The sequence below is a fragment of the Lutra lutra genome, chromosome 5 (assembly GCF_902655055.1).
Source record: "Lutra lutra chromosome 5, mLutLut1.2, whole genome shotgun sequence".
In the NCBI taxonomy this organism is placed as follows: Eukaryota; Metazoa; Chordata; class Mammalia; order Carnivora; family Mustelidae; genus Lutra; species Lutra lutra.
The window spans coordinates 42,721,769-42,790,635 of record NC_062282.1 but is presented as its reverse complement, the minus strand read 5'-3'; the positions used below and the strand labels follow the sequence as shown (position 1 = coordinate 42,790,635).

Sequence of the window (68,867 nt, the reverse complement as noted above, 5' to 3'; positions counted from 1 at the left end):
CTCATTTATTTGGTGGAGGTGCTGGTCATGCCGGCGTCCAGCCGGCCTCTGGGGGCCATGGAAGAGTCCCTGGCTGCAGGGGGGCCCGGGACGCCGAGGGGTAGTCCGCCCCAGGCCTCACCTGGCGGGGCGGCTCCACAGGGGCACCCTCCTCACTCTCAGACTCCTCTTCGCTGCTCTCGGAGTCCTCTTCTGGCACCTTGGCCTTGTTGGCTGGGGTCAGGGCACCTCCTCTGACTTGGGGGGTCACATCCCCTGCCTTCCCAGGCGTTGGGGCTGCCCCTCTTCCGAGAGAGTCCTTGGCAGGCACTGGTGAGGCTTTGACCTGGGGTGGTTTTACTGAAGGTTTCATCTGGAACAAGAAAATGCAATTAGGGAGAAATTACTCCTCTTTGCCTCTGAGGGGTAGGAGAGGCTCTATGGTTTATCAAGGCCTTTCCTTGTATCCTCCGATTCTCAACTCCCTGAGACAGACGCCATCTTTACACTCACATTCCAGAAAAGGACAAGAAACTCAGGGAGGTTGAGTCATTCAAGACCAAAATGAAGGGCAAAATCATGACTAGAACCGTGACTGTGTGGCCTTGGGGGCAGAACCCTCTAACACTATGCTCCCCTGCTGCCCGGGATGCACAGTCCACCCAGCCCAGAGGGGCAGTCTCTCTCCACCAGGAGGCTCACCCCGTCCCCCCTTCGACTGCAGGATCTGATCATGGTGGTCATCCCAAAGGCCAGGAGGCTAGGATTTGAACTCTGGTCTTGCCACTTGCTTCCTGGGGCACGTTTCTCTCCGCTATGGGCTTTCTTATACTTCTAAAACCCTGACATTTCCAAGGCAGGCAGTGCCCTACCTCCACCTCCGTCATCAGATTTCACCTGATCTTGGGTTCCTGGGGCAGCCATCTCCTCAAGTTGCTATGGCCTTTGGCCCACCAAAGCTGTGAGTCTGGCTGCTGGCTTTCCAGGGCCAGAAGTGGTCCCCTTTCCCGTGGCAGGGCTGGGAGGGATGGGAGCCCGAGAATCCCTGATGGCTGTATCTGGGTGGCAATGGGATGTGGGGAGCGGCCTTCGGCCAGGCCTGGGGGAGATAGGAGGAAGGTCTCCACCTTCACTGGGTGAGGCGGGAGACAAGGGAGAAGTACTCTGGGCACCAAACCAACTCCCCCCGCCCAAAATCCTGCTGGTTCTCCCTCCACACGCCCTTTCTAGTAGGCACCCTGGGGCCTGCCATCAGCCTCACTACACCAGCTGCTTCAACAGTCTCGCTGCTTTCCCTCTGCCCTGTCCTCCAACTCAGGCCACAACCAGCAACCTCTCTCCAACATAAATCAGGCCATCTTACCTCCACGCCTGAAACCTTGCAATGGTTTCTTACATAGCCCAGAGTACAACCCAACCTCCTCCTGCCCATCCTCCTGGCCCGGCAGCGGACTGTGGCCCCGCCTACTCTGACCCCTCTTCTGTCCCTTGCACCTTGTCCACGGTGTCACGGCCTTGTTGCTGCCCCTCGGGGCTCTCTACATTTCCCCTAGCGACCTGTGACACTAGTCAAACTTCCCAGGATGCCTCCATGTCCTCTCCACGTCCCTCCTGCCTGCCCCTATATTCCCAAGGCGTGGATGCCCCATCAAGAGTGACTCCCTGGTCACAGCTACGAGAGGGGTTAACGCCACAGACCAACACCTGACCATCACTGACCACGCACCTAGGCCTGGCATTCACCAGCGGGCCCAGAACCCCTCACGCAACTCACCTGACCACACCACCTACAGCCGCCCTCCTGCCCCGGCCCTTGGCTCATGCAGCTCTTCCTGCTGAAACACTCTTTCCTCCCCCACATCCCTTCCTGGTGAGTCCCCTATGCGTCAAGCCTCTGCTCCAGTGCCACCTCTCCCAGGAAGCCTTCCCTTGTCTCACAGACAGGTTGGCATCTCTCCCTGCCAACCTGAGACCTCTCTCATGCCCAAGGTATGACAAGCAGCACCTGGCTCCCCTCCCCAGGCCTCGGCCTCTCCAGCTCCCAGTCTGCCTAAAACACTAGAACTGATTTGGCCCCACTGGTGTGTGAAGCTATGGCCAGGCTGCTGGGAGGGTTAGAGGTTAGATGGCAGCTCCTGAGGACAGTGGCAATTACCTCCACGTAGGTCTCATCGCTCGAGCTGGAGGTCTCCTCGCTGGAGCTGTCAACCTGGTTGGCTGATGCCATTCCTGAGGGAGGAAGAGGGAGAGGACTGAGGAACTGCCCTTCCAGACTGCCCTCCCCTTGCCAGCGCTCTGCCACGTCAGCCAATGAGAGGCAGAGGCCCTGTGCTCGCTTCTCGCATGCCGAGCTTCAGCCCCACCTATCCTGAAGCCCCACAACTGAGGCGCGGGCCACCCGTCTCCGTGTTCCCACACACTGTGGCCCTGGGAAGGGTCAGAGACCAGGTCCTACTACACACAAGCCAGCATCTGATGGCTCGGAGATCTCCTGCCATCATCATACTGAGGCAGGCAGGCAAACGCCTATTTGACATGAGAGACTGAGGCAAACCCAGGCTCTCACTTGAGTCTCAGCCTCTACAGTGGGCCCCAGACCCACCTGAGAACAATAAACCAGAAAATGCTCCATCACCACCCAGGGCTGCTCCAACTCCCTTGGCAAAGCCTGACCTGTCCCTGCAGCAGACCCTCCCTCATCGAGGTGTGGAGTCCTTACTGCCACGGAGACAAACCTTTAAATTCCAGAATGTCCCACAGCCTAATAAAGCAGTGCCCGGGGCCTGCCTCCCCAGCCCAAACTCAGGGGGCTTGGTGTCTAGAGGTCAGCGCCGCTCACCAGACTTGGCTGTGGTTCCGAGGGCCGGGACGCCACCCTCCTCCTCAGTTTCTGAGACCAGAACGGTATTTGCCGAGGGCCCTGCTGACTTCCTGGGGGACCTCCCAGACAGAAGGTGGGCCACTGCCTTTCCAGAGGCCGGATGTGGTGTGGAGTTCACCATCTTGCTGGCTTTCTTGGTCTTCGCCTACAAAAGACGGGGTGACAGACACGCCAGGTACGGCCTGGTGAATGAAGAGCACAGACCTCTTCCCAGCTGTGCGAGTTTGGGCAAATTCCCTCCCTCTGTCCGTTACTTCATCTCTAAGGTGGGGCTGACAGTGGCACCCGCCCTCATGGGAGGCTTGGAGAATGCCCAGTGGCAGTTCCTGGGACACAGGAATTACTTGCTAAGCAGTGCTGAGTGGTCTGCTGTGGTTCCTAGCACTACTTGGCATGGCTGAAAGCACGCCCAGCAGTCAGGGATGTGCCCTCGGGTCTCTAACGCTGCCTCCTCCACTACCAGCGCATGGTCTTCCACTCTGAGTGGTTTCAGTCTAGAAAATGAGCTTCGTGCTTTCAGAACCACAGGCGTCTCATTCACTGCGGTGCCTCCCACTGTGCCCAGAAAATAACTAGATGGGTCACAAGTTGTTGGCTGAACAGGCGACTGCAGGGATGACGGGGAACGAAGCTGTTACAGGCGCTGCTGTGCCCAGGGGCCTGGGGTAGTGTGCAATGTTTCCACCTTACAGAAAAGGAAACTGAGGCCCAGAGAGGTGAAAGGACGTGCTAGGGTCACACGACTGGTGATAAAGGCTGCCATCTGAATCCAAGTCAGACTGTTATCCACAACCCTATCCTTCTCTGACACGGGGGACCGTCCCCCTGTAGGGCACTTCACTCCCACAGGCCACAGCTTCAAACGTGGTCCTACTCACCTTGGCTTTCTCCTTTGCGCCCGACGGCAAAACCGGCCCCGCCGCTGAAGAGTTGGTAGCCGCTAGTCTTAGGGCTGTAAGACAGAAACACCCTCAGGCTGAGCCAGGTGAGCTTTTTCTCATTGAGAACAGACAACAGGTCTCAGCTCACTGGACGGTTCAACTGGTATGGCTGCCTGGTGCTGGCACGAGGACCTGAGGCTGAGCCCAGACTTGTGGAAAAGAGCTCTGGGGTGCAGGAGCCATAGCCAGAAGGAGCAAGAGGGCAGGGTGACATGAAAGCCACGGATCTGCATCCCCCACGGAGCCCTGGCTGGCATGAGACACTGGAGCCCCCAGAGGAAAGGGCTGGCTCACAGGCGTGCTGCATACTACCTCGATGGCAAGGCCCCACTTCAAGGTGGGCCAGCCCCGCAGGCGACCACGCTGTAGCCTGAGTCACTCAGCAGGACAGGGACGGTGGTCAGCCCACCCGCCCTCGGGCCACACAGAAAGCTGCTCAGGATTTCGAGGGTTTCTAGTGGAAAGGCAGCTGAACATGGGCCCGGGAACCGGTCAGATGTTAAGACTTAGAGATTCCTGGTGCTCTTATACCAGGGGACTCTCTCCCTAGAGCTCAGACAGGACAAGATTTCTAGGGCGTGCTGTGAATGCAAGAGGACACTGCGGAGATGAATGGCATGGTCTAACTCCCTTCCTGGCATTTAACTCCATCTCCCTCTCTTTTTAATTTTAGATGCATTTGTAAGTGGAGAGGAAGTAGAGCGAACCACACAGCACCAACCATTACCAACTTGTGGCCAATGTGATGTCAACCAGCCTCTCTGGCTCCCTTCCCCATCAAGTATGATTCTGAAGAGAATGCCAAACATGTACCACGCTGCCCACAAATATTTCCATATGCTTCTCTCAACGGGGACTTGATTACGATTCCGTTATCACAGGAAAATTAATAAAATATCACTAAGACTCACTAAATAAAAATTCATTAATATCAGATATAAGTCAGTATGAAATTGACCAGTTTTTGTGTTTCACAGCATGGAGCTATGGATGTATGCACATACGGACAGCTGTCTGTAGGCTCAGATGCAAAGGGGACAGCTGTAAAGCCACCCGCTAGGATACATATGGGGGAGAAAGGGAACCAGGATAGGAGATCAGAACACCACTCATTTTTCTTCCATGTGCTTTTGTATGATTCAAAGTGAACCTGTTCTGCATTTATAATTTTAGAAGATTAAGAAAGATATAAGATATATTCAATATGATCTTGAATATTTTTAAAAACATGCTCAGGAAAAATAAATGGAAGAATAATTTGCCAAATCGTAGGCGACAGAGTATGGGTAATTTTTTCCCCGTCTTTTTAACCATTTTTGTAAATCCTATAACGAACAGTCCACAGTGAATCCTGGATTTCTTTTACAATCGGAAAATATACCTAAAATCAAGAAATTACCTTCTTTGTAAGCAAAACCCAATAACCTTGCAGAGAAAAAGGACGATTCCTCTGTGGAGTTATAGCTATGTTGGTTCAAATACGAACCGTCCTGAGGACTTGGGCAGAAGGGGCTGGGCAGGCCTCACGGGGTCACCCGGTGAAAGCTCTGAGACCAGAGTGCCCAGGAGAGCCTCCCTGTGCTACCTAGTACTCTTCCAGAATGACAGGAAGCACAGCCCCTCCCCTGGCAGCCCACAGGCAAAACAGAAGGGGTGCCTGTCAGCTGCCCTCTGAGATCCTTCCAGCAGCTCTTCTACAAATGTGGGCTTCTTTCCATCTTCATCAGAATCACCCAGGGGGACTTGCAACAATGTAGCTGTTGTACCTCAAATCAGACTGCAAGGGCCCAGCTCAGTTTTTGTTCACCACTGGATTCCCAGTACCCGGGACACGATGTTTGGCACGAGAAAGGGCTCAACTAAATACTGCAAGAGGTATGTGAGATGCTTCCAATCTTCTCTCTAAAAGGTCCTGGTCTTCCCAGGGCTCACTGGAGGAGAAGCTAGAGGTGGGCTCTCCCCTGGAACAACCCAATATCCAAACGCCTGCCCCCTGAAGCTGCAGGGCCCTGGGCCGAGCCCCTACAAACACACCGGCCGGAGCTCCCCCAGCAGGCAGGGCCTGCTTACTGGCTTTGGCGGCTTCAGCTTCTGCCTCCTCCTCCTCCTCCTCCTCTTCCGAGCTCTCAGAGCTGCTAATGGGGTCTGACACTCGGGTCTTCTTAGCCTGCAGCGCTGCATCCTCCTCCGCCTTCCGCTTCTGGCCAACCTCTGAGGTTCTGCAGGACGAAGTGACTGGCTGTACCAACCAGGTGGCAAGGGCACTTCCAGGAGATTTGAAAAGGAAGACATGCACCCACCCCGCTGCCCCCCCCAAGGAAATGTGCTCGGAGGGTTTGAGAACATGGTGTAATACACTTGTATTCTGCATTTTCACACATTTCATAAACTATTAGTCTTCAAAATAACCAGGAAAGGTCAATAACATATAACAATGGCCAACCATTACTGAGTGTGATGAGCCAGCACCTGTAGGCTGTTCATAGGACCATCCAGACTCCCCCACGCCTCCAGAACTTGAAGCACCAGCACTGCCCTCTTTCTGGAAGACCCTGCTCAGCTCCTTCCTGTGCTTCAGGCCTCAGTGTGAATACAGACTCCTCAAAGGCCCTGCCTGGTCATGGCCCAACCCCGCCAGTCTCTGCCCTGCCATCCTGTTTCGTTTTCTTCAGAGCACTTTTCTCCCTCCTGCTATTCTACTGACTTCCTGCCTGACTCCCCAGCTACATCATCAAACCCTGGGGCGGGGAGAGGGTGCTGGCAGGAACCTCTGCTGGCTCACTATGTACCTTCAGCATGTTAGCTTATAGCTAAAAAAAATGAACAACTGACTTGCTCAGGGTCAGAGAGGAAGAATTTTGGAAGTCTGGGGCATGGGCAGGACAAGCACCCAGATGGCTGAGCCCCTGCAGTGTACAAGGACCATCTCCTCTGACCTGACCCTCCCATCCCGACAGTGTCACTGTCTGTGCCCTGTGTTCTCCAGCTGGGCTAGCTGTGCTGTCACAGTTTGTGGTCCCCTGTTCCCAGGAAGGCCACTTGTTGGGGCTCCCCTGAAATACAGGTTTCACTTATTACACGTATCAATTCATTCTGCTCCTCTCGCCCCAACAGAATGTAAGTTTCATAAGGGTGGGGATTCTTCTCTGGTTCGTCCCAGGTATATTAAGAACAGTTCTGGCTCATAGTAGGTGCCACTCAATAATTACTGGGCGTGGGGGAGGATATACCTCCAATGGTCAGGTTTAGCACCTTATTTACTATTACTGTATTTTACAGATGAAGACACAGACTCAAGGAAGCCAAGTTTGCCCAAGGTCATATAGCTAGTTGTTGGGTTTGAACTCTGCTGAGAACCATTAGACTAGGCTGCCTCTGGTGGGTGTGAGGTCCTTGTTCAGTACCCCTCACCCACAGAAGGGACCAGTGACAAGGGGCTCACTGAAGCGGTTCTCTAGGGAAGTGCCAGACACCTGCACACGCTGAAGGGGGTGAGGGAGAGGAAGTGCAGGGAGGGAACTGCACTCTGACCTTACCTTACAGCAGAGGGTAGCTGAGAACCAAGAGCTGACAGGGTCTTCACAGACCTTAGCTCTCCACTGGAAGCTGGGATCTCTTCCATTCTCGCCCTTGCTTACACACCTCTGATGACAGGTAGCCTACCTCATTTCTGGATAGCTCTGATGACCAAGTGCTTGTATTCAGAAGCTGAAGCTTGTCTCCCTAAAGCAGTACCTCTGGGTCGCACTTCAGACTCTCAGGACCCCAGACAACAGCCCACTTCCTTTGTCCTCAGAAATGTGCACACCTATCACCTGCCCCTTTGCCATCTCTTGTCCATCCTGGACAGTTCAGTATTTTCTATTCATTCAACATGGGACACGACTGCAGGTCCTTCACTCCCCTGGATGACTGTGGTCAGGCCAGTTCACAGAGAGGACGATTACCCCTTCCCTCCCTCTCAAACCATTCTTCTGTTGATATGCCTCTGGATTACCCCCCGCCTTTCCTGTTTCTGCATGTTTCACAGCCATTTCGCACGCGACCTGTCCTCCTCCTCCCTCCAAACTGGGCTTGCTTCTGGCTCCATGCCGAAGCCCACCTTCCAGGCCAGTGCACAGGCCAGGCACCTGGGAGTCAACGAGCCCACCCCTCCAGACCATCCACAGCTCTTGGTCTCGTCCCCTAATATTCTTGGAACTGACTGTCTGACTCTACACCCCCCTCTGTTATTCCTGTCTCAAGCCCCATCAGCTCTTGCCTGGATGATGGTGTCCACAGCCCCAACCAGCCATGCCATCCTGCAGAGTGATCTCACCACTCTCCACTGCACACTTTCATGGCCCCCACCGCTCTTGGGGCAAAGACACAACTTCTCACCACGGACGATGAGGCCTTGCATGGGGCGACTCTGCGAGCCATCCAGCCTCTTCTGCCCTGTGACTGTAGCCAGAGGCCTCAGCCCGGGCAGTTCCTTCTGCCAGGCCCACTCTACCTGCCTCTCCAGACCTACTGCCTCATTCCCTCCCCCACTCCCTGCAGCCCTTACACCAAAGGTCATCACAGGGAAACCTCCCCGAAACCCCTAAATGAGGCCCAGCTAACCTGTTTATGGGGTCTTGGCACCAGGTCCTTTTTCATAATCGTTACTGCCATTTTGATTTTATATTTATTTGTTTCATTCTTTGAGGCATGCCTACCTGACTCCAATGTCAGCTCCAGGAAAGAAGGAACCATGTCTGTCTCACTCACAACAGTTAGCTCCATACTTAGAACGGGACCTGGCACTTAGCAGGTAGGTATGCCATAAATGTTCGGTGACTGAATGAGTAACAAGCTGCTGAGAAGCTGTGGTCCTTGGAAACATTGAACACAGCTCTCAATGTCCTCTCTCACTATCAGACACCCATAGCTATGACCTGGCTTCTCAGGGGCAAAGCCAGTGTCCACAGTGGGCTATGGAGACAGACTGCAGACCAGATCAGAACCCTAGCTTATTTCAAGCTGATGGCTTGGGGTGTCCCTACTCCACTCTTCCAGCCCTGTCAGACTTACTGTTGCCAGTGAGTATAGATGTCCATAAGGGTTACAGGCTGAGTCAGGAAACTTTTCTGCAGAGAAGTAAAGAGAAAGCAGCAATTAACTCCCAGCACAATATGAGTCCTCCTTGGGCCCAACTCTCCACAACCTCATGGGAGACCTTTTGTGCTGGGAAGTATGTCTGCTTGCCCCAGTCAGTACCACTCAAACCTTCCAGAGACAAGGAGGGCAAGTAGTTCCAGCTAAAACCTTTTAAGACAATGTTGTCAGCGAGAGGTACCTCTGAAAGACTGGAGTTAGAATGTTCCAGGTTAGCATCTATCCAGCAGCCCCGAGCCTTCAGGGCACTCTCCACTCTTAGAGGTCACAAGACAGAGTTTTTTCCACCCCCAGCCTTTCAAGAGTCTCTGAAAGGCCAGGTGGGTCAACTTTCCCAGGGCAGTACGAACCACAGCCCAGACATCCAAGGTGTCCGGTGGCATTTCCGTGGTCCACTCCTCTGCTGGGAAGAGACTGATGCCAGTCCCTTGGTAGAAGCAGAGGGAACCGGGTGGAATCCAGCCCTCTGGAGCCAAGGCCAGATGGCCCACTCTGTAAATGTCAAGAACTCAGGGTGTCAAGTGCCCCAGAGGTCAAGTGAGCAATGTGAGGTGAGGGAAGCATCAAGAATCCAGGCAGAATGGCCAAGAGGCTGCATCTAGAGTCAGGTAGAGCTCCTCCACTAATTGGCTGAGCTAATCTCTTTGCCTCATCAGACTCTGGGCTACTTCTTTATAACACAGGGATAAGAGCAGAACCCCCCCTAGCAGGACACTATCAGGCCTGAACAAGATATTCTAGTCAGTGCCCAGCATAGGGGCTGGTAACACACAGACTCCAATTGTCAATTTCACTCTGCTCTGCCCAAGGCACACTTGTTTCCTTACTGGCCCTCAAAAGTGCTGCTATTCTTTCTGCCTGGAATGCTCTTTCCTGATAACTACATAGCTCACTCCCTCACTTCCTTAAGGTCTCTGTCCTCTCAGAGGTGAAATGTCACCTTCCCAGTGGGGCTTCCTGATCACCCTATTTATAACTGAACCCTGATATTCCTTATCCTCCTTGCCTGCCTTACTTTTATAGCTAATACCTATGATCACTGAACACACTGTATCATTAACTTTTTTTTTTTTTTTTTTTAAATATTTGTCATCTGTCTGCTCCTGCTACATTGTATGCTCCATGAGCACAGGATACTTTGGCCTAGACAAATGCCCCAGTGAAGATGGGTACTGTCTCTTACCTCACTTACCTGTTAAGTGATCTACATGGAGTAAAAAGGCATTCAAGGTCCAAAGAGGGTTGAGAAAAGCTTGGATAAAGTCTTGGCCCATTACCCTTTAGGGAGATCCCAGAAGCAAGCATCAGAACCAGAGCCCACACCCACACCACAGCCAAAGGCAAGACTAATCAGGTCAATATCCACTTTACCAGCTTAAAACCCTCCAGTGACTTACCACTGATCTTCAGATGAAGACCAAACCAACTACAGCAGGGCTCTAGTCGGCTCCCTACCCCTTCTCTCACCTTGTACTTCACACTTCAGCCACAACGGACTTTCTAAAGGCCAGTACAAATGCATAAAGTTCCCTCCCACCACAGGGCATTAGCACCGCTGCCTGGAATATCCACCTCCCTTCTCTCAGATCTCAAATCAACTTCCACATCCCGGGGGAAAGCAGTCCTGGATATCTCTGACACTGGCAATTTACCATCCCTGTCTTATCACTCTACACCTTTCATTCTTGGCACCTAACGTGTTACTTTTGTGATTCTTGATTTATGTCCACCTCTCCTACCAGATTTAGATTATAAACCCTAGGAGGGCTGGGGGACCTTGCTCAACATTCTATCAACAGCACCCTGAGTACCAGAGTGAGTTGCTGAAAAAAATGAATGAAGTAAGCAATGACTCCATCACAAGCTCGCATTCCAAAGCTGTCTGACTCAGTACCGGTGGGATGAGGGCCGGAGTTTCACCTCAAGTAAGGGGCCACAAGCCCCTTCCCTCGGCGCTCTGTGTCCTTCTCACCCTTCCCGGGGTCTGCTCGCAATTCACCCGTCAGACTCTGAGCAACTCTCTAGCCCTCCGGGGCCGCGCTGAGCCACGTGGCCCGAGACTTCGGAAACTTTAAACCGCCACTACCGGGAAGGGGGTGGAGGTAAGGGGAGCGGGAATTACAAAGCCCTGAGCGTCGGATCTCACATCGGGGCCCGCCCACTGCACAGCTGGAGAAACTGAGGCCCAGAAGAGCAGGGAGCCGCAGCGGGGGCAGAGGCTGCGGCTTCTTCACTAGCCCCGACCGCCTCCCAGAGCACCGCACGGTCCGACTCTAGGCGTCCGCCAGGCCGCTAGGGGAGGGGGCACAGGCAGTCGCTCTCCAAATGTTGCACGCGGCCCTAGCACACGGCCCGCGCACGCTTACCTGGCCACTCTGCTCCTTCACTTCCCGCGCCGCGCGCACATAGCCCGCCTGTAACAAATGCTGGTAGATCAGGGGAAGCAACTCCCGGCGTTTCCTGGCCTCGGCCATGCCGGCGAAACCGACCCGTCCGCTCACCTGCACGCCCCCCTCAGTCCCCGCCCGCCACTTCCCTCGTGCCCTTAGACCTCGCGCGCCCCACTTCCGGCTCCTCTTTCGCCCGCGTCGCGCGGCGCGCCGGGAAATGTAGTCTTATTTCCTGGAGTGGCCGGCTCCGCCCCGGCGGGTGAAAGGGGCGGAGGCTTAGAGGAAAATGAGGCCTCCCATTGGCGGGGAGGGCGTGGTCAAACCTAGTCCCTCCTCCTGGCCTTGATCTGAATGACTCCTTAAACCCTCCAGACTTGCTCACCGCCGGCATTTGTCTTTTCCCGGTTCGCTGTGACGTCTGTGATCGCGTTTTGCTCATCTCTGAACATCTAATCTGCATGTCTCTGGTCCCGAACTTCCAGTTACCCACTCATTTATTCACTTCACAGAGTTGTTAGGACCCATGACTGTTTGTCATTCATTGCCTAAATCGTTCTTTGAGCACTATACTTCAGGCTAGTGCTCACCTGGAATGGAGGGATAAAAAAGATGGATAAGAAACGGTGGCTACCCTCAAAGCTCACAGGGAGATTTGGTAACCAAACAACGATGGTTCAAGGTCTTGAGTGCATTGTCGGGGACAGACACAGCCTATGGGAGCCGGGAGGAGGGGCGCCTAACCCCAAAGAGACATCTAATTTCAGGCTTAAAGATGGAACAGGAATTTCTAGGTGCAGAAGAGAGGACTGGCATTCCAGGCAGAGGACACTGCCTGTACACAGACAGGAGAAACCACCCCTATAAGCTGGGAAGCCCAAACACAGAATCCAGTCTGTGCTGGTGGGCTGTGGTTGTGGGAAAGAGGGGATGAGTAATGACACGGAGGATGAGAAGTAAACAGGCCCTGCAGCACCCGCTCCTGCAGAGCAGAGCTTGCACTTTGTTGCAAGGGTGATAGATAATCTCTGACTTGTTTCATGTAGGAGGGTGACCTGGGTTTGTGTTTTTAAGAGATTGCTATCACCAGAATGTGGAGGACGGATTTGTGGAGAGCAAACTAGATGTGAGGCTGTTGTACTTGTTGAAGGGAGGCTGGCAGGGAGAGGATGAGGTAGGCTGGGGAATATTTGAATCAGCTCTTTTTAACTTCACGGACCCATTGAGAAACTGAAGATAGCATGAACCACCTAGACTTTGTTGCCGAAAATTTTGAATGTGCACAGACGCATAACGTTTTCACACTGATTTTAGGACGTGGATAAGCACATAACTGAACCTCCTAGAGTTAGGAACTACTGCTCCAGAAGAAACAGGGATAGGACCTGGTGACTGAAAGCAGCGAGTGAGGAAGAGGGAGGAGAGTAATCTGCATTCTGTTATTTAGTGAAATATTTATTGAGTACCTACTGTTGGGATAAAGTAGTGTCCACCCTAGTAGAGTTTGAAGTCTAAAGGGGGAGACACATGCTAAAAAGTTATACAAATACTTTGTTACAAACAGTGAGGCCATGCAGAAAGGAAAAGAATAGAGTTTTCTTATGGAACAGTAAACACCGTGTGGGAGTCACACAGCTAGGGTTCAAATTCTGCCTTTGCTTCTTGTTAACTAGGGAAACTTGGATAAGTTACATACATAACTTCTCCTGTGCCTTGGCTTCTTCATCTGTAAAATAGAAATAATTGTAATATCTACCTCACAGGCTTGTCATGAGGAGTAACTGAGGTCTAAGCAGAAATGCTCAGAAGCTTCTAGCAATAGTGCTGTGCCTAGATGTATATTAGCCATTATTGGAAAGCATTTAACAGGAAGGAGGGATCTATCCTTTCCTGGGGGTTGGGGAAGGAGCCCCTGAGAAAGTGACGTTTGTGAGGAAATCTGAACTGTGTGTAGGTGAGGATGGGGTGGGGGGGTATTCCTGGGCAGAGCGAAGAACCTGCGCAAAGGGCCTGAGACAGAAGGTGCAGCTGAGAGGAGAGATGAGAAAAAGCCTTGGGAGTAGGCCATAGGGGGAGAGCAAGGGGATTGGGGAATGTGGAAGGTGGGCACAGACAGATTCCACATTAAGGAATCTTTGTTTTCATCTTAAGCATGATAGGAAGCCACTGACAGTGTCGGCCCAAGAACGACAGGATGGTTTTTCATTTTAATGTGGTCTGTGTGAATGCCCAGTGGAGAGTGGAGTAGGGTGTGTATGTGTCCATGCCAGATGACAAGTTAAGCTTAGGAGCGCAGGCAGGCGTTTAGGGAGAATATAATGGGGCAATGCTGGTTGCAGCAGAGGTGGAGAGTGCTGGAAGATTCCAGGGTTGTCGAGAAGTAAAATCATCATAGGGATGTGTTGGAATGGAGGGCAAGGCAGAGGGAGCATTAGGATGGACTGTGAGATTTCTGGGCAGCCCAGCAGGCAGCGACTTTCCCTGAGAAAGGGAAGCCTGGAGACGACAGGAATGGGTGCAGAGTGGGAAGGGAAGGATGACGAGGTGGGCCATGAAGAGTGCAAGTACTGCTTTAGGCAGGTGGAGCTTGAAATGCCTTTGAGACACAGAGAGCAGGTGTCCGGTAGGCACTTGGGGGCCTAGGTTTGGACCCACATGAAAATGGGAAGCTGTCAGAAGAGATGATAATTGAGGCTGTGGCTGAGGGCCAGGTTGTCCAGGGAGCAGAACACAGACAGAGGAGAGAAGGTGGCCCGGCAGGGAGACCTAAGGCGTACCCACAGGGTAGAACTGCACAGAAGAGGACGTGCCTGGCAAGGCAGAGAAGGAGGGAAGAGAGAGGCAGGAGAAGACCCAGGAGGGTGGGTGTAGGGAAGGAAAGCAAGGGACGAGTGTCAGGAAAGTGCAGTGAGCCCATGGGGAATGCTCCAAGAAGTCAGATGGGATGAGCATGGAACCGTGAGCTTTGGCTTAATGACAGCTGTGGCGACTGTTGATGGCTTTCGGGAGCGCTACTTCTGTGGAGTGATGGAGAAGGTCAGGTGGCTGTGGTCTGATGAGTGAAGGAGGGATGCAGGAGGCAGTGAGTCTTTGGAGAAGTTTCTGTGCAAAGGGGAGGAGAGAGACAGTGTGGCAGGGTCGGTGTGTGCTGGGGGGGGTGTGTTATAAGGTGCAAGAGAGCTGGGTTTGTTTAAAGGCAGATCAAGGGGAGAGAGCTTAATTAGGGGTGTAGGGAACAGGGGAGATAATCAGCAAGTGACGCTCAGGAGCATATGCAAGAGGGAATGGGTTCAGGCATGTGGGTGGAGGGGTTGGTCTCAGAGAGGAGGAGGGATGACTTCTCTAGAACCAAAAGAAGGAACAAAGAGAGGATGGGTGCAGATGTAGATGTAGGTTTGTAGTGGGATGTTAAGGGAGATTTCATCTTGAGCTTCTATTTTTTCTGCAAAGTGGGAGGCAAGGTCCTCCGCTGAGAGCGAGGAAGAGGTGGTGAGGAGTCTGGAGGAAGGAGGAGAATGAGCATTCCGACTTGGGAAGCAAACTTGCCCACAAAATCCCCAATTGCCTGATAGTGTCGACAACCCAGTTAGAGGCTGGTGATCGTTAATTTACGCGTGTCCTGTCCCGTCCCACCGAGAGATTTCCCCCTTTGTAGCTCACCTCCCCAGGAGCAGGCCAGGGGAAAGTACTTAGTGGGGTTTATCTAGAGGCCTCGGGTTTTGCCAGATGCGTGAGGGAAAGAGGCACAGGGATTTAAAGTGTTGGCAAGAGAGGGGCTCAGTCTCTGAGCTCTGGGATCTATACTGGGCAGGGAGGGAAGTGGAGACAGAGGGAGCCAATGTTCACGGAGAGAGTGGAAGCCTCCGGGGACTGGGCCACCATGAAGATGATTAACCAGCAACCTGTGCTGTAAGACAGTTGGCAACTCCACCTGATGGCAATGCCCAGGTTCCTGACTGGGGCAAGGTGGGGGCCCGGATGGGCCACTGACTGAGTTAAGTCAATAGGCTGATGAGCATAAAATCTCTGGGAAAATCAAAGCTCTTTTTCACTCCTCCAAGCTCTTATTTTCACCCCCATGGGGTATTATCATCCTCGTTGAGTGAACACTTTTGTAGATATAAATTTCCCGAGGGCCGATCTGGGGTTGTCTTGTTGGCTGTGATATCCCCAACCCCAGTCAACAAATATTGGCAAACGCAGGGGTGGTTATAGCCTGACTCCTGAGGAAGAAAGGAGGGCAGAGCAGGCAGGGCAAACGTTGTGAGTACAAGCCTGGAAGCAGAAATGTGGAAGCTTCTAGAAGTCAGTGGAGAGGATACTGGGACATGAGTCTTTGGCTGACCCTGGGAAAAAGGAAGAACTGATATTAAATTAAAAAAACAAAAACAAAACCAGGATGGTCTAATACCTTCTGTGTGGCAACAGGTTGTTTTTGTTTTGTTCCTAATAAAATTCATTTTAAGCACTTATGCTTTGTCCTTGGCTCCTGGGAGCCTGCCTCTTGTGTGGACAATTTTTTTTTTTTTTAATTTCCTTGATTTTCTAAATCATACCCTTCACTGAATTGCCTCGGGGCCCAAGCACAAAATTAAAACATTAAACTGATAAAATACAACATGGCAACAATTAAGACAGCAGCAAACAAAACAGTGCATTAAAAAAAATTAGCCTCAGAGCAATTTTTTTTTTTTTAACAGTTAGAAAAAGGTGTCTTTGTTAGCGGTAGAAGCCAGAAGCTTCCAGACCACTCGACTGTGAGTGTCTCTTGGGTAAGCAGCATGCCTTAGTCATCTCGAATTCTCAAGCAGGGCACAGCGAGGGCACTCAGGAAATGAGTGAAGGAGGGACTGTCAGCAGAGGGCTACGAAGTTAAGCAGGTGGGACACTATACCCTTCTTTTCCCAGCAGGAGGACTCCTGCACAGAGTTGGAACGTAGCACGATATACGGGAAAGGTTACTGAGCCAGGAGTCAGGAAACTGCTTTTTGGCCAGGCTTTGCTATGTGACCTTGGGCCAGTCTCTTGACCTCTCTGATCCTCAACACCTCTACTGGTTGGACAAAAGCCCCTCTGGCCTTGAAACTCTAGAGAGGGGCCCATCTGGAAAGGCTGCCTTTGCCCCTGGACCCCAAAGATGGCCTCATCGTCTACTGTAACAATGGGTTCTCCCTGGACCAAGTCACTTGGGCCTGTAGGTTTGCCACAGTCTCCTTCCCACTCCCAGGATAATAATTTCTCACTTTCTTTTCTCTTCAGTCTTGGAGATTTTAAAGATTTACAAAAGGTTTAAAAGTGATCACTGCAGTCAGCAGTCAAACAATTCAGGGATGTACAAAGATAAAGCTAGACCTTCCCTCCAGGTCATCCACTCCCAGCTCCTTCCCCACCCTCCAGCCCACCTGTCCCCCACCTCCACCCCCAGCAACCCCTAGGGGCCTGGTGTCAGGTCCCTTCACATCGTCCCTCTGGACTCAGACACAGATGACCTGCACCAGGTTTTATAAGGTTTTTAATCCTCCCTTCCCATTTCCCTATTTTCATCTCTCTTTTCTTTCTTTTTTGCAAAAGGGGATAATCCTAAACATACACTCAGCAGCTGGCTTTTTTCACCGAGGGTCAGAGTGGAGCCTTTTCTCCAGATGTTGGGATCCCGGCAGCCTTCTCGGTAAGCGTGGCAGCTCAACTACCAGGAGCCCCCCACAGTTGTGCTGTGAGGCAAACCAGTGTTTATGGCGTTAGCCCTCAAAGCCCCTCAAAGCCCCTTATGGAGCATGTCCCTGGTTCTCTGCCCCTTTCATAGAGGAGGAAGTCGAGCTCAGCGAGGTAAGGCCCCAGGCCATGAGCTTTTTAAATTTTTTTAAATTACCAGCTTTTAAAAAAAAATATTTTACTTATTTGACAGAGAAATCACAGCTAGGCAGAGAGGCAGGCAGAGAGGGAGGAGGAAGCAGGCTCCCTGCTGAGCAGAGAGCCCGATGTGGGGTTCGATCCCAGGACCCTGAGATCATGACCAGAGCCAAAGGCAAAGGCTTTAACCCACTGAGCCACCCAGGTGCCCCTAGGCCATGAGCTTTGAGCTAGCAGGGTTGAGGGCCAGCTGCAGGGGTGGGGCGAGGAGGGGGGACTCCCACTGACAGAGGTGGAAGATAGCTTGGGACAGCTTATTTACTTCTTTTTTTCTGGCTAATAGGACAGCGCTGCTCTCAACGTCCTGGCAAATACATCCTTGAGGACTGGAGCTTTAATTTTTGTAGAATGGAATGAAAGTGGGCCAGAGGGGATGCTCTGGTTTATGTTAATAGCTAAAGCCGGATTAACTGCCAAAAAGGGTGTAGCAATTCACAACTTCATCAGCATAATTTCCTATTTATGTGGTTTTATTTCTCAGAGCTGGAAGTGTCCTTGGAGAGCATGAAGCCTGGCTCTCTCTCTTCTCACTGATAAGGAAGCAGGCCCCTATCAGAGGCAGGAATCAGCTTGGTGAGGTCCCAGCCAGTTCCAGGCCGAGGTAGGTGCCCTCCTGCCTCACACCTGCCTGCCTTCCTTCCAGCTGTGTCTGTCCCTCTCTCTCCTCCCCTGTCGGTTCTCCACACCGCATTCCGCATAACTTCTCTCCCCAGCTTATCAAACCTCCCCCAGGAGGTCAACCACTGACCAGGAGAACAAATCACAGCTTCCTTACAGGCATTCAAGCTCAGCCTGTCCAGTCACACTTCAGACCCAAATGCAAATACCACCTCTTCCGTGGTGTCTTCCCTGACTGCCTCAGCTTCTCAACAGAGCACAGTCGTCTCTGCTCTGCAAGGAGCCCCTCTCTTCTGGCCACTCCTGACAAAAGGAGCCACATCACAGAAGGGCCTACCAGAAGGGGGCAGTGCACCACCAAAGAAAGGTCTCCCTAAAGGTCAAGGTCACCAGGGGACCAGAGGCCGGCCACAAGCCTTTTGGTGTGCCCTCCCTCATCTCCAGTGTGGTTGCCTGTAGGAATACGGGGTTCCACCCCAGTGGTGTGGCCTTTGGCAGCGCCCCCCCACCCCGCCTCAGTTTGCATTTCTCAATCAAGAGGGTTGGACCAGCTCCGCGTTTCTGAAAGCGCCGTGAAGCACAAAGTGACTTCAGGAGATAAATAGAGGGACATTTTAAAATGGAAATCATTATGTATTTATTTTAATGTGTATTAGACAAAAAATAACTAGCACATCAAACCTGTTATTTCACAGATATTATTGCTTAGGATGGGGCTAAAGTAGGCATTCAAGTAAAAAAAAAACAGTGAGTCAATGTAAAAGAAAGTAGCAATTAAATAATAGTACAGGTGGTAAGACGGCGGTGAATGGCTTCCGTCGAGAAAACATTGGTCTGCTTTTGATGTTCTAGAATTCTGTGATTTGTGGTGATCCATGCCAAGGATGGGGGCAGGGAGGAAGGCGCTGCCTCCAAGGGCTGGGGCACTGGGCCTTGGAGCCGAGGGGTAGGAATCCAGCAGATGGGCCATGTCCCCACCACCAGACCCTCCTCCACCTGTGGAGGGGTGCACGGGCCCGCTCCTCCTCCCCGCCTTCTTTCTCAGCTTCTCTGCGGTTACTAAGGAGTGGGAGGCTGAGAGGGGCCGCATTCTGGAAGCTCATCTGCTCCCTCATTCTCACCCAGCACCCTGCTTGGCATCAGCTCTTCAGGGTGATGATTAACAAAGATTCAGGAAGGCACTGGGGGTGGGGAGAGAAAAGAAGGGGACGTGGACCGAGTTTTCGGACATATGTGAATGGCCGACCTGGAATGACCGTCTGATCCCCAAACGTGCTGTGCAGTGCGATCACCTGGCAATTCAATAGAAATGCGATTCTCGGGTTCCACCTCAGGCAATTCTGGTTATGGAGCCCCAGCATTGACCCTTTAAAAACCTTGCCGCTCGATTCTGATGCTTCTAGGTCCGGAACCGCCACGGTGGACCACATATTTTAATCGGTGTACCTGGGGAGAGACCAGGGCTCAGAGAGGTTTGTCGCTTACCCAGAGTCACCCAGCATATCAACAGCAGATGTCCTGACACCCAGCTCCGTGCTTCTCACTGAGCATCCCTTGTTGAGCCTAGTCCCTAGTTAGCAGAGAGAGCTCCACTGACAAATGTGGTGGGATTTCTTTGAGCTTCCTTTGCGTCTGGGCTTCTCAAGGACTTTCCACAGAAAAGAACATGCTGTGTGAAGAGCCATCTGCTTTAAAGACTGGAAGGGGTGGCGAGGGGCGGAGGGGTGGCGATGGAGCGGGTGGCTGGGCGATGCAGCTTCCTTTCTGCTTTTGCCAGCCTGAGGAGTCACACAGGATCCTCAAGGAACAGAATTAGGAGCCCTGACTAGGGGGTAAATTCCAGATAGAATTTCCAATAGTGATCAGTGACCTGGGAGACAATTGACCTTGGAGCCGTTGTCTGGTTCCCTGCTTTTTTTCTTTTTTTAAAGAAATTAAACATTCAATGTATGAAAAACATAGGGACACGTGCATATAGCTTCCATGTTCCCGGGCCAAGGTTGTGCAATAAGACATCACAAATAAGTAGCAGCCTCTCAGCCTATTTTCCTCCCTCCTGCCCGGAGACAGTCACCACCGTGTTCCTTGACGTTGGCGTGAATCTTTCTTGTACATATTTTTATGTTTATGCTATATATGTATACATCCATAAAACATGTAAAGTATTGCGCTGCAGATTTTTAAAGTTTTTGTCGGCGCTATAACATTGTACATAGCCTTCTGCAACTTACTTGTTTCCTTTCAACATTTTGTTTGAAATTTATCTGCCTTGTATACGGAGCTCAGGACAGGCATTGCCACTGTTCTAATACGTTTCATCGTAACTGTGTGCTGCAACTTACTAATCGATTCTCCCAGCCGTGGGCATCAGAGCTAGTTGCCGTTTTTCACAATCCAAGCCTCACTCACAGCCAGGAAGGTCCTTGCACAAGTTTCCAGTGTGTGCCTGGGAAGGGGTCGCCGGGCACGCAAGCGTCTCCCAGCCCGCCCGCCATCGCCTGGCTGCATCTGAAGGGCTGGCTGGTTTCTGTCGCTCCCCATCCAGACTCACACTGGCAGTTGTCAGACTGGAATTTATGCCGCTCTGATGGGGGCCAAATGCCTCTCATTGGTGTTTTTAATTTGTATGTCTCTGATCAGTGGGGCTGAAATGTTTTCATCATTTGTCTGGTCGCTTGCATTTCTTCTCCTGCGAATTGCCTTTGTATCCCTGGCCCATGTTTCCAGTGCACTGTCTGGTCATTTTTCCTGACTTGTGGGAGCTCAAATCCTGGGCCTGTTCCTACTACCTCCTGCCAGTCGGTGGCCTGTCTTCGTACTTTACTTATGGCGTCTTTTGATGCACAAAGATATTATATTTTAGTATAATTACAGCGTCAATCTCTCCCTCTGCGGCCTGGGCGGCTGCAGTGCAGTAAGAAGAGGCCGTTTCGCCAGCAGAGCGCCCTCCGTAGGAGGCCTGGCGCCGCAGTGGGAAGAGCGTGGGCTCCCGGGCTGGGCCAGCTTGGACTGTGAGTCCTTCCTGAGAGATCGACAAGTGAGGTGAACTTGGGAGTAATTTGTTTTACCTCTGGGTTCCAGCTTCCTCTCTTGTAAAATGGGGATAAGGACAGTCTGGAGCTTCAGGGATGCTGCGAGGCTGGGAGGAGGAGGGCAGTGGCAGAAGGTGGGGGAGGACTCACTGACGAGTCTCCAGAGAGGCTGTCATCTGAGGCCCATCTAGCATGGATGGCCCAGTGGTGTTTGGTCCAAAGGGATGGATATATTCTCTTCGAATCTAACCACATCTCAGAACACGGCTAGGTCTCTGGAGGAACCGGATGTGTGGAACCCAGCCTTACCATCCCTCCCCTCCCACTCAGGACCTGGGTCCTGAGCCCATTTAGGTGACTCTGGAGGCAGGGAAGGGTATGGAGTCGCATTCCCGATCTTGCAGGAGAGCTGGGAGGGTGCATGCCATGACAGCTGCAAGTCAGTCATCCATGGGGGCATCTGATGGTTCCAAGGAGAGTATTTGGGGAAAGAAAAGTGAAGGTCAGGGAAAGAAAGAAAAGTGAAAAGTGACGTGCCTGGTCACCTTCACTCACATGTGACCCCATGCCAGCCCACACAAACAGGTCTCTTGAAGCTACAGCAGGGGGCTACCCCCATTGCCTCCCAGCAATTCATCCCAGCATCCTGGGCACAGCACTCTGTTGGAGCAGGATCAAGCCTGGGGGGAGGTGGGCAGAGGCCTCTGGGGTGAGCAGCCATTTGGACAAGACCATGGAGCGCATGGACAGGAGGACCAAAAGATGCTTACTGTCCTCTCTGCTGACCCTAGATCCCTCCTCCACTCCTCCCACCATCACAGAGGGGTCACCTGCTCAAGTGACCGGAGCACCGGGACAGCGGTCAGGAGCGTTATTACAACTGAAACTTATTTCTGGAGTAGGCAATACACACACGTGATGTGAAAACCAGAGAGGTGTAAAAAGGATGTGGAGAAAAGTCTCCTCGCTTCCCACCCTTCTCCCCAGCTTCCCAGGAGGAAGCGTTGTTACTGGAGGGTACATACATACACGCATTTATATAACATTGAGAGTAGCACATTATACACATTTGGGTAAACTTTGCTTATTTTTTTCCACCCCATCTTCTCTGTCCCAAATTTAGGACCTAGAATATAACGGGCAGGAGTGAATATTTGAAGAACAGGATGGGTTCGTGGATGGGGTGGTGTATAAATGAATGAGGTTCATCCCGGTTTAGGCTTTCTGGACTCGGTATTTAGAGACTCACCCCTGAACTTGGGAGGTTCCCTCTTCTTTTCGCCTGTCACTGCATGTGGGTACATTCAGGCCTTCTTGACCCTGGCACAGAGCCATAATGGGGGAACTAAGTGAACCAGGCAGCTGAACAGCTTAATTGTCATTTCCACCAGCAGATGGTTACCAGGGAAACTCAAAGAATGTTCGAACTGGGAGGGGTTTTCAGGCAATGTGGAGGCAGCCTGACAGAATCTCAGATTGGGGGGTGGGGTTCCCCACAAGTTCTTTTAGACTTTAGTTTTTTGGTGTTCATTCCAGTGATAATCTAAAACAATTAAAGATAATATTTTTGGATCGTCGGGATGTCTGCCTGATAATGTCGCACGGGCGCGTGACTGCACCCGTGTTGGTCTGTTTGTAATTATGATCCCATCGGCGCTGGGATGATCGAGGACTCCACGACCTCCTAAACAAACCAAGATGTTCAAAAAGATCAAACCGAGCAGGTTCTTATATTTTGTGTTTGCAGACCACAAAGATCTGAGAATTTTTTTTTTTTAAGATTTTATTTATTTATTTAACAGAGAGAAATCATAAGTAAGCAGAGAGGCAGGCAGAGAGAGAGGAGGAAGCAGGCTCCCTGCTGAGCAGAAAGCCCGATGTGGGGCTCGAACCCAAGACCTGGGATCATGACCTGAGCCGAAGGCAGTGGCTTAACCCACTGAGCCACCCAGGCGCCCCAAGATCTGAGAATTTTTTAAGGCATGTGTCTGTCTCCCAAATTTGAGAAACCCTGGGAAAGACCAAAGCATTCCAGACAGGGGCTGGGAGCCTGGACTGAGATCCCATCTCCAGTGCTGAGTGGCTGGGTCCCCTGGATTCTTCTGACTCTTCTGCTTTCATTTCTCTGCCAATCAATCAAATAGGGATCAAAAAGGCTTCCTCCCAGGATATCATGACGGCAAAAATGAGGTAGCGAATGTGAAAGTTTTACCTTTACGAACATGTTTGACTCTCTCATTTCCTAAAGGAGGGAAACAGGCCTGAAGAGGCCAAATGACTTTTCCAACATCAATTCCTGGCAGAGCTGTGCTGGGGGGCTTGGGATCCTAACCCACCTGGCACATCCCCCCTGTCCAGGGCACCGAGGCCGTTAGCTGCACTGGTGGGATTTTCATTCCCCGAGCGTCCACATGACATCTCAGGTGGAGCCTGTCACTATTTGGGCAAACACACTATCTTTATTTTTATTTGCAAAAGAGATTAAATTAAGAAACCAAACAAATAAACGAGCACGTTGAACTTTCCACAGCAAAAACAAATTCTTGCTCAGGCAGAAGGTCAGACAGGAGGCACACGAGGACAGAACATTCAATGTCACTGCAATGTCCAGCCATTTTTACTACTTTGACCGGTTGAAGGGTCCCTGAGCCAAGCACATGGGCTTTATTTCAGCACCCACTCTTCTGGAGGATGTGGTTTTCAGGGTTGGGGTCACCCGAGGCCGGCAGAGGGCCTCTGTAAGCAAGGACGATTTCTGGTCCGTGCTGTTTCTCTCCCTCAGAGCTCTGCACTTGATGTGATAGGTGCTCAATCGATGTTTAGAGAATAAAGGAATTTGTGAGTAGAGTCACGTTCTTTGTATTTAAAGATTTGGAGGGGCCTCTCAGAGATGTGTCTGACAAGCCCAGGTTCAAAATCAGGCCATCAGGAAGCAAGGGAATTGCGGGGAGAAATGGCCTTCTGGCCTGGATTTCAGAGACCAGGCAGGAGTAAGGCTGGTCCAGAGGCTGAGGTCAGACCCAACAGGCTGATTGACTATTTTGTGGTATGAAGTCTCCGTTCTCTGAGCATCTCCTGTAACCCAGGCTCCGAGCTCAAAGCTGGGGATCCTGAGCAGAGGTCTTGCACCCCAGAAACCTCTACTCTGTGGCGATGAGCCCACAGTGGTGAAGAAGGTCTCCCATACTGGGCTTGGGAATCCCAGATGTGACCTCAAACTCTAGCTCTACAATGTGTGACCTTGGGCAAGCCACTTTACGTCTCTACCTTTCAGCTTCCTTCCCTATGAAATGGGATGAACCAGGGTCATTGCCTCCTCGGCTGGGAAAGAAGATACTAGCCTAACGAATGTAGCACCTGGCATGGAAATGAGGGCTCAGTACCTGCTATCCAGCATGATATCTGATGGGTCTCGGACCCCGCTGGAAGACTGGCCTGTCTCCTTCATCTGCCCAGAGCCTCTGAGCAGCTTTTCTGACCCAACAGAAGGAGACGGCTTGCATGGGCAACTTGCATCCGCGCGCATCGAGTTATTTATAGTTGATTTGTTATTGTGGCTGTTGCACTCGCTGTTGTGTCTACTAAGAACACTGATGCTATGAATAAACTTGTACATTTCTCCTGGTACATGTGAACAAGGGTTTCTCTAGGGTGTACATACTAACAACAACAAACAACCGGAAAGGTAAGGGGCACTGAGGAATTGGAATGAATGCTATACTGCTGGAACCTGGTCTGGGAGGTAAAGGAGAGGCAAAGTGTTAACCTCACAGTTGCTGGATTCTGGGAACGTTGCGAGGGCCCCCAGAAGAGGAGCTGGGGCAGCCAGAGCACAGGGGAGTCACACGGTGAAGGGGCTGGGTGGAGAGAGACATGGAGTAGCGGCTATTTACCCACTGGCCTGAAATTAAGTCAAAGTTTTCATAACCAGTGTGGTCCAAATGGTCTGCACTCATGTATACGTACCTGGAAATATACATGCCCACCAGTGGAACTGCCATGTTGTAGGGAAAGTGAATGATCAACTTTATAAGATAATAGCAGATGGTTTTCTGAATCACTTATCCCCGCAGACACTCCCGTTAGCAGCACCCATATCCTTGCCAACACTTGGTATTGTCAGGCTCCATATCTTTTTGCCAATCTCGTGGGCGTAAAATGGTATCTCATAATGGTCTTAATTTGTATCTCTCTGAATTTCCATGAGGTTGAACATCTTTTCATATGTTTTGGGGCCTAGAGCTATTTGCTTAACTTGTCCGGTCCAGGGGCGCCCGGGTGGCTCAGTGGGTTAAAGCCTCTGCCTGCAGCTCAGGTCATGATCTCAGGGTCCTGGGATCGAGCCCCGCACCGGGTTCTCTGCTCAGCAGAGAGCCTGCTTCCTCCTCTTCCTCTCTGCCTGCCTCTCCACCTACTTGTGATCTCTGTCAAAGAAATAAATAAATCTTAAAAAAAAAATTGTCCAGCCCTCTCAGAGCACGGGGAATATTCTGCTGGCTACTCACCTTGAATGCCAGCCAGGTAAGGGTGCTGGGTGGGAAGCCAGGAGACCCGGGTTCTAGCCTCAGCATGGTTACATCTCCACCCTGCAGCCTTGGGCAAGGCATTTGCCTCTTCTAAGCCTCAAATTCACCATCAGCCAAGCTGGGGAGAGCCTTACTCTGCTCACAGGGTGGGCAGCTAAGAGACCAAGTGAGCTCATGGAAGTCAATATGCTTCGGGAACTGAAAAGTCCTGTACGAAGCAGAGATTAGTACTCACTCTTTGAAGACAATTTAAGAAGGCTTTGAAGCTCAGAGGAGCAGGAATAGCCAGCCACGCTCCCGGAAGCAGAGAACACCAATGAATGTCTCCTTCCTCCCCAACCCTCTCCAGGCCCCTCTATACCTTCATCAGGCAGAGAAGGAACAAAGTCCATTAACTCCTGACAAAACATGCCTTAGGCACCCTGAGGGGTAGTGGAACCCAAAGCAGGTGCCCGGACTGCTCTAATGTGAAGACAGCCAGCCCCTTGGTCCTAGTCTTTCCCTGGGAGGCCAGACATGGCAGGCTCTAGGGCCAGCACGTGCCAATAAGCAGAGAATGACAGTGCCTACCCCTTAGGTTCATGGCTTTTTCTCTACTCTTCTGATTTCCATGCCTTACCATCCAGTAGCAGGGGGATTAGCCCAGACAGCTAGCCCAGACACCTTCTCAAAGCAGGTGCTGTAGAGTGACAGCTATCATGGGTGGTGGTTAATGGGGAGGCAGGGACGGGTGAGAGATTCTCTTTCGAATCACAATGTTGAAAGTTATCTTTGCAGCTCACATTTGCTGAATATGTCAGGCACCGGGCTAGGCATTTTGTAACATTATCTCGTTGACTTCTTACGACCATGTTACGAGGTAGGCACTATGGTTGGCTCTGTTTCACAGGTGGGGAAACTGAGGCTTTTCAAGGTTAAGTGACTTACCCAAGGTCTCTCTGCTGGTAAGTGGCAGAACCATGATTCAAACCAACATCTCCAGATCTCCTGTTCTGAACCAGCTTGAATTAACAGAACTTGGTGATTGATCAGATCATGGAGGTCTGGGGAAGAGAAAAAAAATTCATCTGCCCTTTCTTTGCTTTAGTTCCATGTCATAGAGTGTCCCTGTAGCTGGTGGAGAAATACAATGGGAAAAAAAAGGTGTCCCTCTACCCTCCTAGAACTTCAGGTGAGGGGGTAAATTCAGCAGAGTGTGAAAGCACTTTGAGGTGGGTGTGGGGAGCAAGGCTTCCTGATCTCTTTAAGGCTAAGATGTAAGGGACGATTAACGTGGGAAGGCGGGGGTGGAAAGGAGCCCCAGGCAGAGGGAATAGTATAGGTCAAGGCCAGGATCTCAGGGAGGGCATGCTGGCACAGACACAGTGGATAGAAGGACTGGGGGCACAGGAGATGAGGCCTGGATGTCAGCAAGGGGCAGTCACCCAAGGACTTGACTCAAGGGTTCTAGATTGGGGCTGGGACAAAGGAAGGGGAGACTGTCAAGGAGGCAGTACTGTACTCGGGAAGGAATGGAGCCTTTGGCTGGAGCTGGGAACATGGGAGGAGGAGGGAGGGAGGGGGCAGAGAGGATGGTGATAATGAGCTCAGCTTTGTCCTCCCCAGTGTTGGGGGGGGTCACCACTAAGATCTCTTCCTGCGCTGACCTTCTCAACTTCCCTGGAAGGAAGGAACATCTCCCTGCGGCCCCTCCAGCCCCAAATATTCCCGGCAGGAAGGAGCAGGATCTGTTTTGTCAACGCAGCTTGCAAATAAAGAGTCTCATTCAGGGAGGCAAACAGCTGCTTGACTATTAATAGGCGGGGGCCTCAGCCGCAGCCTGCTGGGAGGGCCTCAGCATGTAGTTCTGGAAAGGTGAATCAGTTCCTTCTGCCTGTCTGGGTTTTTCACCCTGTGGTGGGACGATAGGCCAGGTGCTTATTGCTCAGAAGGTCACTTGTCCTGAGCCTTCCTGGGGCAACCCGGAAGGGGGCATAGCCCTGTCACGATGCTGACCCTCCCCCTTCATGCTGGACCCAGAGCTGACCAGAGAGGCAGATACCCTCTGGATGGGGGAGTGTCTGGCTGGGGTCTCCACAGCCACTCTCATGGAAGATCAGGCACTCGCCCTTAAGGGGGTCATGGAGAGATCAGGGTTGGTCAGTCCAGAAATGAGAGGACTGATGAAAGGAAATGGGGGACAGAGAGGGTGGAGGTTAAGTCTGGGGTCAGGAGAACCCACGCAGGGTCATGAGCCAGACCAGGGCTTGAGGGAGACCCAAGTCCAATCCTGAGAGGGTGAGGCCTAAGGAAGGCCACAGGCTCCTGGCTGCCGCCATCATGGTGCATGAGCTCATTTGTGGCCAGCCAAATCACCCATCCGTACAAGCCTGTGGAGAGGGTGGCTGGGATGGAGCTAATGGAAACCCGGTGGGCGCCCTGGGCCACACCGAGGCCGGGTCTTACCACGCTAGCAGCCCCATGGCGCCCGCCCAAGTGGGTGCAGGGCTCACAGGCTGGCTTTGTTCCCGCCCTCTCAGGTGGCTGCTTCAGGTGGTGGCCACTTCAAAGGGGCCCCATTTAAAGCAAGGCCTTGCCTCAAGTTTCCTAAGGGCCCTGTCCGGGCTAATGAGATCATTAAGAGGCTTCTTGTTAAATGGGTTTAAATAGAGTTTGCCTATACGGCCTCTGGCTGAGCCCGGTGCCCGGGGTGCAGCTTTTTTCTTTTTTTTTTTTTTTAATTTCGAGAATGTATATTGGTGTCTGTGTATGTACTTAACAACATGCTGGAGAGTGTAAGCTCTGGCCTCAGACTGCTGGGACGGAATCCTGGCCCTGCCACTTTGTGGTGGTGTGACCTCAGACTGGTTACCTACAGCTCCTCGGTGCCTCAGTTTCCCCATCCAGAAAAGGGGATTTATCATTCACTGTACTGCTGCCTTGTACTGTAGAACCCTCCACTGCCCTCAGAAGAGCCCCCAAGTCCCTTAGAGACGTCAGCCTTCCCTGGCCTGCCCTTGGCCTTGTTCCTCACCATGCCCATTTTTCACACTTGCCACTCTGACCGTACAGACCAGCCCTCTGGATCGGGTCTTCACGTGAGCTGTTTATCCATCTTGGAACACTCTTGCCCTTCATCTTCCCTGCCTGGCCTTCCTTCTCTTGTGGGTCTCCTCTGAGGTCCTGACTCAGGGAAAGTGCTGCTGACGTCTCACACCGAACCCGCCTGCGCCCACTGCCCCGAAATGGAAGGCCAGCACTTCAGCTTTCTTTGCTAGACTGTAAGCTCCCTGAGGGCAGGGGCTCGGCCCTGATCCTCATGTCCCCAAGGACTAGCACTGCCCATGATGGTTTCGTAAGAAGCCCCTATCACTTGCTGTTCACTTGAAGGTTGGGGCTGCCTATGGGTCTCCAGTCGTTAGCTGTTCCTTGAAATACACCCCCCCACACACCCGTGCCTTCTCTCTGGCCTTGACTCAGAACCCCACTGCAGCAAAGCCTGTACCAGGAAAAAGGCACAGGGAGGCCCAGACCCAGGCGTCCAGGCCAAGCCCACCCGGAAGCAGGCTGTCATTCTTCCTTCTGAGAACTCCAGCCTCTGAATTAAGCCCATCCTGGCCCAGCTAGGCCTTTGCTTGAGGATGGTATGCCGATTTGGAGAGCAGGCCAAGTCTTTCTGACTTTTTCCCCTGCATCGAGCCACAACATCATTGTTTGCTCAGTGTCTGGATTGATTGACTGGTAGGGCCCCATGGTCAGGAGGGGAGGGAGGCCCCTCGGGGTGGTGCCCAGCTCAGAGTGGGAGGTCTCCAGGCTGTCTGGCTGGCAGTGTAGCAATCTTTCCTGAGGTGGACCGGGGGTGTGGAGTGTGCAGAGACAGCATTTTTCAAGTCAAAGGGGGTAAGGGAAGGGTACATGGACGGGAGGCAGAATAAGAAAAGTGAAGTTGGGCTGGGACAGTCCGGCCAGATGCAGTGCCAGCTTGGAGAAGTGAGCCGAGGCTGGTGGCCAGGACCAAACGTGTGAACAGACAGAAATCACGTTGACGTGTGCCACTGCTGAGAGCCGGGCGGCATCCTGGGGCCACACAGGCCACAGAGCCATTTTCCCACTAAGAACAGGAGCTCCTCAAGGAGAGGGACTGCGTATCCTTCACATCTGGGCCCGCTGGTTTGCAGAATGAATTCCAAATCCTCTAAGCCGTCAGCATGTAACAGGAGAGTTCTTTCCCCTGGGAGCTTAAAATGGATGAAACTCCTCCCCCTCCTAATAAAAATAGATAACATTTGTTGCGTTCTTACCATGTACCAGGCACTGGGCTGATGACTCCACATCCATTATCTCTGGGATTGTCAGGAACCGGGCCTGCACTGGCTCACCACTGCTTCCCCGGGGCCTTCCACAAGCCTGACAGAGTTGACGCTATATACTTCTTTGTAGAATGAGCAAATAATCCTGCCTCTAATTCACATTTTACACATAAGGAGCTGAGTGTCAAGGAGGCTAAGTAGCTGAGGTTTGCTAGCTAGTGGGATGGGCAAGTCAGGATTTGAACCCAGTTCTATCTTACTTCGAAGTGCATGGGCTTAGCCACGCTCTGCTGCCATGGCCATGACCTTGAGGCTCACCACCAAAGTAGGATCTGAGAACCAGTGTCATCAGCATTATCTGGGAGCTTGCTGGAACTGCAAATTGCCAGGGGCAGCCCAGACCTATTGGATCGGAACCTGCATTGTAATAAGAGGCTTCAGCAGTTCAGATATACATCAAAGTGCGAGAAGCCTTTTTTCAGTGGTCCCAACCTCCTCCCACCACCCCAGCCAGTCCACCCCCAAACTCACTCAGGGGTTCTGAGCCCTCGGCTGCCAGGCAGCCTCAATCAAACTGCACTTGGCTGTTGGGTCCTTTGTCCTTTGCCACAAGACTGCTGGGTGTAATTGTTAGTGCTGGCGGCTGTGGCTGTGATTTTCAAAATTACCACTGAAGGATCAAAAGCCTATTTCACTTTAAAATCCTGCTTCTCCGTCAGGTTTCTAGCACCCCCGGGAACATGTTCATGAGAATAGAGGCACAGTTTTCTAGCTGGGGGTCTTGCTCATGAGCAGGATCATTTTGGATGGGGTCTCATCCCAACAGGGACTCTTCCCCATCCTCTACCCTTCTCCACCCAATCACGGAGACAGTGGGGTTCTCAGCCTGGTCTCTGTTCATTATGAACAGACAATGTAATCCAATCATTATATTCATAAACAATTCCCCAATGATTTAAGAGGCTCGGCTTGTTTATGCAAAGCTTGTGAGTTCGGTCTTTTAAAACAGGTTCAAGAATTGCTTTGTCTAGCAAAAGGAACAAAGAGATGCCTCATGGTTTATTTTACCTAAGTTCCCCATCCCCTCTTTTCTCCCTGATCAGCACCCTGTGCCCCTAGGTCTTGGGGCCACAGACCTTGTGGGTCCCTAGCCTCTCCGAATAACTTAGGTGGTGCTTTTGTTCAAGAATTCAAGTTAGGCATTTGCTCGGGACTTGCCTGACTTCTGTTTATGAGTTTATCTAAATCAAGAGATCTTAATCTGAAATCTATGAGATGAACGGGGAGACATGTACAAATCATGTACAAATACCTGATCATCAGGTATTTGTACATGAAATCTGGGGCACGAGGGCCTTCTGACCAGGGAGAGATAGTACTTTTCTCAGATTCTCAGAGGGGTGAGACCCCTCAAAGTTCACTTGTCTCATCCATGTCTGAATGTTCAGGACCCACATCTGTTTCTTACCCTGCAGTCAAGTTGCTTGGATTCTGTTTTCTCTGCAAAACTGCAAGCTCCCTCCGACTTGGGACCGAGCCAGTGCTATTCCCGGGGGAGGGGCTACCTTGCGAAGCTTGAGTCCCTTTTGCGAAACGCATTAGCCATCCCACTCCGTCACACGTGATAGGAGATGAGTGATAATTTCATGTATTTAGTTTACAGATAATGCTTGAGGTACAGACAGCTTCCCAGATCTTTAAGGAAATCTCTACTCCTCCCCTGCAGAGAGATCTGCAGCTCGATTACAGATAATAAAAAAGGAAAGAATCCTTCCATATTACCAGGTCCAACTCCCCCACTTGACAGATGAGGAGACTAGGTTACAAAGAACAAAGTGACTAAGGTTACACAAAAAGTACCCAGTCTGAGCTGGGGTTAGGAACCAGATCCCATGCCTATGCCCCCTACCCTCTCTGTAGCAGCACAGATGTTCTCAAGAAATGGTTTTGAAATAAATGAATGAATATTGGGTGGGATAAAGATGCCTGTACTTGTGTGAAGTTTTCTCTAGTTAGTTAAAATCAGCTAATGGGATCTTGTTCTTTCCCCCTACCCCAACCCCTAGAGTGGGCTGATGCAGGTATTTGAGACTGGAGGAAAGCACAAGCGGGGGCTGGTCAGAGGGCTTCTCTTTCTGAAGCTTAAGGTTAAGGAGATCTAGCTTGATTGCATCGGACTACAATCTCAGTTTTTACTAAAAACACTTACCATACTGCTTTTCTTTTCTTTCTTTCTTTTTTTTTTTTTTTTTTTAAAGATTTGTATTTATTTATTTATTTGACAGAGAGAGAGAGAGAGATCACAAATAGTCAGGGAGGCAGGCGGGGGGTGGGGGGGGAAGCAGATTCCCTGCTGAGCAGAGAGCCCGATGCGGGGCTCGATCCCAGGACCCTGAGATCATGACCTGAGCCAAAGGCAGAGGCTTAACCCACTGAACCACCCCGGCGCCCTGCCATACCAATTTTCAAACATGCATGCTTCCACTGGTGTTGAACACTGTGCTAAAAATGAGAGGATCAGGAAACGCAGGCCCAGCCCTGTCCTCTGGGTGCCTGCCATCTCTGCAGTGATGGCTCTAAACCATCCCAGGCCATAGAGCCCAGTGTCCCCACTCTCCTGACTGCAAGTCGGACAGGTCTTCAATGAGCAAACGGAGTCCAAGTAGCTGGGATCACATCCTTCTTGCACTGGGCCCTAGAGCATCTGCCATTCTCAGTGTAAGGACTGGAAGGAACTTGGAGGACATGAGGTTCAGTGCTTTGCTTCCTAGGGAAACTAAGGCCTGGAGCAGCCATGAGACTTACCCAAAGTAAGAAGAGAACCAGGGGTCCACATAGGACCATCAGCTGGGTCTCAGAGGCTGGTCCTGAGGGGTGGATCAAACCAGGCAGAGAGAGGAGCATCCCGATGAAGGACAAGAGCAAGGACAGAGGCCAAGCAGTGAGAATGCACATAGGGTGAAGGGAACAGGAAGCGAGGTGGCTCTGGCTTTTCCTAAATTGCTCTGGAGTCAGATAGACAGAGGCTGCCTTGGATGCGGGGTCAAGGTCACTACCACAGAGAAGTTGTCATGTGGCCAGCTCCAGAAACTGACTTCAGTCTAGGGACCGATGCCGCTCTTCGGCACCGGGGGGTGGCGGAGGGAGGGGGAGCTGAAAGGAGGGAAACAGAATTATTATCAAATTTATGAAGTGTTTTTGTGTACCAAAACGTTGAGATTATCGACCCTGTCGATGAGAAAATTACTGCCCACCCTAGCCTTCCCTGAAGAATCATGAGGCTCAAATAATAATTATGACTGTTTGAACGGTAATAGCAGCAGCCATTTACTTGAATGTGAACACATGCTTAAGATAGAGTGTGACCCGATAAGTAATCAGATGTGCTAGTCACAGCCAGGGGATCCAACCCAATCACACAGAGAGGAAGTAGCTGTGCAGACAAAACGAGATTTGCTCAGGGTCCCACATTAGACCAGCAGTGGCAGGGGGAATTAGGACTCGGGTCCTCCTGCCTATGGGTCAGTGCATCCCGATGCCACCCTAGCTCTGTAGCCAGCCCCAAAGAGGGCGAGCACAGCCTTGAACCTGCAGGGGTGTGCTGGGTCTCCTCAGATTCTCCCTACAGTCTCCACTCTCCCTAACCCTGGGGGCGGAGCATGGCCTGGGCTGTGCCTGCTCTTTCTGTCCTGCAGACGAAGGCATCACCATAGGCCCAACTGCCACCAGATGGGCACTGAGTCTTGCTGGTGTCTCTGGAGCCACTGTCCCCAACAGTCTCCAGGTGGGAGGCTTTGATGGTAATTCTAGCTTCTTTGTAGCCAGAGGGAGACAAGCAGAGAGAAGGCCCCGGGCCTGAATCCCAGACCCTGGTTTTGCAATAAGGCAAAGAGGACCTAGCTCAAAGCTCAGAAGAGAAGAAACCAACTGGACAAAGTGTGGACAACTGTCCCTGGAGAATCTGGCCCGGAAGGCAAGAATTCTAGGTTCCTTTACCTATGTATAAGAGAGCGAGGTGATTTGCATGGTGAAGGGACGCCCTTGGCAATAAACGTAGGTGGTATCCAGGGACAGTACCAACATACCAACACTTAAGGAGAAGGAGATGAAAAGTTCAGTGATATTTTCAGTCCTCCTCACTATACTGTTTTAATTTGATGCTAACATGTCTTTAATACCTCTCCAAGTCTTGCTAGTGTGTGTGTGTGTGTGTGTGTGTGTGTGTGTGTGCTAAAAAAAAAAAAGGGTTTTTTTAAGAGCAGGCCTTGGGCTCTGAGCCTTTGGCAGGCAACAGTATCTAGTTAGAATTTAATAACATTGTTTTTATTGTATTTATTTTTACTTTTAGGTCCTATTTATGGCAGGTGAGACTGGTTTTCCATTTGCCGTAGTGATATAAAGTTTCCATTTTAAAGACATTTATTTAAGTTAAAAAGAGTCTATTTAAAGAAAAATACTAAATGAATTCTAATACAGGTGGTATGCAGACATCGCCTAGGTGGTGAAGGTGATGTGGGTACAATAGAAACTTGGGCAACATTGACATATGCAATCATGGAACAAAAAAGTCATATATTCTCAGAACCAAAGGCCATTGAATTGCAGAAGCTGAAGATTCTAGAATGCCAGAATGCAGCCTCCTAGCATCTTAAATCCTAAAACAAACCATAAAATATATCAGATACCAGAAAACATAGTCTCTCACAAAATAATTAGCATGGTAGGGGGAGAATGCCTTGAAAGCCCAATCCCCTCATTTTGATGGGAGGAAACTGAAGTCCCAAGAGAATTCAGGGTAGAATGAAGTAATTTATGTGAAAGAGCTTTGTGAAACATAATGGGCTCTTCAAATATTAGGGATATTTGAAAGAGCACCCCCTCAAAGTCACAGAGCTTTCTAGCAGAGAACTAGGACTGAAATCAGTTTTCTTGACTTCTTTCCCTGCATCTATTGTTTTCCTGCCCATGAGTCCCCCACCTCCACCCCACCGGCTCTGATGAGGTCCTTGAGCCTCCTCCGGACCAAATCCAGCCTCTGCTGGGAGCTGCGGGAGCATCTGCATGGGCATGGCCTGCCGGGCCTCTCCAGAGATGGGAGCCAAGGAAGGAAAGGGGAGGCCAGGTTCAGCGGTCCAGGGCAGAGGGAATCACGCAGCCCTGTGGTGTGGTGGGGCGAGTCGGAGGCACATTTAGTCCTCTTCCTTTTCTGAGCTGGAGAGGTCCCACCTGCAAATTCAGCCTGGTGCCAGATGACCTCCAAGGGAAAATCCATTTTATAATTCCAACTCAGCTTTTTTCTGGGGCCTCAGGTTCTTCTTCCTTCCCTAGTCAGAAACCTAAGCAGTGCTCTTCCTGACCCCCAGGGCTTCAAGCATAATTCCTGGGGTCTTATCTGGGAAGAGAATAGGGCTCCAAGCAGTGTGGGTCTTGGACAATCTCAGTGGAGCACAGGACCTTAGGCAAGGCAAGGTCTTAAGAGTTATTGATGTGATGAATGCAGAAGAAATCCATCACACTCTTGGGAAAGACCTTATCCCTCAGCTCTTACCACAGTGACCTTCATTTCTCCCTGTATCTGGAATGTATAGGCTCTCTGCGGCCCAGCACCAACTACCCTGGAGAACTGAAGCCCCAAGCTATGGTGACAGGCTGGGCCAGTGGGGTAGTCGGGTATGCTATGCTGACTTGGTTCCTCTGGGTATCAACTTCTAGAATTGCCCACCAGCCACAGGTGCAAAGTGTGGCCCTGTGGGCACTGTGTAGAGGGAAGGAACCTCTAGCAGGGCTGCAGTAGGCAGCCGTTTCCTCCTGCCACACAGCCAGGGTGCCCTTTCTCCCGGTGACCAGACCGAAGGGGACTCCTTCAAACTAGTCTCCAAGGTCACCCAGTTGCCCCCTTTTCGTGGATGGTACTTCATCTACCAGGCTCATATTTTCACACCCACTTCTCAAGTGTGTTCTTTCCCTCTCCCCTGAGAAGTGTTTCATGTGGCTTGTGGGAGGGGAAATACCAAGGGCTTCTATGTAGTTGCCTGGCTGGGGCAGCAGCCTCCCACCCCCACTCCCACCCCCCCACCCCCCGCCGAGGAAGCCAGTGGCGGGGGGGGGGGGGGGGCAGGTGCTCAGTGATGTGGATTCCTGCTCAAGTTCCAGGCAACCCCGCCGCAGACCTCACCAACACGGCTGACCCTTCCCAGCCCACCACCCTCCAGACAGGCGCCTGAGGAGGAGGGAAAAAAGGACCACTTCTCCTCGCAGCCGGCCCTCCAAAGCGTGTAAGCCATTCTCTCCACATTAATCATGGAAAAGCCAGCACGCTGAGACTGGGAGGGAGAAAGCGCCTTTCTCATCTGTCTGGCTACATGGCTCTCAACTCCAAAGTTCAACCCTGGTTAAGCTCTTGCCCTTGACAGCTGTCCTGACCCATCTCGGCCTCTTCCGCCCACACCCGAAAAGGGTAACAGGATTAAGTCAATTTCACTTTTTTCTGAGAAAACGCTGCCTAGCATGTCTTATCCACGGTGCCCCAGAGGCCAGCTCATGGCTCCTTGGCGCCCATTTGCGGGCTCCCCGCCCTCCCTGGCCGTTACCCTGAGTTGGGACTGTTAAGTATTTCCTCATTAAAGCCCTGGCAGCTCGGCTCAGGCCTGTGAGCCAACACCAATAGTTACAACCGCCCCGGAATGTTTGGACAGATTTCTGCAGTTACAAGTTTATGAAGTTGAAAGCTTTTATAGATGGGGACTATGTTGGTGTTAAGGGAGACCATTTCTCCAGGGGGCCTGAGTTTGCTATCTTAAGATCCCAGCGGCAGGAAGAGGAGGGGGACAGGGCCAGGAGGAACCAGGGTGGCCTACCAAGGAGCAAGAAGGATGGCCCAGACTTCAAGGGGTCTGCGGAGTTAGGTGCAGGAGTGAGAGGGGGCACCAAGGGGCACCTTCTCCACCAAATGAGGAAATGCGAATTTCATGAAAGGGGGGGGCCAAATCCTGAGCACCTTTTGCAACCAAAGGAACAGCCCCTTCATCTCATTGTTTTCTGTTCCCAAATCTGAAAACCTCAGAGCAAGATCAGGGAGTCAGGTGTAGGCTTCAAAGGGGCTGGGGATACCCTCTCCAAAGTTGATGTAAAGTGTTGCATATCTGGGGCACATGGGTGGCTCAGTTGGTTGAAGAGACAACTTTTGATTTTGGCTCAGGTCATGATCTTAGGGTCCTGGGATAGAGCTCTAAGTCAGGCTCTGTCTTCAGCGGGAGTCTGCTTGGGCATTCTTTCTCTCCCTCTTCCACTCCATCCCCCCACCCCACCCCAATAAAGAAATAAATCTTAAAATAAAAATGTGTGGGGCACCTGGGTGGCTCAGTGGTTAAGCGTCTGCCTTCAGGTCATGATCCTAATGTCCTGGGATGGAGCCCTGCAACGGATGCCCTGCTCAGTGGGGAGCCTGGTTTTCCTTCTCCCACTCCCCCTGCTATGTTCCCTCTCTTGTTGCCTCTGTCAAATAAGTAAATAAAATATTTTTTTTAAAGATTTTTTATTTATTTATTTGACAGAGAGAGATCACAAGCAGGCAGAGAGGCAGGCAGAGAGAGAGGAGGAAGCAGGCTCCCTGCTGAGCAGAGAGCCCGATGCGGGGCTCGATCCCAGGACCCTGAGATCATGACCCGAGCCGAAGGCAGCGGCTTAACCCACTGAGCCACCCAGGCGCCCCGTAAATAAAATATTTTTAAAAAAATGTTGTGTGTCTGTGCTTTCTCAGGGAGGGGATCCCTAAACTGTGTTATATTTGAAAAGACATCTATGACCAGAGCTGAGTAATACCTACACTCCCATTGCATTGATAAGTGAATCAATGGATGGAAGATCCTCCATCCACCCTTTCATCAAATACTTACTGAACCTCTAAGCATTGAGCCCCACAGTAGGGAACCAGACAGAAGGTCTGGCTGGTATGATTGCTGATGGCCACAGGGAGGGAAAGTGGAGACACACACAGACAATAAAACACACAAGCAGGAAATGTTCTGGTGATGGAGAAGACTGTGGAGATGCAGACATGAGCTCACAGGATGGTTCTGAGGGCCAGGGAAACCTCTCTGAGGAGTAACAATGTTGCTGGGGCTCCAAATGCAAGAAGGAAGCAGCCATGTAAAGGTCAGAGGAAAAGAGTTCTAGGCAGAGGAAACAGCCAGTGCAAAGGTCCTGATGGTGAATAAGCTTGGAGGGAAGGCAAGAGGCTAGCATGACAGGAGTGTGAGCAAGAGGCAGAGATGGGAGCAGGTGATGCTGGTAAGACGGCTCATGTAGGGCCATGCTAAGGTGTTTAGGGTTTATTCTGGGGGCAGTTAGAAGCCACGGAGAGTTTGGAACAGAGAAGACAGAGGTACTAATAGGGGCAGATAGTACCCACCTAGAGAATCTCCAACTTAGAATTCCTGATGGCAGGCTCAGCATTCTGCCCATGGTGCTGCCTCTTCCCCAGGCTGTCCCGACTCACTCCCTCTGTGCTCTTAGTGGAAAAGGAGGACATTTAGAAAGGACATTTAGAAAGGTGGGTGGGGTTGCCTCCTTGTCCACTGCAATAACTGAGCTCTGTATGAAAGGGCCCTACTGTAACATCAGGCCCAGAGAGGGTAAAGGACTTACCTAAGGCCACACAGTATATTCGTGGCAGAGCAGGAAGTAGACCTAGTTACTCTCCAGGCTGTGGTCTCTCCACATGCTCTGCATTATCACAGTCTACTCTGGTCCTAACAGTTAGCCATAGGCCAGGGCCAGGCTGGGGCCCTGACAGGGAGTGGGTAGGGGGTTAGAGTCAGAGAGAAGGACAGACAAAGGAGACCCAAGTGATGCTGAAAAGGAAGCTCAGAAAATGGCCAGGAAACTCCATAATTCCTCCTGTATTAAAAGTTAGTTATATAGAAAAGTAGGAAAAAATCCACCTATTGTCTTAACCCCCCAAACATAGCCATGGAGGAACAATGTGGTATGTTGTTGATTTGGGGTCTGTTTAACATAACTCTCCCGTCTACTGGAAAACAGCAGCATAGAAAGAGCTAGACCTCTGGGCCAGGTGGCCAGGCTCTTGTCCTGGGTGTGTGACCTATGCAGTCACACTGGGCCCTGCACTTAGGAGGGCCCTGTGCTTGGATGAATGTCCTGTAGTCACCGTTTTAAAATTCTTAATAATGTTTGAACTCATGGCCCCATGTTTTTGCTGTGCACTGGGCTTGCAAATTAAGTAGCAGGCACTCTGCGTGGCTGAGGTGAGAACACATCTCCGTCTCTGCTTGTCGTGTGACGCTGCCCATGACTTTGTTTCCTAGCGTGGCAGCTGGATGATAAATGGGGTACCCTGCCAGCCTGTTGTGAGAAGTCTATGAGATCAGCTTGAGAGAGCCTGTGGGCAAACAAGTGTCCCCTGGGGCCATTCTGCTTCTTCCTCTGTGGCTTTGCTCATTTCCTTCCCTCTCCCTGGAGTTCAACCTTGGCCCTGGGTGGGGGGTGGGGAGGAGGAGCAGTGGTCCCTGCCCCTCCTGGACTAATTCAGCATCCCCTCCTCCAAGAAGCCTTTCCTAGGATCTGTGTCTGGAGAGACCTTCCCTGAACCTCTTTGGCACGTTGCTGGAGTCTTAGGAGACCCGTTTCTACTTTGGATTAAGATAACTTGGGTCCTGGGATGCCTGGGTGGCTCAGTTGGTTTAAGCATCTGCCTTCGACTCGGGTCATGATCCTCAGGGTCTGGGGATAGAGTCCTGTATCGGGTTCCCTGCTCATTCGAGAGTTGGCTTCTCCCTCTGCCTGCTGCTCCTCCTGCTTGTGCTTGTGCGCACTCTCTCTCTCTCTTTCTCTGGCAAACAAATTAAAAAAAAAAAAAAAAGATAATTTGGGTCCAGCTCTTTCCTCCTCCCCAACTACACTCTCAGACCTGAGATCTCATAGACCGGACACATTCCAAAAAAAATTAAAATTAAAAATCAGGAGACCAAAACAGGATTGACAACTATTTTCTTTTGCTAAAGACACTTTAAAGAAGGCTATCGTTGATCATAGCCACGATTTCCTTAAAGAGAGTACTTTTTGACATCAAGCAAACCAGGAAGGGCATAACCCCTGAGTGAAACTGAGTGAATGGAGCTTTAGGAGCAACTCGGTTGTTCTTCCTCTCACCTTGCCATGGTCTATGAAATCTCTCCCTCGGAGCACACTTGGAGCTCTTCCCCATCGGTCTCTGCCTGGTTCTGCTTACGAAGGCCTTTGGCACAGCTCCCTGGGCTCGCGGGCTTCTCCCCGCAGACCCCAACAGCGGTGATTTTCAAGGGGCTATTTTTTTTTTCTCCTTGAAAAAAACAGCAGGGTTGGTGGATTCCAAAAAGTGTTATTAATCCTTAAAAAAATTCCACGTTCCTACCAAAATGTGGACATGCTTCAAAATGTTTGTAGTGCCTCCCTTCCCACTCAGCTTTCAAGAACTGAGGACTTCAAAGGCCATTTCCTGGCCGAAATAAACACTGGGGCTGGAGGTAGGGGAGAGAAACATGGGCTTGTTGAGTGGAAAAGAAAATTGTATTTTTCTTCTAAAAGGCATCCAGACCCATCACCATGAACACGGCCTCTGGTCTGGAGGACAAGGGCCGGGGGAGTATGTGGGCTGGGATGACGGGTCCCTTTGCCTTTGTGTGTTCCACGTGGCGGCAGGGGTGAGCCCGGGCGAGTCCGTGTACAGGGACCGCATCAGTGACTCTGAGATGCTTTATCTGTTGAGCTTAAGAGCTTGACTCGGGAGCCCACCGGCTTCTACCGCAGCACAGTCGCTCAGCAGCTGTAACGCTGTAACTTTCCCTGCCTCGGTTTACTCATCTGCAAAGTGGGGATAACAGCTTTGTGAGATCAGAACGCATGTGTACAACAGTGCCGGGTACTGGATGGTAAGTATTAAATAAACGGTAGCTGTTGTAATTACTATCATTTATGGCAATGTCCAGAGGGCAGGATGGTCCTCTGATTCCCTTCTCCAGGGTTCTGCCCAACATTGAAAAGATCCACGGTTCTGGGGCTTCTGGGTGGCTCAGTTGGTTAAGTGACTGCCTTTGGCTCAGGTCATGATCCTGGAGTCTCAGGATCAAGTCCCCACTTCGGGGGGGCGGGGGGGGGGTCCCTGCTCAGCAGGGAGTCTGCTTCTCCCTCTGCCCCTCCCCCTTCTCATGTTCTCTCTTAAATAAATAAATAAAATGTCCATGATTCTGACTCCCAACGCTATCCCACGCTATCCCAACACCTCCCAACACTATCCCACTCCTTCGTGACAGAGCACAGCTGGATTCCCTGAAGAAGGAGAAGGCCCTTGGCTCAGTCACCGGCCCCAGAAAGCCCGGCCGTGGGGGTGTGGAAAGGATGGGCTCTTCAGCCAGTCACAGAAGGCTTCAGTGTCACGCCCCTGTCGTAGAGCCCTTGCTTGACCACCTACTGAGACAAGTGTCAGAGGGAGGCACTGTATGCCTGCTGTTCTTGCTCCTGTTACTGTTGTGGTTGTTGCTAACGATTGTTGTTGTTGTTACTATTATTGTTGTGGTTGCCGTTGCTGTTAAATAGAGCCTGCCTGACAGCGGCCTCCCTGGATGTCCTCCAACACCACCCAGGGTCAGCTAGGTCATGACTTGGTAGAGAAGCGTGGGGTGGTGCCCCGGCCACAGGCGGAGGGCCATCAAAAAGCCATCGCCGCAGAGGCAGGCGAGAGAGGGCGGCTGCTGCATGCTGTGGCAGGGCAGAGGTCGGGGAGTCCATCCAGGGCCTGCCCACCCCCCCCCCCCGACCCCGGCCAGTGTTAAAGGGACACAGTGAGGGAGCGCCGACGGAGAGGCAGCCGAGCCCACCGCAAGGCAGAGAGCAAGGATCTGTCATCTAAGGGTGCAGGGAGAGGCCCTGGGTTGCTGGAGGAGGGTGTCCAGCTGGGTAGCTAAGGAGCAAGTCTTCCCGGGAAAGCAGGCCAGACCCTGGGGCTGCCACAGTCCACACCAGGGAGCCAGTCTCCTTTCCCCATACCCTCACTGACCACTCAGGTCCTGTGCCGCTTCCTCGGAGAAGCCTTCCCTAATTCCTCCCCATCCCCCAGCCTATGACCTGTCCCAGGGTCACATGGTGTCCCGCTCTCCTTCACTGTACTGACCACAAGCCTGGTTTACTGATTGGGTAAAATGTTAAATTATCTCTTCCTTGGGGGAAATAAGACCCAGAGGAGATGGCCTCCCTATCCCCTGGGTTCAGCTCCACGCCTGGGCCAGAGCCAGCTGGCAATAAATATTGGTTGAACAGATAAATACAAAAAGATATTGCTTAGCAACAGCAATGGTGAAAAAGAAAAGGCATTTTAGGTGATCTTGGCTGAATTCACGGATGTAGGTAGCATTTCCTTTTTCCTTCCTTCCCTCCTTCCTTCCTTCCCTCTCTCCTTCTCTCCTCCCTCTACTTTCCACAGTATATCAAGCACCTACTATGTGCCCAGATCTATCTTGGGCACGAGAGTGCTGTGCTTAATAAGACGGACAAGGTCCCTGTGATTAGAGGGCTTATATTCTAGTGTGGGAGCCTGGGGAAAAGAAAGCTACAAATAAGTGTGTAGTATGATTTCCGGTAATACATGTTTTAGGGAGAAGCAGTCTCAGGGCTGTGTGTCTACATGTGGTTTCTGATAGGCTGGAAAAGGCAGGCTTTGCTGAATGCTAACAAGCAAAGTGAGGTGAAGGGGAGCACCATGCAGACAGAGCGGGGGTGGGTAGGACATGGGGGACATGCCTTCTGGAGGAGGGCACAGTAGACGTTCAGGCCAGGTGGTGAAGACAACCTTGACTTGTTTCAAAAGAGGGCTGGTTGTTGAACTACAGACAAGCAGACCGGAAGGGCTTTGGTCCCAGCCAGCCTTCTTAGTGATGGAGAGAAGAACTACAAAGAGGGAAAGGAACTGCCCAGGCATGTCAGTAGCAGGGCAAGAAGCAGAACCAGGAGTCCTGGCCTTTGTCTGAGCTCCAGCCACTGTGTCTTTGCTCAGCCCATCAAGATCCGGGGCCTAAATTGCCCTAAAAGGCCCCTACGGGCTAGAATCATACAGCAAGAAAGCTGCTGGGGCCTGCCAGAGACTGCTCAGGTGAATACCCTCATTGTACAGAGGAGGAAACTAAGGACCCGAAAGACAGGGGCCATTCCCAAGCCACACCGTGAGCAGAACCAGTGGGATCTCCCAACAAACCAGGCCCATCCTTTCTGGAGCCTAACGGAGCACTAAGGATCTAAGGCTAGGGGATGAAGGCAGGAACAAAGGCCCAAGAGCTAAGGGGGGACACAATGGTTGCAATGCACTGTGTGTCTGTATGTCGTGGGGGCTACTTCCTTATGGTGATAATCAAATCAATATTAATGAGCATTGATTCAAGTTTACCATGTGTCAGGCACCATGCTGACTTAACTGCATTGCCTCTAAATTTAATTCTTGCAACAACCATATGTGGTGGCAACCTTCTCCCCACTGTAGAGGGGAGGAAACAGACTTTCAGAGCCAAGGAACTGAACTAAAGAACAGGAGAAAGAATGAGTTCATGAGAAACCCTGGGAATGGAGCGGGTGGGGGGCTGAGGGCCCAGCCTCATGCATGTCTAATTAGCAGGGTTGGTGGAAAAACCACCATTTTGGTAATGCTGCCCGGCTCAGGTGAGAGGCTGAGAGGAAAGTCAAAGGCTAAGGGGCAAGTCTTCTCATTTGTGTATGGGTTTCCAAGCTGCAAAGCCCCTTCCTATTCCCTGCCTTATTTGGATCTCATGAGAACCTGGTTAGGGGTGGGGCATTCTTTTCCTCATCTTACCATAAAGAATGATAAGGCCTAGGAAAGGGGAATGTCTGAGGTCACCCTGGAAGCTGCTGGCAGAGTCCAGGAGTCCTGGTACCTGGATCAGAGCTCCCATTCACCTTCTCCCTCCATTTCTATGCCCCCTTCCACCTGCCAGTAAAAACCAGAGGCCAAAGGCCTTCTGACTCCTGGTATTATGGGTTGAATTGTGTTCCCCCCAAAAGTCCCAACACCAGTACTTGTGAACATGACCTTACTTGAAGATCAAGCCTTACAGATGAACTCATAGTCCAATATGGCAGACCCATAAGGAAAAGACCACACAGCATGAGAGAGGCAGAGATCAGACACCCGTGTCTGCACAGCAAGGAACACTGAGGGTGGACGGTCACTACCAGAAGCTAGGAAGAGGCGAGGAAAATTCAACCCAGCATGTCAGAGGGAGCATGGCCCTGCCAACACCTAATTTTAGACATCTAATCTCCAGAAGTATGAGAGAATCCATTTCTGTTGTTTTAACCCACCCAGTTTACGGTACTTTGTTATGGGAGCATGGGCAAACGAATATGCTTGGTTTCCAATCTTTCCAGCCAGTATGCAAAGTGACCCTCAGAATCAGGGGAAGGGTCCCCGGTCTTCAATGCATAGGCCAGGAGCAAGGCCAAGGCAGGATTTCAGGAAGCAAGGATCACACTGATAATTTAATGCTTATAAACATTTTACTATGTGCCAGACACTGTTCTATTGCTTTACAGATGGTAACCCATTGAACCCAGCGGTTCTGTGAGGAGTGGAGCCCTATCACTGTCTCCATTTGAGTACTTGAATACTCCTATGAGTCCATTCCAAAGAGGCAAAGTGACTAACCTAGGATCACACAGCTAGTAATAAGCAGAGCCCAAATCCAAACCTAGGCAATAGGCCTCTACCACAATGTTGGCTTTAGCCAGTATGGAGGTGAAGATCATTGCTGCTAGAGAGAAATGCATAAGCAAAGCCCCAGGAGTGGGGAAGTCAAGGGCATTTTGGGGAAATGGTTGGTTCTCCAAGATAGTGATCTCAGGGAAGGAGACATGGCTTCTACAGGAGCACGAAGGCTTGGACTTGGCCAGTGTCCACGCAACACAGGGGATAAGGCCGTGGGCTCTGCAAAGGGAGGAAGGATCTTCAGCATGATTCCGGGTGGTTTGCCATGTTAGTCAGAACACTTAGATGCCGCAGCAGTGAGTGAGCACCCAAAACTCTTGATGGCTCTTAACATCAGGGCTTAGTTCTTACTCCTGCTGCATACCCACTATGGCTCCTTCTCTCTGGGACCCTCCCTCAGGAAAAGAGAGCTTTGGAGGGCACAGCAGTGCAAAGTCCCAACTCATAATATTGTACATTCTGGAACCAGCACTGGTCAGTCACGTGGTCCCATCCCACCACAAAGGGACGGGGCGGCATCTCTTTCCTCATGCCCGGGAGGCAGAAACCCAGAAATGCTTGGTGGACAGCACGCAGGAGAACCACATAGCTAAGCTGTCCTGAATGACAAGGAAGCATGCAGTGAAGAGCTGGTCTCCTTCCAACCCCATTTAGCTTTGAGGTTCTTTCAAGGAGGAACCTCCGTTGGGTACTAGCCTATCACTGGCCCCTTTCTGACATGCGTTCATCTCTCTCATCCATTGAGAGCAACTTTCAGGCTCAGGTCTTTGAACAGCAACAGTATTTTTAGACTTTAGTTAGAATTTACTGACATTATTTGATTTTTGTTGCATTTATTTTTGCCTTTGCCCAACACGGGTTTTTCATTAGTAGTAGTAATAAGTTTCCTTTGAGAACAAAATTAATTTGTGTAAATAAAACACACACACAAAAAATTAGCATGAGCTTTAGAGTCACACAGAAGGCCTGAGTTCAAATCTAGATTTTTTTCCTCTTAGTAGTTCCTTGACCTTGGGCCTGTAAGTGAACCTCTCTAAGCCTCAGTTTCCCCATCTGGAAAATGGCAGTAACATGAATGGCTACATCCTAGGATTATTGTGAAATGTTGGTTAAGCTCTTACCACACTCCTGACCCCTGACAAGCTCTCAATGTTTGGGTGTTATCTAGCTGGATGGCCCTTCCCCTCTCTGGCCTCAGTTTCCCTCTGAAGTGAGATCAGGAGATGATCTATGGTAGGGCAGGCTGTCAACATTACTTAGAATAGGCAAGGAAGATGCAGGTCATCGGTGTGACTGAACTTTGGGAGGTGGGGAAGGACCCAGGGAGCCTGGCAGCCACCTCCCCTCCCCTGTCCAGGTCCTTCCCTGCAGGTCAACACCTGCTGGGCCTCTGGCTGACAGCTGTGTTTTCTCTGCTCAGCCCAGGTCTTCACCATGAACAGCAGAAGTCGGGTGACCTCCCTCCCTGGAAACCCTCACCCCAGGGGCCTGGGCAAGAAAAGGCTCCTTGTGTCTAGGGTAGATGTGGACTCTGCATTCCTCAGGACCAACTATCAAGGCAGATTTGCTCCGGGATTGCAGCTGGAGGGCTCGGCCTCCCGCCAGAAATAGCCTCCAGGTGGCTTTGCCGTGGTCTCTCTGTTCCAGGAGAGGCTCACCTCCAAGGGCCCTGCTGGAACTGGGAAGCCTGAGCAGTACAGCAGCAGGGACAGAACTGAGGCTACCCCCTTGGGAAAAATGGCCAGGCTCTTGCCAGCTTTAGTCCTGATTTAGGCATTGGGGTGTCCTGCCCTCTAGAGAACCCTGGCCTCCAGAAGCATAGAATCGTGTTTTGGAGAAAATGAACATGTTTTCACATGGCTTGGAAGGCGGTGACACTCCCTGTCCTCATCTCGAGCCGCTCCCTCTCTCAGAGCAGCACCACGCCCCTCCTTGACGTGCCTTCCCCAGCAGACCGTCTCCTGGCACCCATCCTCAGCCTAACTCTCACCCTGGCCCGGAGGCCCTCCTCCTGCCTCCTCACAAGGCTGGTTTCTTCTCACGGGTCCGCCCTCACGTCTCTACACAAACATCGCCCTCCCCAGAGATGCCACCTGGCCACCCCATTTACAGGGGCTCCCTCTCCCAGCCACCCTCAAGTGTACAGCTGCAATTGTCTTTCTTATTATCCATTTAATTTTGAGCGGTCTCTCTTCTCCCCACTAGAATGTTAAGTTCTAAGATGCAGGGACCATGACTGTTGACATCTGTGTTTTCTCGGCTCAGCTGAGGCCTTTACCATGAATGTCAGCTAGCAGGTGACCTCCGCTCCCTGGAAAGCCCTGTTCCCAGCTCTGTCCCCACCTGGAAGTGGTCAGTAAATACTGGTTAAATGAATGAAGGAGTGAATGGGTGAGTGCACACAAGGGGAAAGCCAGAAAAGACCATGGATGGTATTTATGACCTTAACGATCACTCCTAATTCTTGAGTGTCCTTTCTGTGTCCTGCCCTGTGCCAAGTGCTGCACATACATCGTCTCACTTCATCCTGTTGCTGCTCTGTAGGGTTAAGGAACCGGCCAAGGTCACGGGTGGTAGGAGGCCAAGTTGGGGCTCCAATCCTGATCCAAGCTTGTCTCATGGCCACGCCCATGCTCTTAACATCTCCCCTACACATGGTGGTGGAGAGTGACTTGCCCAAATTGGGGCAGAGAGGAAATCAGGGAATCTTCTCACTGTATCCCCCATAGCCTCTCCCAGCCAGGACAGTGGCTGAGGCCTTCTACCCAGGGTTCCTCCGGAGAGAGCATGTCAGCGTCCAGCTCCCGGGCAGCACAGAGGCAGTTGGGGATTCTCTGAGTCATCCGAATCCCTGAGGCCCCTACAGGTCAGCTCCCAGGCTGTCAGGCCGTGACCCGAGGCCACTCATCTGGCTGACTCTGTCACGTCTCGCCTCTCTGGAGAAGGTGCCAGGCTCACTGAGGTACAAGGCAGGGCCTGAAGATACAGCATGGCGCTGTCAGCCCCCAAGAATGCTGCTGACTCATGGCAGCTAAGCTGACTGTGACTCAGCATGGCGCAGGCACAGCCCTTGGAAGGGGAGAAGAGGGTTCCTGGTGGAGGCCAGGCCCCTGCTCGTGGCCTGACATGCATGAGGGCTCTCTCCAGGAGAGCAGTCGTCATCCTCGAGCTTGGTGACCCAGACAGCCCTTCCCTCCATGGGCCTCGATTTCCCTGTCGGTGCCTAAAGCTGAGGCCCAGAATGATCCATGATGGGCTGTCATCTGCCACTAAGACAATGAAAGGGAACAAGAACCAGGTGGTACAGGGCCTTGAGTGCCCCATGGTGGGGGGGACTCTGGGCTGGACTTTGTGGGGACTGATGCCCTGGAGGAAGGGTTGGGGTCCTCGGCTCAAGTCTCACCCTGAACACAAACTCACATGTGACCTTGGTAGAACCACTTGCTGCCTCTGGGCTTCAATGACCTCATCTATCGATGGCCAGCTCGGCGGGCACAGTGGACTGACACTGACTTGACTTTCGTCCACATCATCCCCTCTGCTGAGGACACCCTGGCCGCTGTCTACCTCCTGATCCTTCAGGGGCCTGGTCAAGTGCTGCTTTATCAAGGAGCCCTGCAGAACCTCCTATTCAAAATCCAACTCTCCCAGATGTTAAAGCGATGACATGAATCTACATTTGATTACACAAAAAATTGTACAAAATATATTAAGCAGAAAAAAGCAGGAGACAGAATAAAGTGTATAAAATGCATTTTGATCCATATATATGTGTCTATAATTGGAAATGCAGAGAGAAAAAAGGCCTAGAAGGATATATATAAAAATGTTAACCATGACAATCTCTGAGTCATGAAGATTGTGGTGATACTTATTTTTCCTTAATATTTTTCGAGGCTTTCTAAGTTGTATGCAACGAGCATGCTGCTTTTATAAACAGAAAGACATTAGAGCTTCATTCCGATTAAGAACTTCATCTCCACTTCCCCTATGTTTATGTGGTCTTTTGCCAATCATCCTCTCTGTGGCGTACACTGATTTCCCAGTGTGACTGGGTGCCTGGCCTCCCAGAGCCTCTCAAGACGATCAGTGAATGGAATCAAACAGGCTGCCCAGTCATTTCTTGTGGGCATGTCTTCTCTCCCATGAAACTGAGAGCCCCCTGAGGAGAGACGGCACCTGCAGCATGTGCCCCTGTAAGGAAAGCCCGTCATTGGAGTAGAACTCAAGAAGCCTGAGTGTTGGTTCTGGCTATGGCCCTAAAATATTGTGTGTATTGATGTAAGTCCTCTCCTCCTCTAGGTCTCATTTCCCGCACCTGAAAAATGAAGGGCTTGGACTCATGATCCCTAAATTAGTGTTGTCCAATAGAACTTTCTGCAATAATGGAAAAGTTCTATGTATCTCTGTTGTCCAATATGGTAGCCACTAGCTGATGAAAGGTGCTGATGCCATTTAGAAACCAAATTAATTGAAGTCTACATGGCCATACTTGGGGTGCCTGGGTGGCTCAGTCGGTTAAGTGTCTGCCTTCTGCTCAGGTGATGATCCCAGGGTCCTGGGCTATGAAATCCCGGCTCAGTGGGGAGTCTGCTTCTCCCTCTCTTCTCCCTTTGCCTCTTCCTCTGCTCATCCTCTCTTTCTCTCTGTCACAAATGAATAAATAAAATACTAAAAAATAAATAAATGGCCATATTTAACTAGTAGCCACCAAACAGATGGTGTAGTTCCAGATTTTCTTTTAGCCCTGCCGTTTGGTGATTCTTTTATTAAACTAAGGTTTCATTGTCTCAGAAGAGGGCTCTGTTTCCCACCTCTTCAGGAAAGCAACTTCCCCCAGCTGCAACCATGTGACTCCAAGGCAAGCTGCCTTGTCTTTGTAGATCCCACCCCTAATCCCTGTTGACTGGCCAGGGTGGGCACGTGATCCAAGCTAGGCCAACTAGAGCTGCTCTTGGGGGCTTTTACATTTTATGGTCGTGAAATGAGTATGACCTTAAATTAACTTTCTAAAGGTGAGGGAGCAATTCAACATTGGACGACCACCCCCTATTCGTTCGGAAAACTTTTCATCACCTCCAGAGGAAACCCCACACCAATTTAGCTCCACATTTCCTTTTTCCAATTCCTCTGACAACCACCAAATTGCATTCTATGGATTGTCCTCTTCTAGCTATTTCCCACAGATGGAATCAGACAATACACGACCTTTGGCATCTGGCGTCTTTCCCTTGGCATATTGGTTTTGAGGCTCATTCATACCGAGCATGTCTCAGTAGTCCATTCCTTTTTTATGGCTGAGTGATATTCCATGGCATGTGTTTACCAAAAGTTGTTTACCCATTCATCCACTGAAAGATGTTTGAGTTATTTCTACCTTCTGGCTATCCTGAATAGCACTGTATGAATATTTGTGTACAAGTACATGTTTGAGTCCTTATTTTCAATTTTGGGGGGCATACAGTTAGGCATGGAATTGCTGGGTCTTAAGGTAATTCCACGTTGACTTTTGTTTTTCATGGTGGCCGCACCATTCTGAATATTCCCACCATTAATGTGTGAGCTCTCTGGGACTTTATAACTTGGGCCAAGAAAGGGTCTTTGAGTGTTTTCCTGGCGAGCCTGGAAAAATAAAAGTGACAGCTACAGAGGGGGCAAAGGTGAAAAATGGGATAATGTAAGTCCCCGCAGAAGCCCCATTCTTCCTCTCCTTCTTCTTCTCCTTCTCCTTCTCTTAAGATTTTGTTTATTTATTTGATGGACAGAGATCACAAGTAGGCAGAGAGGCAGGTGGAGAGAGGAAGGGAAGCAGGCTCCCTGCTGAGCAGAGAGACTGATGCAGGGCTCAATCCCAGGACCCTGGAATCATGACCTGAGCTGAAGGCAGAGGCTTTAACCCACTGAGCCACCCAGGCGCCCCCTCCTTCTTCTTCCTCATGGCTCCATCAGTCAAAAAACTCCCCTTTCTTGCATTAAGCTGGCAAGATGGGTTTCTGTCTCTCCAAGGGTCCTGATCAATCCCCTTTTTTCAGTGCCAAGTCCAGAATCTTGATGAGTAAAGTTGTACTCGAGGTTGTTCTAGAACCCTCTGCATGGTGAGCCCCTGAATCCCTACCTGGCTGCTACAGATGAACCACCCTATAGTTTCCCTCTGCTTCTGCCCACATCCTTAGCCAAGAGCCTCAGACAGACGCCTAAGAAAAACAATCCGAGTGGCCGGTCATCTGATAAGAGAAAGGAGGCTGGTGGTAAGTGTGGGTGGGAGGTGGGTTGCAGAGGAAGAGGGAGAGCTGGGTTCCTCTGAGGACACCGTGGGGCACGGAATATGGAAGAGAGGCTGGAGGCCAGGCCAGGGGAAGGAGGAGGAAAAGGTGGAAAGAAAAACCCAGCAGAATCGCCAATGTTTAGATGGCCTTTCCAGGGTAATTGAGAATGTTCGCCTGGGGCCAAACATGAAGGCAATATTCCTTCAGGGTCTGAGAGGAAAGAACTCTGATTTGGTTTTCTGGGCTGGGGGAAGGAATGGAAACTGACAAGGAAGGGTGGTTTGGGGGACAGGGTTCAGGCCACTCTACCCCTTAAACCTCTAGAATCTCCAATTTGAGGTCTGGGCCCATAGAAGCAGAGCCCAGCCGGTTGTTTTCTAAATATGATGTGGGAGAGCACACACAGGTAATGGGAGGAGGCCCTTGGGGTGGAGGTAGGGAAGTCCTAGCTGCAGACAATGAGAGAAAGTTCCAGATGGTGGGAGCCGTGTAGTTCTTGGAGGGTGGGGGGCAGGGCACTGGTGTCATCTAAGGTATGCTCCTGGAAAGAAAATGGAAAGATAATCGGCTCCTCCTTCTTGCAGGGTTAACTGGATTTTTCCTCTTGATTTGTGCTAGTTGGGATGCACGAAACATGGGACTTCACACATGGATGTTCTCACCATGTGTGGTGTTGCCCCAGGTTTGGGACACACACACACAGGTCTTCTGATGACTTTTGTTTCCCATGTGGATTTGTTTACTGGGACTTCCATAACCATGTTCCATGCTGTGGGGCTTAAACCACAGCAATGTATTGTCTCCCAGTTCTAGAGGCTAGAGGTCTGCGATCAAGGTGTTGGCAGTATCGGTTCGTTCTGGGGGCTGTGAGAAAGAATCTGGTTCAGACCCCTCTCATGGCTTCTAGGGCTCTGCTGGTAGTCTTCGGTGTTCTTGGCCTTGTAGAAGCATCACCCTGATTTCTGCCTTCATCTCTACCTGGGGTTTCCCTGTCTGTCCATCTCTGGGTCCAAACCTCCCCCGTTTTATAAGGTCACCACAATTATATCAGATTAAGGCCCCTTCTAAGGGTCTCGTTTTAATTTGACTATCTCCAAGAAGACCCTATTTCCAACTAAGGTCTCATTCTGAGGTACCGGCAATGAGGACAACAACAGAGCTTTTCAGAGGGATGCAGTTCAACCATAAGACACAAAAAAAGAAGGGAAGGCTTATCTGCTTACAATCATCAGAAGAACTTTCTATAGCCTCGCTTCCAGCTTCCTAGATTTCAAACAAGCCCTCCTCTCCAGCACACACAGTTCTGTGGCCAGCTCCTGGAGGACAGGTTCATGGCGCCATGCAGCTCGGAGCCCTCATCTCTGAGTCTTTATGCCAGGTGAGTGGGCTCGGTAGACAGCAAGGGGGTCCTTCAGGACATTCCTATCCTGAAACAGTTGACTGAACTATATGCAAAACCTAGACGGCCGCCAGATGCAAACTAAAGGTATCACCAATTCCACTTCTCCTTAGCCAGATCCCCCAAATTCCACAGCTACTCTAAAGGCATTGGACAAAAGGAAGACCTGACAGTAAGGAGGGCAGCATGGAAAAAGTGAGTGATCTCAACTGATTGCAGTTCAAATGCCTCGTGTAAATCTTATAGAAGCACATGACCATGGCTGGGGCCCCTCCCAGGGCTTAGAGAGGGGCCGGTGCTGGGGAAGGATCCAGATGCTTAAACCTTACTAGCTTCACAGTCAGCTTGCCTCGGGATGGGCACACTCTCTCCTTCGGAAAACCCCACACAAGTAAACAAGCAAACCAAAACCCACAAACATTCATTCGAGAAAAACGCATTCATCTATTATATGTCAGACTCTAGATCCAGATGAGGCAGAGACAAACAAAGCAAGCTGAAAGCACATCCAACTTTCAGACATCACAGTCTCCCCAAGGGGCCCAGCCCTGGAGAGACTGGTCTCTCCCAGGGGCTGAGTCATCAGATGGAGGAGAAAAACTTGTCTCAGCTTGGGCTGGAAAATGGGCCTTTCACTTTGACAAGTGTAGTGAGAGATCCCAGGAGAAGAAGTTTCCTCTTGGGATAATCCTGAGGCTGGAGAGCCTTTAATAATCGAGTTATAGCCCAGGAGGAGAGGCTAGCCACTCAGCCTGGAGCATGGGAGTCAAATCCCCCAAATCAGACCCCCAAAACAGACCACACTGTTCCCAGGAAAACATCCCCTGTCAGGAGTGATAGAGCTGGGGGTCCAGAGTCTCAGCCTCTGTGTCCCACCTCTTGCTTGGGTCCAGAACCTTCCTGCTTTGACCTGGGATAAGCAGAAACTCATGAATGCCTCAACCAGATCTTCCTGACAGTGACTGGCCAGTCCCAGCTGCCTGTCCCAGCTCCTGGCCAGCCTCATTCTGAACCATGGCACCCTGAATCATTTGAAGGACACGTACTTTGGCAATGTCCCCCTCTCTGAGCCTCAGTCTCTTCCTATGTCAAATGGGATGACAATGGACTATTAGCTCACCCCAAGGGCTGGGTGGTTTGTCTTGCCCATCCCTGCAGTCTCAGCCCTGGGAAGTAGTAGATGGCACATAGCAAGTACTCAGTGTTTGTCGTGTGAACGAACACAATGGAGAGACCCCTGACCTCAGTGTGGAGGAGACAGGATATTTGCAATAGCTGGTACTTGTTCAGTTGCAGGTGACCGACACCAGTGCAACCTGGTGCAAGATGGAAGGACTGTACTCATTCCCATTGCCAAAGTCTGCAGAGTTGTTTGTTCGGAATTCCTCGGCTCAAATGACAATACGATGAATCTGTCTTTACCTCTGCACTTGGCCTTCCTCTCTGTTAGAGTTGGCCCCTAGAGTCAGCCTAGAGTTAGGCTTCCAGTCCAGCAGTGAAGAGACAATCTTGCTCTCAGAAATGCAAATAAAACCTCAGAAGTGAGTCTCACTGGACTCCCTTTGAGCTGGGTCCCCTCGCCTGTCCCTATACTAATCACTGTGGCCAGGGACATCTGATGCTCTGATTAGCCAAGCCTGCCTCGGAGTGGACCCACCAGGAGAAAGGAATGGCTCTGCACAGGGAAATGCAGCTTCCAGTGCCAGGAAAGGGGAGAGGCTGACAACGGGCGCCCACCGTAGCACTCGGCAGAGGTCTGAACACTTAGGCCAACCTTCCCGTCTCCGAGCCTCAGCCTTCTCGCGTGTCCTGGGCAACAAGAACAACATTGACAAAAACCCTGCCCTTCTTCTCATCCTAGAGCTCTGGTGGGGTCCAAATGAGACCGTGGTTAGAATAATGACTAACATTTCACTGAGGCATCGCGAGCATCTGGCCCTGTGCTAAGTAAACTCTTTACGCGTTTATTTTAATATTTACAACAATCCATTTTACGGACGAGAAGCAAGCTGAGAACAGTCACTGGGCTTGTACGTTGTCACAGAGCTCACAAGGGAGGAGCTGGGGTTTAAAGTTTAAAGCCCTCGAGCACGAAGCTATATATAAACTGTAAATAATTTTACAAGCATAGGGATTATTAGTAAGGGTCTGTACTGTTAATAATAGTAATTTTTTAAAACCCTGAAAGGGAAACTCAAATAAATTCAAACAAATGTTTGTTTAGCACCTACTATGGGCTGATCACTCACCAGGGGCTCAGAGGGAGACACATAAATAACTGTGAAACAGGCAGACTGTGATCTAAGAGAGCCATAAACATGCCCCAGGGGAGCTCGGGGTGCAGAAGATTGACTCCACCTGGGGAGGGGTGAGAGGAGGGGACCTGGAAAGGTCTCTTAGAAGAGGTGGGATTTGAGCTGAGCTTTCAAGATAAAGGAACTTCGACTGAGGAAGGAAAGAGAAAATCAACTTTATAAACTATCTGGAAGGATCTGAAGAGCCAGTGCAGAGTTCCTGGGTAAGAGTGAAGCATGTCTATGCAAAATAACTCTCAGACCAGCAGGAGATTCAGAGAGTGATTGACTAAGCGGAGCACGCAGCCGTTGCCATGGAAACCGAGGCAAGCCTCTTCCCCGTCATTAGTGAGCATCCCTGGCTTGGAGCTGTCTAGCCAGGGCCAGGAGGCAGTGGGGGCTGGGCTGCACTGTCCCTTAGAAGAAAAGCCCAGCAACACGGCTGCCCTGGGAGATGGGCTCTTGTTTCACAGAGAGACAGAGGTGACAGGTGATATCTGTTTCTGAGAAGTCAGGCAGCCAGGGGAAGCCTCTGCCTCAAAGGACTTCCGGGGACATCCCCAAGCTCCTGGAGCAGGCACTGGGACCTCAGGGAGGGGATGCAAAGGGCAGGGAGCAGGGCCAAGAGGCACTGGGGGCCAAGCGGTGGAGCTCTATCCTAGATGCCAGCATATGAGGCTGCCTCTCAGGACCCCCGGGGAGTGCCAGGGGATTCCAGTGCATTGAGAGAACTGGGGTCCAAGCACCAAGGGCACTGGGGGAACCGGAAGCAAAGACCCCAGTGAGAGGCTGGGGGTCTCTAACAGGGAGGGAATAGTGGCATATTCAGTACAATAGCCCTTGGATCCCAGACCTGTGTTCAAATCCTGCTCTGACACTTCCTAGCTGTTTGAGGTTGGGCAAATTACTTACTCCTTCTCTGCTTCTCAGTTTCTCTATCTGGAAGACACAGGTGATGGTAATAATTTTACCTGTGTCCACAAGAATTCGGTGAGATGATGTCCTCACACATGGCATGTGGCACATAGTGGGTGTTCATGAAATGCAGGCTATTATAGCATTATTACTACAGACTGTGCGTAGCTAGCCATGGAAAATTCTGGAAGAGAAAAAGGACTTGATCGAGGGAATGCAGATTTTTGTCCCTGAGGCTATGCACTTGTAGGAATAAATTCCAAGTATTATAACAATAGAATTTAAATATAGTAACAATAATAACAACAGCTATCTTTTCATGAGAGCTTATAATGCACCAGTCTTCATGCTCAGTCTTCATGCTTCATGCCTTGTCTGTTGTAAGCCTTACAACAACCTTATGAGGTAGCTACTATAATTACTCCTGTTTTACAAACAAGAAAACCGGGGCACTGAGAGGTCGACTCAGGTAGCTAAGTCACACAGCTAGTCAATGGCAGAGCTGGGCTGGAACACAGCCATTGGCTCCTGGGGTCTCACCCGGGCACTCTTTCCTTCCCTGAACCTGGGGTGGGGGGACACTAGTGGGCAGCCTGTCAGCCTCACTTTTCCGAGCCCCTCCACTTATCTGGATCTCAGGGCCCCTCACTCTCAGTCTCACTCTCTGAGATTTCACCTCTTTCTCTGAAAGTCCCACCTGGTGTGTGCATGTGAGAGAGAAGCCAGCTGACCAGGGAAGACGGAAACCACTGGACATCAAAGTGGGCAGAGCCCCGGATGGACAGGCTGGAGGCAAGCCTGGGTCCCGTTGGGCTAATTCCTCCCAAGGCTGGCAGAGGCCACGGCGGGAACTTCTGAGAAGGTGGAGAACAAGTCCTTTCATACGGCCTCCCTTTGAGCTGGCCTCGAGGTGGGGCCGGGGTCGGGTGGGTGGAGGGTGGGGAGCGTGCGGAGAGGCGAGGCCACAGTTGAGCTGGGCAAACAGATTGGGCAGTGGCTGTGAGCACAGAGCGCCCATTGTGGACCCGGAGCTCTGCTTTCAATAACCTGCTCGGAAGAATGTTTCATTGAGCGCCAGAGAAAGGAGCCATTGAAATGCCCAGGACTGGGGCCCCATGAAGGGTTAAAGGCAAGGGACCAGGGTGCCCTGGCTCTTGGCACTCGCGGTTCAGAAGTCTGATATGGGGATCCTGATGCTAAAACAAGGGGGACTCGGTGAGACCACCAAGAGGGCCGGAAGCAAGGGTCGGGAGTGTCTCCCTGCTCAGAAATGCAGAAGGAGGTGTACCGCCATCAAGAGGGAAAATGCTCTTCCTCCCAGAACCATTTTGCCCAAATAATATCCAGCAAGGTCTGCGTCTTGGATGCCCCTCAGCCTCCCCCCCCCCCCCCCCCCCCCGGAGAGAGTGGCTTGTCTGGGCGGTCAGTCGTCTGTGGGCTGCACCCAGCATGGCTTCCTGAAACACCTCTGACCTCACCTAGGATCGTTCATTCATTGTAACTAACGAGGCAGCAGTCAAGCATGGGAGTTAAAGTGAGAACCTGTGGCCACTAGACTGGAGGACGAAGGAAACCTGTGGAATTTTCTCTCGGGGAGGCATTTTGCAAATAGAGAAACTGCTCATTAGGAGGAGACGGCCTGATTGTTGGAAAGGATGCCAGGAGCCGAATTCTGGGCTCCCACTCAGTGTGCTGAGCGCCACATCCCACACGCCCCACGCCCTCTCAAGCCCCAGGAGCTTGTAGGGCTTCAAGTGCGAGGAATGTAATGCTGGCCTCCGTGGGCTCTGAGGAGAGGCAGGAGGCCGTTGAGCCCAGCCTGCTGCTGGGGAGCCCGACCTCCGGCACCTGGGCAGAGCTACATCCTACTCGTTGTGGAACCGCTGCCTGAGCCTGAATCTTTGGGGAAGGTGCTCTCCAGCTGAAGCTGAAGCTGGGCTTACAGCAGGAACCAGTCAAAGTAACCAGTTTTAATAGAAACCTTAAAACATTGCGGATGCCTTCTCCAGCTTTCTTTTTTTTTTTTTTAAAGATTTTGTTTATTTATTTGACCGACAGAGATCACAAGTAGGCAGAGAGGCAGGCAGAGAGATAAGGGGCGGGGAAGCAGGCTCCCCGCTGAGCAGAGAGCCTGATGCTGATGCCATTGATGCTGATGCCAGGCTGGATCCCAGGACTCTGGGATCATGACCTGAGCCGAAGGCAGAGGCTTTAACCCACTGAGCCATCCAGGCGCCCCTTTCTCCAGCTTTCTTAAAAAGAGGATCTTGAACAGAATTTAAGTGCCGAAGGGTGACCCCACATTCCCTTCTGTGGCATGGCCATGATTTGGTGGTGCCCATGGACATAGCTCTTTGCTTGGGCACCCAATGGCCCTAACCTCCCCGGCTTTGGGGAAATTCATTGGTCTGATTTTTATGTTTATTCTTTTGTTTCTCCCTGACACTTTCATTGTGCATCTGTATTACTACAAAACAGGCAAGTGCCTCCAGTCACCATCTACTTTATTCCCTCTGAACTTTCTCCAATATTCTCAGACTGGGAAACAAAGTCGTTAGCCTTGTAACAATTGCATACAAAGCAAGAGTCAGTAGGCCTGGACTGGGGAAAGGCTGAGGAGCTGTACTCTGAATTAAGGAATTGCACTCTAAGACATTTTTGACTGTCCAGACGACTTCTGTGTTATCTTTCCAGTCCTTGACTTGGCCCAGCCTACACAAAATGACCTCCAGAGGACAAGACCATGCATAATCTGTGCAAAAGATCTTTGCCAAGGTCAATTAAGTCAGAAGAAAATAGTATCTGTACTGAGTTAATTTTAGCTCAAAAATGGCCAAACATACACACACACCTACACCTACACCACACACACAGCAATGAAAGACAAAGCCACAAAATGGACCCACCCACTTTTTCACTTTTAGATCTCCGCATCCCAAACAGTTTTCTATGGGTAAATAATCCAAATCATAACATTTTCAAGCTGGAAAGAACTTTCAAAGTCCTTCAGTTTTGCTCCCCATTTCAGTTCGGAATCTCTCTCCCTCCTGGGCAGATGGGCACTTTCTGCCCCTTTTGCCTTGTGCTAGTAACACAGAGCTCAGAGCTTTTTGAAGTCCGGCAGGAAGTAACAGCGCTATACCCCCACCATGTCTGATCTGCGTTCCGTGAGCAGGTGTTAGGTTTCTGGTCCTGTTTTTTGTTTTTTTTTTTTTTAAGATTTTATTTATTTGACAGAGATCACAAGTAGGCAGAGGCAGGCAGAGAGAGAGGAAGGGAAGGAGGCTCCCTGCTGAGCAGAGAGCCCCACACGGGGCTCGATCCCAGGACCCTGAGATCATGACCTGAGCCGAAGGCAGAGGCTTTAACCCACTGAGCCACCCAGGCGCCCCTCTGGTCCTGTTTTAATGCAGCTGCTCTTTGTGGGTGATGGGGGAAGTGTGCACCTATGTGAAGGAGGGGGCAGATCTCCCCCCTCTGTAGGGGATGGATGTTTCTGCTGTCATTCACCTCGGAAACAGGTAGGTCCTGAGACAGAAACTGCAAAGGCTAGCTTGGCTCAAGAGGGAACTTCTGTTTCTCTGAGACTTACTTTTTGGGCCTGAACTTGAGACATTTTCGAGTTCTTGAATCCATCTGGGTAGCAGCAGGGCCGATGGACATTGTCTCAGGGAAGAAGGCAGGTAGGCATCCTGTAGGGAACACAGAGGGAAGATGAGTGAGTCGCGTCTTAGCACCGATACGACTTGACTCACGTTAGTCCTTCCTTATTTCCCCCTTGGCATCCCTGAGCCTTCGGAAATGTCCGGCCTAAATGCTCCAGCCTGGTCCAGCTGTGTAATGGCATTCAGAGTTGCCGGTCAGTGTCCATTTGCCTAGAACATTAGAGGGGAAAGATGTCCCCTGAGACCACCATGGGTTTGGGGGAGTACTAAGGGGCCCTTAAACAAGAATGCTGGGGAACATGAGCTGGGCCCCAGAGTCCCACCTACTCCTCTCCATGTGCTGATTCACCCATCACTGCCATCCTTTTATTAAGAAAACCGCCAGATTTCCTACAAAAGTAATCCCTTGAATTGGCCTGAAATCTGCCTCCGGGTAACACTCAACCACAGGACTTAGTCTTCTCTTCCTGAACCGCAGAGAACAACCATCAAAATCATTCACATTCATGGAGTACTTACTCTGGGCTGGGCACTTTCCTGAACACTGTACTGTGTCTCATTTATATTATCATCCCATTTTAGAGAAGAAAAAATTGAGGCTGAGGGAGGCCAAATAATCTGCCCAAGGGTCTGACCCCAAATAAAAGGGAGGATTTGAACACAGGTAGTTTAATGTCAGAGCCCAGCGTCTTGAATTCTTAGAAATTCAGCTTATCTTGTCCCTTTGACACCCCCACCCCTCCACCCCCGCCCCGAGATCTGCAGCCTGTGAGCTCCCCTCCCCACCTCCCCAGGCCTCTTTCCTTCCAGGCTACAGCCCTCCCCACCCCACCTCCCTTGCCATTCTCCCTGTGCCACTTCTATTTCTCCTGACCGAGGTCTGGGACAATGCGAAGACTGCAAAACCCAAGTCTGTCTGACCTCCGTGACTTGTCCCACTTTGACCTCCAGGACAGCCTTCAGGCTGAAGCCTCCAGAAACACCGTTTTAGCAGCATTTCCCCTCAGGAGGCTGTATTTTTCCTGTCTGTCCTCAACCTTTCTTTGGCCAGAACAACAGGCTCAGTTTTCCCTTCTGATAAATCTGATCACCCTCACTATGGGGCTTTGAGCAAACGGGAGCTGCTGGCTCCACGCAGCCCTCATTTCAAAAAAATGTGGGTTCACTCCGGCAGCTATTCCGGAGGTCTGGTTTCTTTCCTCACACACAGTGGTTTTAAGGAAGAGGAAAGGGATTATGACAGCATACTGGCAGGGGAAAGATGCTAGCAGAGAAGACACACCTGGGCACTCTTCGTTCCCCTCAATTCCCCAGACACTGGCCCTTCTAGAAGCCCTGTGGAAAGGAGGGTCCTTGGCCACATAAGATTGGAAAATACAGCTTTACCAGCTCCCCTCCTGGAGCTCAGCATAGCCAACATCTGAAGTTCTGAAGTGCTGGTGGTAAGGGAGCCTAACTGCTTTTGTTTAATTCAGTTCTCCCATTTAAAAATGCAGCCTAGGACAACTTTGGAAAACAATAAAGCAGAGCGGAAGTGGCAAAAGGCACCTGACAGCTTAACATATTCCTCAGGTTTGAGTTGGCCTGTGCAGTGCTTAAATTTGCTTTACATTAGTTGCTAGCACTTAACAGTTGGGATATTTCTCATAATAATCCGGATTTGGGTGTTCTTGGAAAATCAGAAGATCTGGAAACACTGGCCCACATTCTTGCGTGACAAGGGTCATCAGGACACAAGTCTGCGGTCTTTGGCTTGTCTTTGGCTCACCGAAGCCCCTGCCTTCCCTCTGGCAACACAGCCACCCCCCTGCTTTATCCCTTTATGATACCTGCCCAGCACAGAAGTCCCTCCAGCTTGCCTTCTCTGCCGGGGAGATTTCCTTGGGTGAGAGTTGGCCTGCGGGAGGCCCGCTCATCCATTCGTTCATGCAACACGTGCTGATTAACTTCTGGACCCTGTGGATACAAGATGTATTCAACAGCCCCGGCCCTCTGGACTTCAGCGCTGGCATTCTATCCCTGAAGGGCAGAATGAAGAGGAGGAGGGGACGGGATGGGGAGAGGGAAGCTGGCAAAGGCAAGAACCTAGTTTCCTGATGTCCAGCCTCAGGCTCTTGCTAAAGGCGTCCCTGTTCTCCACTGCGGTCTCTACTGCCACTCTAGCAGCCACCGAGCCCCCCCGGGAAGAAGTTACTAACATGCCCTGTGACTTACACCAGTTTCTACCTATCTCAGGGCCTCAGTTTCTCCAACTGTAGAACGAACGGGTTGGAATAGAAAACTATGCGTGACCCCTCCAGGGCTGGCACACAGAGGTGCTAAGGTTCCAAGATCTTGGAATGTCTGACCGGGCCATTCTGGAGCTGTTCCACTGAATTCCAAGAAGCCCCTCTCCCTCCTGTTCTCCGCCGGGACGGCTGGGAGGGGGCCGGAGCCAGGGAGCCAGAGGGCCTACCCGGCCTGGGCTTCCCGCCCGAGGGCGGAGCCGTTGCTCCCAGTCCCGCCCCTCCACCTGGGGTTCTGCCCCGGCAGATGTTACAACTTTCTTGCATTCTCTCCCGCGGTGTCTCCCCCCCAGGCCCGCCCAACCCGTGCCTCCCTCCCCTTCCCCGCTGGGGTCCTGCCCGCCTCCGTGCGGGGAGCCCGACTGTTCTCAGGACTCGGGCGGGGCGAGAGGCAGGGCCGGGGGCTGGAGGGTCGGGAGGAGGAGGAAAGGAAAGCAGAGGCGAGAGAAATTAGGAGGCGGGAGAAATCGAGGGCTAGTAGGAAGGGGAGAGTTAGAGGATGGTGGAAAGCACTTTTTGGAAGCAGCCACGCCGCGTCTCAGGCTGGCCCGGCTGAGCTGGGGAAGAGGGAGCGAGGGCGGCGCAGGGCGGGCGCGCGGGCGGCGGGAGGCAGTTCTGCGCGGGCCTGACCTCCCCAGAGCGCCCCGCTGCGGCCGCGCAGGTCCCCCCTCCCGTGCTGATCCAACTTCTGGGCTGCCCCCGGGGCCGCTGAACGATCTCGCAGCGTCCAGGCGGGCCAGCCGGCAGGCGTGCGGGCCGTGCGCCCTGGGCGCGCGAGGCGGTGAGGCCCCGGGAACCCTGTGCGCCGGGACGCGCGGGCCGGCATGGCGATGCACGCCCTCACTGGCTTCTCGCTGGTCAGCCTGCTCAGCTTCGGCTACCTGTCCTGGGACTGGGCCAAGCCGAGTCTGGTGGCTGACGGGCCTGGGGAAGCCGGTGTGGAGCAGCCTTCGGCCGCTCCACCCCAGCCTCCCCATATCATCTTCATCCTCACCGACGACCAGGGCTACCACGACGTGGGCTACCACGGCTCTGATATCGAGACCCCTACACTGGACCGGCTGGCAGCCGAGGGTGTCAAGCTGGAGAATTATTATATTCAGCCTATCTGCACGCCTTCGCGGAGCCAACTTCTCACTGGCAGGTAGGCATGACCCAGGCTGCTGGGACTGGCCCAGTGTGCCCCAAGTAAATCCCATCTGTAGATTTCCTCTGCATTCACAGAAGCCCCCCCACCCCCCAACCCCTCTGGGACCTGGGAAACCAGGACTGCGCCAATTCTGTCTCCAGTTGCCTGTGTGATCATTAGTTAAGTCCTTTGCCCTCTCTGGGCCTCAGTTTCTCCAACTGTACACTGAATGGATTGGATCATCTTTGAGGTCTCCTCCTTCTGATGTTCTAGGACACACACTGTACACCATGCGAAGGAGACACCTGGGCATCCCGTTGTGAGAGGAACATGGCAGTCTCTGACACTTAGGTTTTAACGCTGCTTCTAATTATAGCCCCGGAGGCCGGAGGCCATGAGCAAATCATTCAGCTTCTCTAAGCCTCTGCTTCCTTGTCTGTCCGTAAACAGAGTGGAGGGCAGTGTTTATCCTGAAGAAGAGTGGCGAGGATGGGATGAGTTGTATGTATCCTGCTTAGCTATAATAAATGGCAGCTTCTATGTCACCGGAGGGATCAGGGTTCCCAAACCGAGGGCTGCATGGAAAGGAAACCAAGGAACGTGTAGGTGGGGCAGAAAGACACACGCAGGTTGCCTTGACCTGTGGCTAGTTACTTCACTTCTCCAAACCTCTGTTTTTTCATCTGCAAAATCCTCCTAAGTTGGCTGGGAGCCCCCAGGAGACGTGCTGCTTTCTCCGTAAGGAGTTGTCCACAGGCAAGGCGGCTGGATTACAGGATTAAAAGAGCAGGGTAACAGGAGGTGGGGGTGTGGAAGGCAAACTCTGGCCACTTAGGAGAAAATCCTTTGGCAAGACTGAAGCTAATCCTCCTTGGATGGGGTCCAAGTCATGCCTTCTCCGAAGTTCCACCCAAAAGCCATTAGCATGATCTCAGGAACCAGAGCCTTGCTCTCCCTGTTTCCCCGGGTGGGAGAAACTGAGGCATGGAGTCAGGGGGTCCCAACTCATGCCTCTCCCCAACTTCAGGGTCAGTGGGAGAGGGGGCTGAGTGGCCAGGTGGTTGACAGGGGTCCCAGAGCTGGGAGTCGAATAGGTCCCTTTTCTTCCTCCATTCGGGCACGCAGCATTCAGCTCCAGGAACAGAGAGAGAGGAAGATAGAACTGGGGAAGTGTGGAAGAGGGGCTGATGTGTGTGTTATGGGTTGGGGCGTCAGTAGTGTTGGCGAGGGCCAAATGTTGACTAACCTCCAGCAGTGGGAAAAAAACCTGCATCTCCAAGAATTGTGCACAAGCTAGCATTTCTCTCTCCAGAGGTGACTTTCGGTTGAAGCAGGGGAATGAGCAGCCGGCAGGGCAGGGTTCCAGCCCCCTGATCTGGGAAGTTAGCTGAGCCTGGCTGGGCAGCGTCTGCTCTCCGCCCCCTGCAGCTGGCTCCATCTGACTGATGCTGACGACTCTCATTAGTGTTTGTTAAGGCATCCAGTCGTGCTCCGCGATGCTCGAGAGAGCCAGTGTTTCTCATGTTACCCCCTTGCAGCCGGGCTTTGGTGACCCGTAGCTGGCCCGCCCACTTTACAAACTGGTCCTCCAAGGTACCCAGCCCTGTGATGAGGCCCCGCCACTGCTTGGCCCTGGGGTACTTCCCATATTAAATGGAATCATTCATTAGCTTGATTGGGGGCTGCAGAGCCAGCATCACTGAGAGGATTTGAGCACAAGCTGTGTAGACCTGGGTTCCAAGCTTGGAGCCCCTGCTGGCTAGCTGTCTGCAGTTGGGCCCATGCTGTACTTTTGAGAGCCTCAGTTTCATCAGCTGTGGAATGGGGATAATAATAGTCTTCCCTGTAGCTTTTAATGATGAATGAATGAAATAATATATGTGGTGTAGAGACAAATATAAAAATGGCGACAGTAGCTAGTGATACTAACGATGAGAGCTCTAAGTTAAGGAAACCAAAAATAGGAGAGCCCCCCCCACACCCCGCCCAGGCCTGTGTTAAAGGAGTCAGGTTGTCAGGTCTTGGCTTAACTAGGATTCCTCTGGGGTGAGAAAAAGCTCTGGGATTCTAAGACCCTTGTGAAGTTCTAGCCTTCTTATTTACTCTGGGTTTTTAAGACTTGAGTAAAGGCTGGACACCACAAGCAGATCACATGGGGACCTTGACCGCAGAAGGGATTTGAATGAATAGACGAGGAATGCAGGATTCTGCTAACCATTTGCTCCTGCCTCAGAGCGTCAGCCTGGGTGAGTGACCCCGATCCAGGGGCCACATGAATGTATAGGCAGGCACATGAGAACTGGTCTCATAAAATTTGGGAACTGGAGGGTTTTCAGAGATCTCCCGTCCTACCCAGCTCACCCGTCTATGTGAGCTCACTGAGGCCACCATGGGGGAAGAGACGTGGCAACTGAGTTTGCTGGAGACAAGTCTGGGTTTGGATTCTGCTTGGACTTATGTTCAAGTCCTGGTTTTGCCCCTGACCCCTGAGTGACCTTAAGCAAGGCCCTTCCCCTCCTCTGGACATGGGGTTTTTGTTTGTTTGTTTGTCTTTTTTTTTTTTTTAAGATTTTATTTATTTATGAGAGAGAGAGAGCACAAACTGGGGAGGGCCCAAGGGAGAAGGTAGCAGACCCCCTGCTGAGTGCAGAGCCTGATGCAAGGCTCCACTCCTCGCTCCATCCCTGGATCCCGAGATCATGACCTGAGTGAAAGTCAGACACTTAACCAACTGAGCCACCCAGGTGCTCCTGGACCTGTGGTTTTTTTTTTTTTTTTTGAAAGATTTTATTTATTTATTTGACAGAGAGAGATCACAAGCAGGCAGAGAGGCAGGCAGAGGGAGAGAGAGAGAGAGGGAAGCAGGCTCCCTGCTGAGCAGAGAGCCCGATGCGGGGCTCGATCCCAGGACCCCGAGATCATGACCTGAGCCGAAGGCAGCGGCTTAACCCACTGAGCCACCCAGGCGCCCCTGGACCTGTGTTTTTAAAGACAAGATAAATACACTAGAAATTGACTTCGGTCCCTTCTGCCTCTAAAATCCTCTGAGTGCCTGCCTGCCTTCCTTCCTTCCTTCTTTCCTTCCATACGTAGTTGAGGATTGTTTAAACATCACCTGAATGCCGGGAATACAAAGTTGAGTAAAGGACAGCTCCATTACATACCACTTGACCCATTAGCATGTACAACTAAGCAGAACCCAATGGCCACATAGGACAATGATCATGTGTACTAAATGTTAACCCAGAAACAAAAGTGACTCATTCTTTTAAAGAGCTTAGGGATTCTGAAGTCTCTGAAGACCCCCTGGGATTTAGATCCCCACCCCACTCCAGTTACTAATTGTTTGAATCACTGGGCAAGTGACTTAACTTACTGAGCCTCAGTTTCCTTATTTGGGAAATGGGAATAATAATGACATGCATGCACTCCCTAGGTTAGTGGGGAGTTGGTGAGATGCTTAGTATAAGGGGCTTAACACAATGCCGAGCACAGAGAGAGGACTTGGTATTAGTTATTATTATTTTTTTGTCACAATTAACCTGGGTTCGACTCTTAACCCCCCCACCTTCCTGGCTGCGTGATCCTGGGTGAGTGGTTGAACCATTCCAAGCTTCAGTCTCCTCATCTGTCAATAAATAATCAGCTTCCATTGATTTTGAGGATTTTGAGGATTCTGTTGAGACAACACATTTGGAGTGCTTTTCATGCCGATTACTGTGCGTTTCCTGGAAGTGCTGGAACCAGAGCCCCCTTCAGGGAGGGCACTGGGGGCTTGGTTGGCCCGAGTGGTGGTTTGCAAGTTCCTTGTGCCTTCCACACGCTCTCCTCTTCCCACCAGGTACCAGATCCACACCGGACTTCAGCACTCCATCATCCGCCCTCGGCAGCCCAACTGCCTGCCCCTGGACCAGGTGACGCTGCCCCAGAAGCTGCAGGAGGCAGGCTACTCCACCCACATGGTGGGCAAGTGGCACCTGGGCTTCTACCGGAAGGAGTGCCTGCCCACCCGCCGGGGCTTCGACACCTTCCTGGGCTCGCTCACTGGCAACGTGGACTACTACACCTACGACAACTGTGACGGGCCCGGGGTATGTGGCTTTGACCTGCACGAGGGCGAGAGCGTGGCCTGGGGGCTCAGCGGCCAGTACTCCACCATGCTCTACGCCCAGCGGGTCAGCCACATCCTCGCTAGCCACAACCCCCGGCGGCCCCTTTTCCTCTACGTGGCCTTCCAGGCCGTGCACACACCCTTGCAGTCCCCTCGCGAGTACCTGTACCGCTACCGTGGCATGGGCAACGTGGCCCGGCGCAAGTACGCAGCCATGGTAACCTGCATGGATGAGGCCGTGCGCAACATCACTGGGGCCCTCAAGCGCTACGGTTTCTACAACAACAGCGTCATCATCTTCTCCAGTGACAACGGCGGCCAGACCTTCTCTGGGGGTAGCAACTGGCCACTGCGAGGACGCAAGGGCACTTACTGGGAAGGGGGCGTGCGTGGCCTCGGCTTCGTCCACAGCCCCCTGCTCAAGCGAAAGCGCCGGACAAGCCGGGCGCTGGTGCACATCACTGACTGGTACCCGACCCTAGTGGGTCTGGCAGGTGGCACTGCCTCGGCGGTGGATGGGCTAGACGGCTATGACGTGTGGCCCACCATTAGTGAGGGCCGGGCCTCGCCGCGCACAGAGATCCTGCACAATATCGACCCCCTCTACAACCATGCCCGGCACGGCTCCCTGGAGGCTGGCTTTGGCATCTGGAACACGGCTGTGCAGGCTGCCATTCGCGTGGGTGAGTGGAAGCTGCTCACAGGGGACCCTGGCTATGGGGATTGGATCCCACCGCAGACGCTGGCCGCCTTTCCCGGCAGCTGGTGGAACCTCGAGCGCATGGCCAGTGCCCGCCAGGCGGTGTGGCTCTTCAACATCAGCGCTGACCCCTACGAACGGGAGGACCTGGCTGGCCAGCGGCCCGATGTGGTCCGTGCCCTTCTGGCCCGTCTGGTGGACTATAACCGCACAGCCATCCCTGTGCGCTACCCAGCTGAGAATCCCCGGGCCCATCCTGACTTTAATGGGGGTGCTTGGGGGCCCTGGGCCAGTGATGAGGAAGAGGAGGAAGAGGAGGAAGAGGCAGGCAGGGCTCGTAGCTTCTCCCGAGGGCGCCGTAAGAAAAAATGCAAGATTTGCAAGCTTCGATCCTTTTTTCGTAAACTCAACACCAGGCTGATGTCCCAGCGGATCTGATGGGGGGAAGGTCATGATCTCTGTCCCCCTAGATGTACTTCCCCAATCAGGCCTGGCCCTGCCCCTCCCCACCAAGGGGCCTGAGGTCAAATCCCCACCTGTAGGGAAATGGGGAGCAGAGAGATCCTCCATTGAAGGATGGGGAGCTTGGCCTGGGGGAGAATAAACTAGATATGGTTTCCTCGATTCCAGTCCCACCTCTCCATTGACTTGCTCTGTGACTTCAAGTGGCCTGCGTGAGCTCTCAGGGCCTCCGTGTCTTGCTCGGTGAAAGAGCTGTAATGACTTGGTGGCTCCGTGGAGTGAACCTGGCGCCTGGGACCATGATGGAGTTCCCATTGACCTTGCCACCTCCCAGCTCTTCGACGACCTTGCCCTTGAAGCCTGCACCTCTGGGATACTGCTTGGGTGAGGGGCCACATGGAGGCATCTCTAGGCCTGGACCTTCGCTGAGGCATGGTGGTCGGGCCAGAGTGCTGAGGGCGGAGGTGGAGGGATAGGGGCTGACTTTCCTGGTCCTCCCATGGCTTGGGCCAATCTTGAGGCCAGACAAGTGCTGGGAGCTATGGGAGAAAGCTCTCCTTCAGGACCTTAGCACCCAGAGGACAGACTGGGCTGTTAGCTACAGCAGGATCAAAGGTGATGGGAACAGCTGTGAAAAGAGCTCCGAACTAACAATCAGGACACCGGGTGCCGCTTTGACCTTGGACCCAACCCTTCCCCTTTGGGCCTCGATTTCCCCATCTGCAAATGGGATTGTTAGCCCTAGCTCCGCCTACCTCACAGGGATATAGAGATATACTGGCCAAGGTAATGGTTGTGGAGGAGCCCATGAACTTGATTAAAATGCAGTCACATGGACGCCAGGGCTGCAGGGCTGTCTGTGAGCACCGGTGTGGGTGTGTGCTTCCTGAGGGCAAGTAGGAGCTCACCACTGACGGAGTCCATGGGAGAGGAGGTATACAGGCTGGTGGGGAAGCAGAATGTATGGGTTCTGGTCCAGCCTTGCCACAGGCCCACCGGGCGACCTCTGGCCAATCCTGGAGCCTCTCTGGGCCTCAGTGTCCCCCTTTGTACAATGGATGATTTAAGAGCCCTTCCGACTTGGTTGTTCCGGGGACCCCTGTACGTGGGCATGGGCTGAGTGGCGGGAGGAGGGGCCTAGGGGGCTCAGAGCCTGCTCGCTGCAGAGCATGCCT

General features: G+C 51.7%; 2 protein-coding genes and 3 long non-coding RNA genes across 19 annotated transcripts in view; 2 read left to right on the top strand and 3 right to left on the bottom strand.

Moving 5' to 3' along the window:
* Positions 1–11,487, bottom strand: part of TCOF1 (treacle ribosome biogenesis factor 1) — a 37,253-nt gene extending 25,766 nt beyond the window's left edge. For 3 of the 11 annotated variants that reach the window (XM_047729499.1, XM_047729500.1, XM_047729501.1), the window contains exons 1-7: positions 11,307–11,487; positions 8,857–8,912; positions 5,836–6,020; positions 3,739–3,812; positions 2,819–3,005; positions 2,135–2,208; positions 122–352 (exon numbers count right to left, since the gene is read on the bottom strand). In XM_047729499.1, the coding sequence (XP_047585455.1) occupies positions 122–352; positions 2,135–2,208; positions 2,819–3,005; positions 3,739–3,812; positions 5,836–6,020; positions 8,857–8,912; positions 11,307–11,414 (915 nt within the window). In that variant the 5' untranslated portion in view covers positions 11,415–11,487. The remainder of the gene's footprint in view (positions 1–121; positions 353–2,134; positions 2,209–2,818; positions 3,006–3,738; positions 3,813–5,835; positions 6,021–8,856; positions 8,913–11,306) is intronic. The other 8 variants (XM_047729502.1, XM_047729504.1, XM_047729505.1 and 5 more) reach the window with 3 other exon arrangements.
* Positions 10,867–24,243, top strand: LOC125099899 (uncharacterized). 2 transcript variants are annotated; one of them, XR_007127395.1, is made up of 4 exons: positions 10,867–11,042; positions 16,899–16,995; positions 17,719–17,838; positions 24,162–24,243. It is a non-coding gene; the product is annotated as an uncharacterized LOC125099899 (long non-coding RNA). The 2 variants fall into 2 exon arrangements; XR_007127394.1 differs by having other exon boundaries at positions 16,899–17,153.
* On the bottom strand, positions 22,851–30,113 carry LOC125099898 (uncharacterized). The gene is made up of 3 exons (XR_007127393.1): positions 29,694–30,113; positions 26,341–26,456; positions 22,851–24,788 (listed from the first exon to the last, which is right to left on the bottom strand). It is a non-coding gene; the product is annotated as an uncharacterized LOC125099898 (long non-coding RNA).
* An 8,024-nt stretch (positions 30,114–38,137) lies between these two features.
* Positions 38,138–61,463, bottom strand: LOC125101001 (uncharacterized). Of its 4 annotated transcripts, XR_007127728.1 has the most exons (6): positions 61,220–61,463; positions 60,835–60,961; positions 58,933–59,032; positions 55,397–55,524; positions 43,659–43,665; positions 39,893–40,038 (listed from the first exon to the last, which is right to left on the bottom strand). It is a non-coding gene; the product is annotated as an uncharacterized LOC125101001 (long non-coding RNA). The 4 variants fall into 4 exon arrangements; XR_007127729.1 differs by lacking the exons at positions 39,893–40,038; positions 43,659–43,665 and adding an exon at positions 38,138–38,211; XR_007127727.1 differs by lacking the exons at positions 39,893–40,038; positions 43,659–43,665 and having other exon boundaries at positions 50,308–55,524; positions 58,929–59,032.
* Positions 61,464–61,582: 119 nt separating this feature from the next.
* On the top strand, positions 61,583–68,555 carry ARSI (arylsulfatase family member I). The gene is made up of 2 exons (XM_047731196.1): positions 61,583–62,434; positions 66,261–68,555. Exons 1-2 carry the CDS (start codon positions 62,115–62,117, stop codon positions 67,666–67,668), a joined length of 1,728 nt encoding a protein of 575 aa, XP_047587152.1. The 5' UTR covers positions 61,583–62,114; the 3' UTR covers positions 67,669–68,555.
* Positions 68,556–68,867: the final 312 nt, after the last annotated feature.

Bases quoted from the DNA above. Each gene is read 5' to 3' on its own strand.
- ARSI (XM_047731196.1), top strand. From the start codon at position 62,115: ATGGCGATGCACGCCCTCACTGGCTTCTCGCTGGTCAGCCTGCTCAGC. The intron at 62,435-66,260 runs GTAGGCATGACC...TCTTCCCACCAG, and splicing joins AGCCAACTTCTCACTGGCAG to GTACCAGATCCACACCGGAC.